Consider the following 72,089-nt stretch of genomic DNA (forward strand, 5'->3'; position numbering starts at 1 on the left):
CTTAAGCAGAGCATTCAGACTAAGACAGGCTAGGAGGAAGGACCTGGCAGACTACTTATGAAAGAATTGGCCAGTGAAAACCTTATGAATAGCAGCAGAACATTATCTGATAAGGTGCCAGAAGTTGAGGCGCTCAGGTTGGAAGGCATTCAAAATAAGACTGGGGAAGAGCTGCCTCTTCAAAGTAGAGTTCCTGGAAAATGGAATGCAAAAGTTGGAAACAAAGAAGAAGAATTTGTAGTTGCAAAATATGGCCTTTGTGATTGAAATGAAGTCAGAGATTGCATGATAGGATTTTGCAAGACCAACGACTTATTCATTGCAAATATCTTTTTTTAACAAGATAAACAGCAATTATATATGTGGACTCAGTGGATGAAAAACACAGGAATCAAATAGACTACATCTGTGGAAGGAGACAATGGAAAAGTTCAATATCATCAGTCAAAAAAAGCCAGGGGCCGACTCTGGAACAGAACATCAGTTGATTACATGGATGTTTAAGTTGAAGAAAATTAAAGCAAGTCCACGAGAACCAGACTATGACCTTGAGTATACCCTGCCTGAATTTAGACACTATCTCAAGAATAAAATTGACACATTAAACACTAATGACCAAAGATCAGATGAGTTGTGGGATGACGTTAAGGACCTCACACATGAAGAAATCAAAAGATCATTAAAAAGACAGGAAAGAAACAAAAGACCAAAATAGATGTCAAAAGAAACTCTGAAACTTGCTCTTGAATGTAGAGTTGTTGTTGTTAGGTGCCATCGAGCTGCTTCCAACTCATAGCAACCTTATGTACAAAAGAACAAACACTGCCAGGTCCTGCACGATCCTCATGATCTTCGTTATGCTGAAGCCCATTGTTGCAGTCAATGTGTCAATCAGTCTCATTGAGGGTCTTCATCTTTTTCACTGATCCTCTAGTTTACCAAGCATGATGTCCTTCTCCAGGAAATGATCCCTCCTGATAACATGTCCCAAGTATGTGGGACAAACTCTTGCCATCCTTGCTTCTAAGGAGCATTCTGGCTGTACTTTTTCCAAGACAGATTTGTTTGTTCTTTTGGCAGTCCATGATATATTCGATATTCTTCTCCAACACCACAATTCAAAGGCATCAATTCTTCAGTCTTCTTTACTCATTGCTCAGCTTTCACATGCATAGGAGGTGACCGAAAACACCATGGCTTGGGTCAGGCACGTCTTAGTCTTCAAGGTGACATCTTTGCTTTTCAACACTTTGAAGAGGTCTTTTGCAGAAGATTTGCCCAATGCAATTTGTCTTCTGATTTCTTGACTGTTGTGTCCATGGGTGTTGATTGTAGATCCAAGTAAAATGAAATCCTTGACAACTTCAATCTTTTCTCCATTTATCATAAAGTTGCTTATTGGTCCAGTTGTGAGTATTTTTGTTTTCCTTATGTTGAGGTGTAATCCATACTGAAGGCTGTGGTCTTTGATTTTCATCAGTAAATGCTTCAAGTCCTCTTCACTTTCAGCAAGGAAGGTTGTGTCATCTGCATAATGCAGGTTGTTAATGAGTCTTCCTCCAATCTTGATGCCCTGTTCTTCATATAGTACAGCTTCTTGGATTATTTGCTCAGCATACAGGTTGAACAGGTATGGTGAAAGGGTACAACCTTGATGCACATCACTCCTTACTTTAAACCATGCAGTATTCCCTTGTTCTCTTCAAATGACTGGCTCTTGATCTATGTACAGGTTCCTCAGGAGCACAATTAAGTGTTCCGGAATTCCCATTCTTCACAATGTTATCCATGATTTGTTATGATCCACACAGTCGAATGCCTTTATGTAGTCAATAAAACACAGGTAAGCATCCTTCTGGTATTCTCTGCTTTCCACCAGGATCTGTCTGACATCAGCAATGATATCCCTGGTTCCTCACCCACTTCTGAATCCAATATGAATTTCCAGCAGATCCCTGTTGATATACTGCTGCAGCCACTTCTGAATGATCGTCAGCAAAATTTTACTTGCGTGTGATATTAATGATATTGCTTGATAATTTCCACATTTGGTAGGATCACCTTTCTTGGGAATAGGCATAGATATATTTCTCTTCCGTTCTGTTGGCCAGATAGCTCTCTTCCAAATTTCTTGGCATAGACGAGTGGGTACTTCCAGAGCTGCACCTGTTTGCTGAAACAGCTCAGCTGGTATTCCATCAATTCCTGGAGCCTTGTTTTTTGCCAATGCCTTCAGTGCAGCTTGGGGTTTTTCTTTCAGTACAATCAGTTCCTGCTATATGGTACCTCCCAAAATGGTTGAACGTTGAGGAATTCTTTTTGTTATAGTGACTCTGAGTATTCTCTGTCTTCTTTGATGCTTCCTGAGTTGTTTAATATTTTCACCATAGGATCCTTCAATATTGCAACTCAAGGCTTGAATTTTTTCTTCAGTTCTTTCAGCTTGAGAAATGCAGAGCATATTCTTCCCTTCTGGTTTTCCATCTCCAGGTCTTTGCATATGTCCTTATAATACTTTACTTTGAATATCAAGTAGCTAAAGCAAACGGAAGAAATGTTGAACTAAGAGAGCTGAACAGAAGATTTAAAAGGGCAGCTCTAGAAGAAGAACTAAAGTATTATAATGAAATGAGTGAAAACCAAGAGTTAGAAAACTAAAATGGAAGAATACTCTAGGCATTCCTCAAGCTGAGAGAACTGAAGAAAAAATTCAAGCCTTGAATTTACAATAGTGAAGGATTATATGGGCACAATATTGAACTATGCAGGAAGCATCAAAAGAAGATAGAAGAAATATACAAAGTCATTGTTGCAAAAAGAATTGGTCAATGTTCAACCATTTCACTAGGTAGCATATGGTCAAGAAACGATGGTACTGAAGGAAGAAGTTCAAGCTTCACTGAAGGCATTGGGAAAAAACAAAGCTCCAGGAAATGATAGAATATCAATTGAGATGTTTCAACCAATGGATGCAGCGTTGGAGGTGCTCACTTGTTTATTCCAAGAAATTTGGAAGACAGCTACCTAGCCAACTGACTGGAAGAGATCCATCTTTGTGCCTATTCCAAAAAAAAAAAAAAGGTGATCCAACAGAATATAGAAATTATTGAACAATATCATAATATCACTCGCAAGTAAAAATTTTGCCGACTATAGTTCAAAAACGGTTGCAGCAGTTCATCTACAGGGAACTGCCAGAAATTCAAGACCGATTCCGAAGAGGATGTGGAACAAGAGATATCATTGCTGATGTCAGATGGATCTTGGCCGAAAGCAGGTAATACCAGATAGAGGCATACCTATTTTATATTGACTATTCTAAACTAGAAAAAAAAATGCAAAAGCATTCAACTGTGTGGATCATAACAAATTATGGATAACATTGTGAAGAATGAGATTCCAGAACACTTAATTGTGCTAATGAGGAAGCTTTACCTAGACCAAGAGACAGTCTTTCAAACAGAACAAGTGTATACCATATGATTTACTATCAGGAAAGGGTGTGTCAGGGCTGTATCCTTTCATCAGTTTTTTTAATCTTTATGTTGAGCAACTAATCCATGAAGTTGGAGTATGGGAAGAAAAATGTGACTCAGGATTGGTGGAATAATCATTAACACCATGAGATATGAAGATGACACAACCTTGCTTGCCAAAAGCGAAGAGAACTTGAAGCACTTACTGATGAAGATCAAAGACTACCACCTTCAGTATGGATTGCAACTCAACATACAGAAAACAAAATCCTCACAATTAGATCAATAAGTGACATCATGGTAAACAGAGAAAATATTGAAGTTGTTAAGGATTGCATATTACTTGTTTCTGCAATCAATACCCATGGAAGCTGGAGTCAAGAAATCAAAGGATGCATTGCATTGGGCAGATCTGCTGCAAAAGACCTCTCTAAAGTGTTGCAAAGCAAAGACATCACATTGAGGATTATGGTACGCTAACTCAAGCTATGATGTTTTCAGTCACCTCGTATGCTTTTGAAAGCTGGACAATGAATAAGGAAGACCAAAGAAGAATTTTTTTATTTTTTTTTATTTTTTATTTAAAGAAGAATTGATGTTTTTGAATTATGGTGTTGGCAAAGAATATTGGATATCCCACGGACTCAGAGGAACGAACAAGTCTGTCTTGGTAGAAGTACAACAAGAGTGTTCCTTGGAAGTGAGGATGGTGAGACTTTGTCTCATGTACCTTGGACATGTCATTAGAAGGAAGCAGTGTCTGGAGAAGGATATCATGCTTGATAAGGTAAACTGTCAGCGAAAAAGTGGGAGACCTTCAAAGACATGGATTGACACAGTGGCTGCATCAACATTCTCAAACATAGCAATAATTGTGGGGATGGCACAGGCCTAGTCATTGTTTTGATCTGTTGTTCATGGGGTCCTATGAGTCAGAACTAACTTGATTGCACCTGGCAACAATAATTTATTTATTAATTCAATTAGCATATTTAAGAGGTAGCCTCAGACAAGGCATTGTGCTTGGCACTACGTGAAATTCAAAGATGAGTAGGATGTGTTCTTTTAAGCAACTCAAAATCTAGTAGATAAGACGTGATAAGGTACTAATGAAAGGCACAAAGCTTCAATGAAAGATGTTCTGATATAATTCAATGAGAATTTGAAGAACCGAGCTTAGTGCAGGTAGGATAGTAGGGATGGTTGGGCAAGCTAGATCTAATTAGTAGGAGGATTAGATTGCTCTTAAAAGATAAATAGGATATGGATTTATGGATAGGCTGGATAGAAAAACAGCCATAGGAGAAGAAAGGAGAATATAACTCACCAATATGATAGTGACAGCTAGTCCAGGGCAACAGGTTTAGATGGTATAGGAAGTCTAGGCATGAAAGGCATAGATACGTGAGTATCTATTACTTTTTTGATATATTATTCCAGAAAGTATTGAAAACACTTCATTGAAGTATAATATTCTCTTTAAATGATATATTTCAATTTCAATGCTGCTAAAATGCAAACAAGGGGGGGGTGGTCTTTGTATCTCTCAGGACTAAACATAGTAACTGCTCAATACAAGTTTTTTGGTAATTATAATATGCCACTACTTTAATAAACTGAAATGAATTTCAAAGATAAATAATGCCATTTACAAAATAAGGTTTACACAAATCATCTAAGACCCCTGGTGTTTTTGTTGTTGTTATTTGCTGTCAATTTGATTCTGACTCATGGCAACCCTATGTGTTCAGAGTAGAACTGCTCCACAGGGTTTCCAAGGCTGTGACCTCTCTGAAGCAGGTTACTAGGCCTTACTTCAAAGGCACCTCTCAGTGGGTTAGAACCATCAAATTTTAGTTAGTTATCCAGCTCTTAACCATTTGTGCCACCCAGGGAATCCAAAACCCCAAGTAGGTCAGCCCTAAGAGAACACACACACATACACATACACATAGACACACACACATACACACAGACACAGACACAGACACACACACATATATATACACCATGGACTGCCAAAAGAAAGAACAAATCTGTCTTGGAAGAAGTATAACCAGAATGATGCTCCTTGGAAACAGGATGGCAAGGCTTTGTCTCACATACTTTGGACATGTTGTCGGGGGGGATCAGTCCCTGGAGAAGGACATCATATTTGGTAAAATAGAGGGTCAGAGAAAAAGAGGAAGACCCTCAACCAGATGGATAGACACAACAGCTACAACAATGGACTCAAGCATAGCAACGATTATGACACTGGCACAGGACTGGGCAGGGTTTCGTTCTGTTTTGCATGGGGTCGCTATGAGTTGAAACCAACTTGACAGTGCCTAATGACAGCTACAACAAGGGAACACAAGCTAAGCGAGGAGGGGTATGCATTATCCAATTTGCACCCCAAAGGCCTAGAACATGTCTGGAATCAAAGTTCAATATGTGTTAGCTCACTCTGTTTTGAAACATAAATGGTAAGTATATGCTATAAAGTTCTATAGAACTTATATATAAAATAAGGCATATAGAGTGGTAAAAGAAGCCTACATAATCATGTTTTCCTTCTTGACATCCTACCAAGAAGTTCTCGGATTTCTAATTTCTGTAAACATATGAAGGTCTTTTGGCATCTTTCTCATTAAGGTGAACAAAGCAGAATGATACCAAGGCAGGTGGCTTGCTTTCAATCAGAATAAATCTGTAATTTATATATTTCATTTTTTTCCAATAACATTCATTACCATTCTTATTTACATATTTAGATTTTATTAGATGTGTGCACATTGCTTAATTATTAGGAACTGTGCCAGTTTAAGTTTTCAAAAAACCCACAAACATTTATTAAATGCCTACCATATGTTAGCAAGCAGGTAGTAGTTACAGAGATAAATGAAGCATTGTCTTACTTTCAAGGCCCTTACAGTTCCGAAAGGGTGACAGTCATATAAATGAATGACTATAATAAAATAAGATAAATGACAATTGTGGAATTTTGTTTAAAGTACTATCAAAGCATGAATAAAGGAATGATTAAACCTACTTCATGATAGCTTGCCACTGTGTTGTTCATAATTCAATAGGAGATATTTTTGAAAAAAATATTAATTAAAGCTGAAATAACATTTTCCCAATAAACGCTTAAAGTATCTAGTATTTTGGGACAAAAAAAAAGTATCTAACAACACAAACTTGTCAAGAGCAAATAATGATCACAAGTGAAGATGCTATTATTTTTTTCAAAAGAGCCATGTGATATGACAGTTCTTGCTAATTTATGGCCTGCACTACAGTTCTAAAAGTCAGCATTCACTCCTTTCAACCTTGATGCAGTACCACAGACGCGATACAGAGTCTAAAAAGTATGTATCATCCCATGGATTTAGAGCTTCAGTGGTTCCTCTTAAGAATTAAATATCATTTATGACCATTTTCATATCCATAAATTATATTTATTAGAGAGGCTTATTGCTTAATAACCTTTGGGCACATTTACAAAAGTAATAAGACAGTCTGTGCCACTGCAGCTTCAATTTAATAGGCAGCATAAAAACAAAACATACTTGCAACATGAAACACAAATGAAAAACAGATCCAGATAAAATCTGTTTCAGATCTCAGGGATTTAAAGAGAGATACTGGTATTTTCAACTTTCCCTGGCTGAGGAGAAATAGTTGTATTTTATTCTCTTTCTTTTGGTTATTCAGTGACAAATATTCTAAGTTTGGAGACATATAGAAGTTTAAGGAAGGAGCCCTGGTGGCTCAGTGCATTAAGCAATCGGCTGTTAACAGAAACGTAGGTGGTTCTAATCCACCAGCTACCCTGAAGGAGAAAGACGTGGCACTCTGCTTCCGTAGAGACTTAGAGCCTTGGAAACCCTATGGGCAGTTCGACTCTGTCCTATACTGTCACTAGGAGCTGAAATCGACTCTGGAGCAGCGTTTTATTATTATTACTATTATTTTTAAGGTTGTTTTTGTTGTTGTTAGGTACTGTCAAGTTGTTTCTGACTCATAGCAACCCTATGTACAACAGAGCAAAACACAGCCCAGTTCTGTGCTATCCTCACAATCATCGTTATGCTCGAGCCCATTGTTGCAGCCACTGTGTCAGTCCATCTCATTGAGGGTCTTCCTCTTTTTCACTGACCCTCTACTTTGCTCAAGCATGATATCCTTCTCCAGGGACTGATCCCTCCTGATAACATGTCGAAAGTATGTGAGATGAAGTCTTGCCATCCTTGCCTCTAAGGAGCATTCTGATTGTACTCCTTTCAAGACAGATTTGTTCATTCTTCTGGCAATACACGATATATTCAATATTCTTTGCCAACACAATAATTCAAAGGCATCAATTTTTCTTCAGTCTTCCTTATTCATTCTCCAGTATGTATACGAAAAAAAAAAATTTTTTTTTTTTTCAGGTGATTGAAAATACTATGGCTTGGTTCAGGCACACCTTAGTCCTCAAAGTGATATCTTTGCTTTTTAACACTTTAAAGAGGTCTTTTGCAGCAAATTTGCCCAAACCAATGCGTCATTTGATTTCTTGACTGCTACCTCCATGGGTGTTGACTGTGGATGCAAGTAAAGTGAAATCCTTGACAACTTCAATCTTTTCTCCTTTTATCATGATACTGGTTATTGGTCCAGCTGTGAGGATTTTTGTTTTATGTTGAGGTGTAATCCATACTAAAGGCTGTAGTCCTTGATCTTCATCAGCAAGTGCTTCAAGTCCTCTTCACCTTCAGCAAGCAAGGCTCTGTTATCTACACAACTCAAGTTGTTAATGAATCTTCTTCCATTAAAATCATGCATAACCCATTGCTGTTGGGTCAATTCCAACACAGTAAAACTGTCCCATAGTGTCTGCAAGGAGTGGCTGGTAGATTTGAACTGCTGAACTTTTTTGGTTAGCAGCCAAGCTCTTAACCACTGCACCACTAGGGCTCCTTCATAAGTCTACCAAAGATAATCAGGAGTAAAACCACAAACCAAATTAAACGGTATAGTTGCAGTTTTTTTTTTTTTTTTAAATGAGGCTACATGATCACATGGAACCAGGAATTTTGACTGGATTTCAGCATGACTTTAGGACTACTACATGTCTAGCGTTCCTATTTCAAACGTAAATGTACTATACTACCACTTCAAGGAATTTATGGATGTCCCTTTGCTGGAGAGATCTAGTCATTGTGCTAATTAAAATCAAGTAGAAAGTGAGCTAGGAACATTGTTGATATCCATGTTAGGACACTATTTCTAATATCCTTTGAGGACCATTCCAGAGGTAAAGGCATTGTATTTAAAAAATGATGCAGATTTCCGCTCCAGTTAGTCTCTAGACAAAGAATTGGAAAACTTTCTCTGTAAAGGACTGCTGTTGTTTTGTAGTTGTTAGGTGCAGCGGAGTGAGTTCCAACTCATAGCGACCCCATGCACAACAGAACAAAACACTTCCCAGTCCTGTGCCATGCCTACAACCATTGTTATGCTTGAGCCCATTGTTGCAATCACTGTGTCAATCCATCTTGTTGAGGGTCTCTCTCTTTTTCGTTGACCATTTACTTTACCAAGGATGATGACCTTTTCCAGGGACTGATCTCTCTTGACGCCCTGTCCAAAGTATGTGAGATATAGTCTCGCCATCCTTGCTTCTAAGGAGCATGCTGATTGTACTTCTTCCAAGACAGATTTGTTTGTTCTTTTTGCAGTTCATGGTATATTCTTTGCCAACACCACAATTCAAGGCGTCAACTCTTCTTTGGTCTTCCTTATTCATTGTCCAGCTTTCACGTGCATATGATGGAATTGAAAATAGCATGGCTTGTGTCAGGTGCACCTTAGTTTTCAAGGAGATGTCTTTGATTTTCAGCACTTCAGAGAGGTCTTTTGCAGCATATTTGCCCAATCCAATGTGTCTTTTGATTTCTTGACTGCTGCTTCCATGCGTGTTGATTGTGAACCCAAGTAAAATGAAATCCTTGACAACTTTAATCCTTATGTCCATTTATCATGATATTGCTTCTTGGTCCAGTTGTGAGAATTTTTGTTTTCTTTATATTGAGGTGCTATTCATACCGAAGACTGTGGTCTTTGATCTTCTTCAGTAAGTGCTTCAAGTCCTCTTCACTTTCAGCAAGCAAGGTTGTGTCATCTGCATAACACAGCTTGTTAATGAGTCTTCCACCAATCCTGATGCCCTGTTTATCTTCATATAGTCCAGCTTCTTGGATTATTTCCTCAGCATACAGATTGAATAGGTATGATGAAAGGATACAACGCTGACACACACCTTTCCTGACTTTAAACCATGCAGTACCCATCGTTCTATCAGAACAACTGCCTCTTGATCTGTGTACAGTTTCCTTATGAGCACAATTCAGTGTTCTGGAATTCCTATTCTTCACAAGGTTGTCCATAATTTGCTATGATCCACACAGTTGGATGTCTTTGCATAGTCAGTAAAAAACAGGTAAACATCTTTCTGGTATTCTCTGCTTTCAGCCAAGACCCATCTGACATCAGCAATGATACCACTGGTTCCACATCCTATTCTGAATCCGGCCTGAATTTCTGGCAGTTCCCTGTTGATATACCGCTACAGTTGTATAAAGGGCTAAATAGTAAATATTTTTGGCTTTCTGGATCATACAATCTCTGTCAAATCTATTCACCTTCCCCATTGTAGCATGAAGCAGCCAAGGGCAATGCATACACAAATGAGTCAGGATGTGCTCCAATAAAACAGTATTTACAAAAACAGGTCATAGGTTTTCTAACCCCTGATCTGTACTCATGCTGCTTGCATTGGACCTTTCCTTTTCCTATGGATTTCCCAGGTTTTTGAATGACATGTGGAAAGTTCCCTCTTCTTTGATTTTAGATTGATATCATTTGAGATACGTTACCCCAAAGATGTCCACATCATAATGCACAGAGCTTGTGAATGTTACCTTACATGACATCGTACATGAAGAAAATATGAAAAAAAAAAAAAATCTTTGCCGTGGAGTCAATTCTGAGTCAAAGTGGTCACTAAAAAGACAGGAAAGAAAGAAAAGAGCAAAGCTGATATCAGTAGAGACTCTGAAACTTGCTTTTAAATGCTGAGTAACTAAAGCAAAAGGAAGAAATGATGTCATAAAAGAGCTGAACAGAAGATATCAAAGTGTGGCTCAAGAAGCAAAAGTAAAGTATTATAATGAAATGTGCAAAGACCTAGAGATAGAAAACCAAAAGGGAAGAATACATTCAGTATTTCTCAAGCTGAAAGAAATGGAAAAAAAAAAAAAATTCAAGCCTCGAGTTGCAATACTGAAGGAGTCTATGGGCAAAATATTAAATGACACAGGAAGCATCAAAAGAAGATGGAAGGAATACACGGAGTCACTGTACCAAAAAGAATTGGGCACCATTCAACAATTCCAGGAGGTAGAATATGATCAAGAACAGATGGTACGGAAAGGAGGAGTCTAAACTGCACCGATGGAGTTGCCAAAAAAACAGGCTCCAGGAATTGAAGGAATATCAACTGAGATGTTTCAACAAATGAATGCAGTGCTGGAGGTGCTCGCTCCTTTATGCCAGGAAATTTGAAAGACAGCTACCTTGTCAACTGACTGGAAGCGATTCGTATTTGTACCCATTCCAAAGAAAGGGGGAATAGAGAAATTATTGAGCAATATCATTAATATCACACACAAGTACAATTTTGCGGAATGTCATTCAAAAGCGGTTGCAGCAGTACATCGACAGTGAACTGCCAGAACTTCAAGCCAGATTCAGAAGAGTATGTGGAATAAGGAATATCATTGATGATGTCAGATGGATCCTGGCCGAAGGCAGAGAATACCAGAGAGATGTTTACCTGTGTTTTATTGATTATGCCAAGGTATTCAACTGTGTGGAGCATATCAAATTATGGATAGCATTGGGAAGAATGGGAATTCCAGAATACATAGTTGTTTTCCTGAGTAACCTATACATAGACCAAGAGAGTCATTAGACCAGAACAGGGTACACTGCATGGTTTAAAGTCAGGAAAGTTGTGTGTCATGGTTGTGTCCTTTCACCACACTTATTTATCTGTATGTTGAGCAGATAATTCAATAAACTGGATTGTATGAAAAAGAATGAGGCATCAGGATTGGGGGAGGTCTTATTAACAACCTGAGATATGCAGATGACACAAACTTGCTTGCTGAAAGTGAAGAGGACTTGAAGGACTTACTGATGAAGATCAAATAACACAGCCTTAAGTATGGATTACACCTCAACATAAAGAAAACAAAAATTCTTACAACTGGACCAATAAGCAATATCACGATAAATTGAGAAAATATTGAAGTCGTAAAGAATTTCATTTTACTTGGTTCCACAGTCAATGCCCATGGAAACAGCAATCAAGAAACAAACCATGTATTGCATTGGGCAAATCTGCTGCAAAATACCTCTTTAAAGTGTTAAAAAGCAAAGATACCACTTTGAGGACTAAGATGAGCCCGATTTAAGCCGTGGTTTGTTCAGTCTCCTTGCATGCATGTGAAAGCCGGAAAATGAATAAGATAGACCAAAGAAGAATTGATGCCTTTGAATTACGATGTTGGCAAAGAATACTGAATATACCATGGACTGCCAGAAGAATGAACAATTCTGTCTTGGAAGAAGTAGAGCCAGAATTCTTCTTAGAAACAAGGATGGTGAGACTTCGTCTCATGTACTTTGGACATGTTATCAGGAGGGACCAATCCCTGGAGAAGGACATCATGCCAGGTTAAGTAGAGGATCAGCAAAAGAGAAGAAGACCCTCAAAGGATTAGGTTGACACAATGATTACAATCAAGGGCTCAAACATAACAATGATTGTGAGGATGGCACAGAACCAGGCAATGTTTCATTCTGTTTTACATAGGTTCATTATGAGTCAGAACCGATTTGACAGCACCCAAGAACAACAACATGGCAAAAGGGCATTGCAGGTTATGATTAAGTTAAGGGTCTTTAACCCATTACCGTGGAATCGATTCTGACTCATAGAGACCCCATAGGGTTTCCAAGGCTATAAATCTCTATGGAAGCAGACCGTCATATTTTTCTCCCATGGAGACATTGGTGGCTTCATAACACCGACCTTTTAGTTAGCAGTGGATCACTTTACCTGCTGCAAAACAAGCACCCCTCAAAGGTCTGTGGATTGGGAGATTTTCTTGGGTTTTCCAGGTAAGCCCTATGTACTCGATGGTCCTGATGAGAAGAAGGCAGAAGGGTCGCAGTAAAGAAACACAATTTGAAAACAGAGAGAAAGAGAGAGATTGATAAAACAACACTGCTGACTTTGGAGAAGGAGGATGAGGGCACGGGCCAAGAAATGCAAACCACCTCTGGAAGCTAGAGAAGCAAATAAAATGGATTCTCTCCAGAGCCTCCGAAGGGAATACAATCTTGTCAAACCATTTCAAACTTCTGATCTCCAGAATTGTAATACCCAATACATTTATATCTTTTTAAGCCACTACATTTGTGGTAATCAATGCTGCTGTTGTTACCAGTTCCGCAGAGTCAGTTGAGACTCATGGCAACCCTATGTACAACAGAAGGAAACAACTGCCTGTCCCTGAGCCATCCTCACAATCATTGCTTTGTTAGAGCCATTGTTGCAGCTACTGTGTCAATTTATCTTGTATAACATCTTCCTCTTTTTTGCTGACCCTCTACCAGGCCTGATGTCCTTCTCTAGGGACTGGTCCCTTCTGATAACATGTCCAAAGTACATGAGACAAAGTCTCATCATCCTTGTTTCTAAGGAGTACTCTGCTGTATTTCTCCCAAGACAGACTTGTTTATTCTTCTGGCAGTCCATGGTGTATATTCAGTATTTTTCACCAACACCATAATTCAAAGCCATCAATTCTTCTTTGGTCTTTCTTATTCATTATTCAATTTTTGCATGCATTTTAGGCAATTGAAAACACCATGGCTTGGGTCAGGTGCACCTTAGTCCTCAAAGTGACACCTTTGCTTTTTCAAGAAAAGTCTTTTGCAGAAGATTTGCCCAAAGCAATACCTCATTTGATTTCTTGACTCCTGCTTCCATGAGCATTGATTGTAGATCTAAGTAAAATGGAATTCTTTTCTATTTCAATATTTTCTTTTTTTGTCATGATGTTTCTTACTGGTCCAGTTGCGAGGATTTTTTGCTTTCTTTATGTTGAATTGTAAACCTTACTGAAAGCTGCAGTCTTTGATCTTCATCAGTAAGTGCTTCAACTCATCTTTGCTTTCGGCAAGCAAGATTGTGTCATTTGATTATCTCAGCTTGTTTATGAGTCTTCCTCTAATCGTGATGTTCTATTCTTCTTCATATAGTTCAGCTTCTCAAATTATTTGCTCAGCATACAGATTGAATAAGTAGGGTGAAAGGATACAACTTTGATACAGACCTTTCTTGATTTTAAACCACACAGTATCCCCTTCTTCTGTTCAAATGACTGCCTCTTTTTATATGTATAGATTCCAAATGAAAACAACTAAATGTTCTGTAATTCCCATTCTTCTCAATGCTATCCACAATTTGTCATGATCCAGTTGAATGTCTTTGCATAGTCAATAAAACACAGGTAAACATCTTTCTGTTATTCACTGCTTTCAGCCTAGATCCATCTGATATTAGCAATGATATCTCCCATTTCACACCCTGTTCTGAACCTGGCTTGAGTTTCCAGCAACTACTGCAACTCTTTTTGAGTTATCTTTAGCAATATTTTACTTACATGTGATTTTAATTATATTGTTCAATAATTTCTGCATCCTGTTGGATAACCTTTCTTTGGAACGGGTAAAAATATGGATCTCTTCCTGTCACTTGACTGCGTAGCTGTCTTCCAAATTTCTTGGCACAGCTGAGTCAGCACTTCCAGGGTTGCATCTGTTCATTGAAACATCTCTGTTTGTATTACATCAATTCCTGTAGACTTTTTTTTTCCCCCCAATGTCTTCAGTGCAGGTTGCACTTCTTCCTCCAGTAACATCTGTTCTTGATCTTATTCTACCTCCTGAAATGGTTGACCATCAGCAAATACTTTTTGGGATACTGACTCTGAATATTCCTTCCATCTTCTTTTGATCCTTTCTGCATCATTCAGTATTTTGCCCATAGGATCCTTCAATATTGCAACTTGAGGGTTGAATTTTTTCTTCAGTTATTTCAGCTTGAGAAATATTTAGCATGTTTTTTTCCTTTTGGTTTTCTAACTCTAGATATTTTCATGATTCATTATAATACTTTACGTTGTATTTTCAAGCTGCCCTTTGAAATTTTGTTTAGCTCTTTTGCATGATCATTCCTTTCTTTTGCTTTAGCTACTCTATGTTCAAGAGCAATTTTCAGAGTCTCTTCTACATCCATTCTGGCCTTTTACTATTTTTTTTTTTTTCCTGTCTTTTTAAAGGCCTTTTGCTTTCTTCATCTATGATCACCTTGATGGTATCCGACAACATTTCTTGTTTTTATCATAGTGTTCAATGAGTAAAATCTATTCTTGAGATGGTCTCTAAATTCAGGCACTGGGTATACTCAACAAATATATTCTGGTTCTGATGGACTTATTTAATTTTCTTCAGCTTCAACTTAAACTGGCATATGAGCAACTGATGATGTGTACCACAGTTGGCCCCGGCCTTGTTCTAACTGATGATCTTGAGCTTCTCCATTGTTACTTCGCACAGTTGTAGTCAGTTTGATTCCTGTGTAATACATCTCATGAGGCCCAAATGTATAGTCACAGTTTATGTTCTTAAAAAAAAGCAATTTGCAATAACTGTCATTGCTTTTGCAAAATTCTATTATGTAATCTCTCGTGCTGTTTCTATCACCGAGGCCATATTTCCCAACTAAGGATCCTTCTTTTTGTTTCAAACTTTTGTATTTCAATCACCAGTAATAATCCGTGGATCTTGCTTGCATGTTTGATCAATTTCAAACTTCAGAAGTTGGTAAAAATCTTCAATTTCCTCATCTTTGGCATTAGTGGTTGGTGCTAAAATTTGAGTAACGGTCATACTAACTGATTTTTCGTGTAGGTGTACAGATATTATCTTTCATTTGCTGATGTGGCATGACTTAAAATGAGAAGAAACAGCTGCAAACATCCATTAGTAGTCAGAATATGGAATGCAGGCAGCATGAATCTAGGAAAATTAGAAATTGTCAAAAATTAAGTGGAACGCATAAAGATCAATATCTTAGGCATTAGTGAGCTGAAATGGACTGATACTAGCTATTTCGAATTAGACAATCATACGGTTTACTATGCCGGGAATGACAAATTGAATGGCATTATATTCATTGTCAAAAAAAACAGTTCAAGGTGTATCCTGAAGTACAACACTGTCAGTGATAAGATTTTATACATGTTCCATAATTGAAATTGGAAATTAATATGCCAGGATTTTACTACTTCTATTCCAAGCATTTTGTTTAGACTCCCTGTTCTCATTTTCATGCACTATAGCCATCAATAAGTGACACACAACATAATCAATGTTCTTTGGTGGACATGCCCCCACAATTTAAGGCCTATACATGGGGCCCAGCTCTTCTGACTGGTTGTAGGAGAAATATAGATCAGAATGAACAAATTCAAAATAATTAAGCTTTTCAAAAGTGAGCTATCCTAGTTAAATCAGTGGAATGACTGAATGTGGCTTTCCAAGTATGGTAGAATTAAAAATCCTAGCCCTGAAAAAAACAACTGTATTGAATGTTTAGTGTTCTTAGGTCAGCCCTAAAGGCATATGACAAAGTTGAGCTGGCACTGCTTTTTCTCCTGGAACCAAAAGATGGTTAATCAATGTAGTTAATTTTGTGACCGGGGGTGCATACAATGATGATGTAATTTATCTCCCTCTAGGGTTTACTGGGAAGCTATGCTCCCACAGACAGTACATGTGCATGCAGGCGGAGACCTGCATAACAGTTCGAAATGGAAAAAATTTGTGTGTACCGTATATTACTGTTTTTACAGGGTATTGTATGAGGTAGTGCTGAATCAATGTTTTTGGTAGGAAAAATATGGATTTTGATAAAAATTATTTGGGTCACATTTTTCCCTCTGGACTCTGAAGGTAAGATTGGTTGGGTGAGGCAAAACAAACAAAAAAAAACCCATAGTACCTACCAAACATTTAAACACACTCAATGATTTAGTATATATTCTATTAATGAAAATACGTGGTATCAATGAAAAATTCAAAGCAGAAAATGATTGGGTATTGAAAAGGTTATGAGATATATAAACCAAGATTGGAACTCAACTCTAATTGTCAGAAAAAGGCAACCTCAAGAGTATTTCTTATAGGAAGAGTTATCATACATGATCTTGGAAATTGAGTTCAATGTTAGTTTTTTTTCCCTTGCAAAAACAAAACAAAAAACTCAGTAGGGAAGGCACCTATAAGATGTGAAAAGTAGTGTTCTAGTCCTATAGAATACAGGCATTATAGAGAGTACACCTAGTTTTTCCTGTCACCTGTTATGGATTTAATTGTGTCCTCCAAAAATGTACGTTGAAGTCCTAACCACTGTTCCTGTGAATGTAACCCTGTTTGGAAATTGGTTTTTACTTTTGTTAATGAAGCCATGCCAGAGTGCAGAGGGTCCTAAACCTAATCATCTATAATTGATATTTTATAAAAAGAGCAAAACTGACAGAGAGTCACACACAGGGGGAAGACAGATGCCATCTGACAATGGAGGCAGTTGCATCTACAAGCCCAGGATTGCCAAAGATTGACAGCAGCTACTAGAACCCTAAATAGAAAGAAAAACTTTTCCCTAGAGCCAACACTCTGATTTTGGACTTCTAAACTGTGAGAAAATACATATCAGTTCTTTAAAGCCATTTATTACTGGCAGCACTAGGACATTCCCCATCAAGATAAGTGTAGAACCAAAGTAATGATTATTTTTCTTAAGAAAGTTATTCAACCTCCAAGTCTTCTTAAAGCAACTGTTGTGAGAAAGTTACCTTTTAGTTAGAAAGCTCTCCACAGGAAACTAAAATCTTACCTCCAGCCTAACAAAAAGATGTCTCATGTCACTTCCTTCCTATTTCCTCCTGCATTTCACAACATAATCCCTCAGCTCTGAGTGTTGCTGGCTAGAGTTACTTCTCCTCAGCCTCCACTGGGGACCAGTAATATTCCCTTCCCGCCACTTTCTCAGAAGAAGCAAAGTGCAATAAAGGACAGTTTATCTGAGAGAGTAAATAAACAACAATCACAAAACAGCCCCAACACACCCATGCTCTACATTGTTAAACGGTTATCCATAAGAAAAAAAGTAAAGTTACTGAAAGAATTAAAAAACTATTTGCCTTAGTGAGTGGTGTGTGGTGAAGACTGAATCATGTGGGACGTGTTGATGTTATGAAAGCCCAATTCAAGACATAAAGATAGGGTGGTATAGAGCAGAAGAGAATATTGATTATAACTCGAAAGTCATTGGGGAAAAGAACTCTCAAAAGGAAAATCAGTATACATGTAAACAGATGGCAAGGAGTCTGTTAAAAACAACAGAAAAGGTTTCATCATCCACACGTTTGGTTTTTACAGATGCTGTTACAATCCAGTGTGATGATATGTAATTTTTACCTAAACCTTACCTGCAGAAAAACAATTTTCCCCATATATAAAAACATCATGGTTTTATTATCTCACTGGTCTCTTTTTCCATTTTGAAGTAAATAAATTTGCATTGAATACAATTCTGATTGAAATGGATTTGCATTGAATAAAACTCGGTAAATGCAAGAATTAATAAATAAACTGCTTCACTTGTATTTATGTCAATATATATCTGGGGTTTATGAAATTACCAGCTCTTCAATGCTTTCAATCCATACCTAAGGATGACAGATATTTCAGATACTCTTCATTGGTTTCCCATGAGGTGTTTATATTACATAAAATATATTTTAAGATAATACACTTTGAAAATTTAGAAACTTTTTCTGAAAGTATAACACACATAAAACACGAATATAGAGCTCAACAAATTACTGAAAATTGAATTATTAACTGGGTAAAGAAATAGACCATTGCCACCCTTCAGAAGTGCCCTTTCAGCGCCCTTCCAATAACTACCTTTTCAACCAACTGAAGGGAGTCACTCATCTGATTTATAATATCATATATTAGAATCATCCACTTTTCAATTTTATATGCATGCTACTATAAACATGTTTTCCCCCACCCATCTGTCAGTTTGTCATTCTGTGGTGGCTTGCATGTTGCTGTGATGCTGGAAGCTATACAACAGGTATTCAAATACTAGCAGGGTCACCTGTGGTGGACAGGTTTCAGCTGAGCTTCCAAACTAAGACAGAGCAGGAAAAAGGACCTGGAGGTCTACTTCAGGGGAAAAAAAAAAAAAATTAGCCAGTGAAAAACCTTATGAATAGCTGCAGAACATTGTCCGATGTAGTGCCAGAAGATGAACTCCCCAGGTTGGAAGGCACTCAGAAGCTGCCTCCTCAAAGTAGAGTTGTCCTTAATGATGTGGATGGGGTCAAGCTTTCAAGGATCTTCATTTGCTGATGTGGCATGACCCAAAATGAGAAGAAACAGCTGCAAACATCCACTAATAATCATGATTTGGAATGTACGAAGTATGAATCTAGGAAAATTATAAATCATCAAAAATGAAATGTAATGCATGAAGATCTATATCCTAGGTATTAGTGAGCTGAAATAGACTGGTATTGGCCATAGTAAATCAGACAATCATATGGTCTACTATGCCGGGAATGAAATTTTGAAAAGGAATGGCATTGCATTCACTGTCAAAAAAAAAAAAAAAATTCAAGACCTAACCTGAAGTATAACGCTTTCAGTGATAGGATAATATCCATACACCTACAACGACAACCAGTTAATATGACTACTATTCAAAGTAAGCACCAACCAATGAGACCAAAGATGAAGAAATTGAAGATTTTTACCAACTTCTGGAGTCTGAAATTGATCAAACATGCAATCAAGATGCTTTGAGGATTACTGGTGATTGGAATGCAAAAGTTGGAAAGGAAGAGTCAGTGGTTGGAACATATGGTCTTGGGGACAGAAACAATTCTAGAGATCCCATGATAGAATTTTGCAATACCAACGACTTCTTCATTGCAAGTACCTTTTTTCAACAACATAAAAGGCAGCTATGCATATGACCTTGCCGGGTGGAACACACAGGAATCAAACCGACTACATCTGTGGAAAGAGATGATGGAGAAGCTCAATATCATCAGTTAAAACAAGGCCAGGGGCCGACTGTGGAACAGATCATCAATTGCTCACATGCAAGGCCAAGTTGAAGCTGAAGAAAATTAGAACAAGAGCGTGAGAGCCAAAGTACAACCTTGAGTATATCCCACCAGAATTTAGAGACTATCTCAAGAATAGACTGAATACATTGAACAAAGACAGAAGGCCAGACAAGTTGTGGAATGACATCAAGGAAATCATACATGAAGAAAGCAAGAAGTCACTGAAAAGACAGGAAAGAAAGAAAAGAACAAAATGGACATCAGAAGAGGCTCTGAAACTTGCTCTTGAAGACTGAGTAGCTGAAGCAAAAGGAAAAAACGATGAAGTAAAACAGCAAACAGAAGACTCCAAAGGGAGGATGGAGAAGACAAAGTAAAGCATTATAATGACATATGGAAAGACCTGGCATTAGAAAACTAAAAGGGAAGATCACACTCGAGGTTTCTCAAGCGGAAAGAACTGAAGAAAAAATTCAAGCCTCAAGTATCAATACTGAAGTATTCTATGGGGAAAAATATTAAATGATGCAGAAAGCATCAAAAGAAGGTGGAAGGAGTACACAGTATCACTGTACAAAAAGGAATTGTTCGATGTTCAATTATTTCAGGAGGTAGCATCTGATCAAATCGGATGGTACTGAAAGAAAAAGCCCAAGCTGCACTGAAGACACTGGGGAAAACCTAGGCTCCAGGAATTGATGGAATATCAATTGAGATGTTTCAACAAATGGTAGTGACATTGGAAGTGCCCACCCACCTATAAGAAGAAATTTTTAAGACAGCTACCCGGCCAACTAACTGAAAGAGATAAATAATGACACCTATTCCAAAGAAAGGTGATCCAAACGAATGCAGAAATTATCAAACAACGTCACATCAAATGTAAGTAAAATTTTGCTAAAGACCATTCAAAAGCAGTTATAACAGTATATTGACAGGAATTGCCAGAAATTTAAGCCAGATTCAGACAAAGATGTGGAATGAGGGATTTTATTGCTGATGTCAGATACATCCTGGCTAAAAGCAGAGAATATCAGAAAGATGTTTACCTGTGTTTTATTGACTATGCAAAGGAATTTGATTGCATGGATCATAACAAATTATAGATAACATTGTAAAGAATATCAATTCCAGAACACTTAATTGTGCTCATGAGGAACCTGTACATAGATCAAGAAGCAGCCGTTCAGACAGACCAAGGGGATACTGCGTGGTTTAATGTCAGGAAAGGTGTGCATCAGGATTGTATCCTTTCACCATACTTATTCAATCTGTATGTTAGGCAAATAATCCGAGAAGCTGGACTACATGAAGAAGAATGGGGCATCAGGATTGAAGGAATGTTCATTAACAACCTGCATTATGCAGATGATACAATCTTGCTCACTGAAAATGAAGAGGATTTGAAGTACTTACTGATGAACCTCAAAGAACACAGCCTTCAGTGTGGATTACTCCTCAAAATAAAGAAAACAAAAATCCTCACACCTGGACCAATAAGCAACATCATGATAAACACTGAAAAGATTGAAGTTGTCAAGGATTTCATTTTACTTTCATTGGCTATCAACGCCCATGGAAGCAGCAGTCAACAAATCAAATGATGTTTTGCATTGGGTAAATCTGCTGCAAAAGACGTCTTTAAAGTGTTTAAAAGCAAAGATGTCACTTTGAGAACTAAGGTGTGCCTGACCCAAGCCATGGTATTTTCAATCGCCTCATATGCATGTGGAAGCTGGACAATGAATAAACCAAAAAGATCAAACCTGTTGTTGTGAAGTCAATTACAACTCATAGCAACCCTGTAGGACAGAGTAGAACTGCCCCATAGGATTTCCAAAGAGTGGCTGGTGGCTTCGAACTGCCAACCTTTTGGTTAGCAACTGTAGCTTTTTACCATTGCACCACCAGAGCTGTGAACAATGAACAGGGAAGACCAAAGAAGAATTGATACATTTGAATTATGGTGCTGGCAAAGAATATTGAATACACTATGGACTGCCAGAAGAACAAAAAAATCTGTCTCAGGAAAAGTATAGCCAGAATGCTCCTTAGAAGCAAGGATAAGGAGACTTTCACACAGTTTGGACATGTTATCAGGCAGTACCAGTCCCTGGAAAAGGGCATCATCCTGGGTAAAGTAGAGGGTCAATGAAAATAGGAAGACCTTCAATGAGATGGATTGTCACAGTGGTTGCAATAATGGGCTCAAGCATAACAATGATTATTAGGATGGTGTAGGAATGGGCAGTGTTTCATTCTGTTGCACATAAGGTACATAAGTGGGAACCCACTTGATGGCACCTAACAACAACAACATAAAAAAAAAAAATTGTATTGTATTTTGTATTCATGGTACTTGTGTAATTGTAATTCACTAATTGTTATTTTTGTATAGTGTTCAGTTGTATGACTACACTATCAAAATTCCTATTGTTGAACAAGTTTTGGGTTATTATTAAAATGTACATATTCATACATATATTTATTCACATGCATCTGAAGAAGTGAGTAAATCAGCCATTTAATGTATGTAAGCTCCTAAATAGGCTCCATGTGCCCTGAAAGGCTTCCTATTATCTTTCAGGGAAAAAAATAGTGATTTAGTTTAATTATTAATAATGATATTCTACAATCTTACATAAGGAATTTTAAGTTATTTTCCGTTAAAAAAAAGAAATATCTATTAAATCAGTAGATCCAACACAGAAAAAGAATTCCTGGATTTAATATGAGGCTTTGTCATATGCCAGTGTAAGCCAGGGAAATTGATACAGAATGGTACAGGGAATAAATTGTGCTGTTTCCATTAATATTATTTTCAAAATTGTCACAAGCTTTGATAAGTAGTATTTACTCCCATGCTGGGCACAATGTCAACTTTTGGGGAACTGTTCATTGTAATTCTTCTTATTTTTATTACCGTTTTAACAGTGGCCAAAACTGTAACGTTGAATGATGGAAAGTGAATTCCTTGAGATTAATAGTGTTGTTTTCCTACTGGTTATTGAATAAACTTTCAGATAGTACTGAGAGTAGAACATTGTATCCATGGAAACAAAGCACTTAACCTTCAGAAATGGAAAAATATTTAATTTCTATGTGCTTTGTAAATGTTTTCATAGTTCAATATAATGATTAAGAAACTGAGTTTAGGCATTTCCTGACATCAATGAAAAGATGGCCTAAAGGCCTTGGGCAAAATATTTTTAGGCAGTCATTACATGCCAAAAATGTGTTCCAAACTGACAGGTCATGCTTTTTTAAATATTTGATAGTTAATGTTCTACAAATACATTATGCACCAACAAAGGAAATAGTTTATATGAGAGGAAAATGGTGATAAGCATTAAGTCAGAGATTAAAGTTAAAGTATAATGTCACAAATATCACTTACCAGAAAAACAAAAAAAATGAAGTGCTAAGAGATATTTTATGTGAAACTTACCAGCAATCAAGCTAAGAAATAGGTTGTATTATGTATAGAACAAAATCTTTAGTAACTCCCATTTATATGAAACTATTTTTTATATGTGAAATTTACAAAGCTTTTTTAAATTTGTTTTGTTTTTGTTGAGAATTGCTACAGATGGAATTGTGTCCCCCCAAAAATATGTATTGTAATTCCTAACTTCTAAAAAAAAAAAATTTTTCTCTTTTTTTTTATGCTTGTGGCTATCCCATTTGGAAATGGATAGTCTTTATTACATCAATGAGACAGGGTTAGTGTAAGGTGTGTCTTGAATCAATCTGTTTTGAGATATAAAAGAGATTAAATAAACAGGCAAGTAAAGCAGTGATGGGATAAGATAGATGCCAAGACACGTGGAGATCTCCAAGGAACCAGGAAACAGAAACTGAAAAGCCAAGGACCTTCCTCCCAGAGCCAACAGAGAAAGAGAAGGGTTTCCTCGGAGCCGATACTCTGAATTCAGAGCTCTAGCCTCCTAAGCTGTGAGAATATAAATTTCTGTTCCTTAAAGCCACCCGCTTGTGGTATTTCTATTATAAACAAAAAACCAAATCCATTGCCATCCAGTCGATTCCGACTCCTAACAACCCTATAGGACAGAAAACAATTGCCCCGTGGAGTTTCCAGGGAGTGCCTGGTGGATTCAAACTACTGACCTTTTTGGTTAGCAGCGGTAGCTCTCAACCACTACTCCACCAGGGTTTCATTTCTATTATGGCAGCACTAAATCAATGAAATGGTATTTGATATTTCCTAACCTCCATGCCTGAGATAATAATCCCATTTGGGTATGGGTTGTCTTTGTTATGTTAATGAGACAGGATTAATGTAGAGTGTGTCTTGAGCCAATCACTTCTGAGATATAAAAGAGATTAGATAATTAAGTCAGCAAGCTGAGATGGGGGAAGAGAGATGCCAAGCCACATGAAGACTGCCAAGGAACAGAAGCTCAATGAGACAAAGACCTTCCTCCAGAGCCTGCAAAGATAGAGAAAGCCTTCCCTTAGAGCCAACACCCTAAATTCAGACTTCGAGCCTCCTAAACTGTGAGAAAATAAATTTCTGTTTGTGAAAACCACTCATTTGTGATATTTCTAGCAGCACTAGATAACTAAGACAAGAATATATATAGCAAAATATACACAACAAGGATATATACAGTACACCAATTCAACCTTATCTGCATGTATAATTCAGAGAAATTAATTACATTCTTCAGGTTGTGCAACCATCCTCATTCTCCTTTTCTGAGTTATTCCTCCTCCGTTAACATGAACTCACTTCCCCTTAAGGTTCCTACCTAATTCTTTTGAGTTAATGTTATTTTGATCCCATACAGGTAATTCTTAATAGAACTTAATGCTGAAGGTATATATTTTTTATTAGTTAAGGTAAACAATTGTTTGGTTACTTCAGGAAATATTTTTGGTTTAAGATTTAAAGATTAGCTTTAAATCATAGGTTTAATTATAAAAAAATTATATTCAAATTTTCCTAATTTTATTACCAAGAAATATGTGTGTAGTCATAATTTAGTATCTCCATCAATATTCCTGAAATAGAAACTATTAAAGTTTTATTTATCTCAAAAATAAATCATATGTTTATATATCATACCTCTCAAATTTGAATTTTGTCTATTGAGCAAGTACAGTGTCACAATAAGAAACTGATCATTTAAGAAAATAATATTTAACATGAAGATGTTTTTATTCAGTTCAAGGCATAATGTTTTAACCTCTAAAAATTAAATATTAGACTCCTAGTCCATTTATTCCATTTTTCTTAAAGTTAAATGGACTATACATGACATTATGTTCTAAATAGATATACTGGCTTGATATTAATGTTTCTTTGGATAATCTTGCTTTACTTCAAGCCTAGATGAATTCTCCGGTGAATTCCACCAACACACTTAAAGAACAAATAATGCAAACTCTACACAAACTCTTCCAAAAACTCAAAGGAGAGGGAACACAGCCCAAGTTATTCTAAAGGGTCAGCAGTGCCCTGATAGCAAAGCCTGTCAAACACATTACAAGAAAAAGAAAAATACTGACCATTATATCTTATGATCATAGATGCAATAATTATCTAACGACTTCAGCAAACCAAATCCAACAATACATAGTAATGGTAATGAATCATCATCAAATAGATTTTAACCCCAGGATTGCACTCACATTACAATATCATTGTTGTTAGGTGCCTTCTAGTTGCTTCTGACTCATAGTGACCCTATGTACAACAGAAGAAAACACTGCCCAGTCCTTTGCCATCCCCACAATTGTTGCTATGTCTGAACCCATTGTTGCAGCCACTGTGTCAATTCATCTCCTTAAGGGTCTTCCTCTCTTTTTGCTGACCGTCTACCTTACCATGCATGATATCCTTCCCCAGGGACGGGTCCTTCCTGATAACAAGTCCAAAGTATATGAAACAAATTCTCACTATCCTTCCTTCTAAATAGCATTTTTTTTGTTCACATTGGACTATAAATTGGTATAACTTCCATACTAACAGACTATAAATATAAAACCACCTGATCATCTTAATGCTGGAAAAAAAAAAAAATCACCATTTTTTTCAAAATCTAACATCCATTCCTGAAAAACCTCCCAGCAATTCAGGAATAGAGTGAATTTCCTCAACCTGCTAAAGGTCATCTTTGAAAAACCTACACCTGATCCTATGGTGAAAAATGAAAGGCTCAATGCTTTTTTCCTCCCTAAGATCAGGAGCAATTCAAGGATGTCTTCTGTTGTCATTTCCATTCAACGTGGTACTGGAAGTTCTAACCGGCATAACAAAAAAAAAGAAATACAGGAAATCCAGATTACAAAAGGAAGTACAGTTATGTGTTACTTCATGTCCTTTTGTTAGCAGAATAAGGTTCTTGCCTCACACTCGTCAAGAATGAGCGGGTAAAGCACGTAGAGTTTTCCACATGAGCAAAGCTTTATTGAAGAGGCTTGCAAGTGGAGACGAGGAGGGTCTAAAGCAATGTTTACCCCTGTCTCACAGAACAAAAGATGGGCCTGGGTATTTAAAAGTTTTGGGGCAGGAAAAGATTCATGTTTATTCATAGACACAGGTGGGGATATGTTAACTACGGTGCACGCGCAGCAGCTTTTTAAGATGGCTTCTGTCCCAGAGGCTTCTGGGATTCGTAGCAGGACTTATTATGGGGTGTCACACCTTAGCAGCCTCTCGCTCCGTGTTTCCACTCCCCAGCTGGGCTGCAGTCCTTCACTGCCCCTGGTGGAAGGTCACACAGCAGTCGCAGGTGGATGTTCTGCACATGTCCCTGGAGCTGGTTTTCTCCAGCTGCTTCTGAAACATAACTTTAAAGGAGTTTGCGGGCTATTTTCTGATGCCCTGTCCCACTGTTCTGGGGAATGGCTTTGTTTCTGTGCCCTGGTTTTTTTTCTGTGCCCTGTTACTTTGTAAATTTGGGGGCCCTCTGTTCCCAGTTTTACTTTCAGGCAATCTCCCACTGCGTATTTGTCCATTGGCTGGGAATCCATGTGCCTGACAGCCAGAATGCCAGACCCTTGTCTTGGAGTTGGAGCCCCACTTCTGCCAGGCTGGTGGCCTGGCCAGGTAGCCACCTAGTCTGCAGTGATGGAAGCCCAGGCCCAAGCTCTCAACGCTGTCACACTTGGCTCCCCAGAGGCGGAGGGTCTAGTTCCCACGTTTTGCCCAGTGTGGTCCCTTAGGGCACTGATGGAAAAGTATGCACCCCAGCCCCCCCATCCCTGGCTCTGGCACCCTCCTCCCCCTTGGCCTGCACGTACCTTCCCTGGGCAGGTTCTCAGGGATGAGCTGGGCTTCCTTGCAGCTGGCTTAGCCAAGAAGGCAGCGACAGTCACGTCAGCAGTTTGGAGTAGAAAGTGTGGGATGATTATTGGCCCACGCCTTCTTTCTTCCAATGCCACATCCAATTGGTGGGTTTGAAAAGAAAATGCCTGCAAGCTGATTTTTGCACTGGCTTTCGCTGTCTAAGCGGTGATTCTTAAATTCTTAAAAAAGGCCAGATTTACTAATCCGTAGAGACTACAGGGTCACTAGGAGTCGGAACTCACTTGATGGCACCTAACAATAACAACAGCAGCTGAACACAGTTCTATTAGTGTTCATAAAACCCAAGTGTTTAAAACACACCCCCCTCCTCTCTTCCCCAGTGCTAATTAAGTGCTCAGTTAATGCTATTTTAAAATATGATGGCTTTTTATTATACTCAGTAGATTATGAGTATAATGGTTGAGTTCCATGGAGTCAGGCTGTTCCAATCTCAATTTGTACATTTTCTAGCTGAGTGACCTTGACTCAAATGTGTGCCATATAACGTCACTGACTTAGTATTGTTGCTGTTTTAATTGTGAAAATAACATGGAATAATCCAGTTAAAATTCTAAAAATAATACCCAACACGTAATAAAGTAACTAAAGTTTTCACTATTGATAGCTAAAACTTGGTGTATGCTAGTCATTCATTTTATAGATAGTATCACATTTTTTTAAATCACATTTAATCTTAAAATAACCTTGAATTTAATGTTTTTATTTTATCCATTTTAATAAGGAATATGAAACCTAGAGAATAGGCAAATTATTCAAATTCATAAAGCTAGTAAATGATGGGATTAAGATTTTAACCTTTGCAATATGACTGTAGCATCTATTACCTCCTATCATCTTCTCCTTTGCAGATGCCATTTTAAATCTTTTTAGATAAATTGAAAAATTATAAAATATTGAATTTTTTTATTTAAGGGTTTATTTACTAAATATTATAGGTAGTCGTACTGGTGTGGAACACTTATTTGAACCATTTTCAGAAATCTTAAAGAATGAATTCCAAAGATTTTTGGTGTTGGGGATGTGGCACGTTTTGGGGTGAAAGTGATGTGGCTGGTTTCTATATATAAGCTGGAAAATATCTGAGGATATTTATGTGGTTAATATAAAAGTCAGTACTTGAAAATCAGCCCTAAACAATTATTTTACCTATATATCAATTAAGAGAAACACAGCAGAAAGTATCTGGGGAATCTGCTTGTTTGCCTGTTTGTAACAAAAAATAATTTGGTGGTCAATACTCTGAATGGGAAATTTATTTTGTGCAAAGAATGATACAACATCAAAGATAGGATAACAAATAAGATAATTGCCAAGCGGGAAAATATTTTGCTTTCTCGGAAGACATTGGGAACATATTTCAAAATCAGCAGCTTAGAAACAGATTTCTTCCTGATGATTTGTGTATCCTGAAAATAAATTAGGAATGTACATGATATTCTGTTATGGCATTTCAAACTACTATTCTTAGATTCATAAGAAATCCTAAAAGTATGAAACTAACTATCAAGCGGTGTTACCCTGAGTACTGTGTTATGTTCTCCTGGCAATGTATTGAAATATTTGTAATTTTCATGTTTTATAGTTCCCTGGAATCATTAGCACACTCTCATTTTAGAGGCTGTGTTAAATTTAGCACAAGAGTCAATAGTTTGGGGAAATGAGAGTGATGGGTAGGATTCATTTTAATAGTTGGAAAACTCGACTGGGAAAATGGCCTGTCAGTATTTTCTGGAACACACTGCTCTGTGTAATTAGATTGGTGGAATGAAGGGAGATAGAAAGGACAAGATAAAGATGTTCTCTTGGAAATAATTAGCCTCAAGAATGCAGTTAAAACTATGTGAGCATAAAAAGGTGCACAGTCGAATCTTGAGGGAAAAGGGAAAGAATATAGAAAGATTAAGAGCAATGGAGAAGGACATCCCCGTAGAAGTGGAAGGCAGAAGTTAGGCCTTAGAACTAATAGACTTTCTTTACTAAAACTAAATCATTAAACCAACTTTCTGTTGTTAAATTTTGTGTGCTTATATTACACTAAGCTCTTCTCTACCTAATTCAAATTATAAAATAATCTGTTACTTTGGTCATGCTCTCTGTTAGAGTCCTTGAAGAAGGGAACGGTGTGTTTTAGTTTAATTATACACAATGCTGGAGCCCTGGTGGTACAGTGGTTAAGAGCTTGGTTGCTGCCCAAAAGGTAGGCAGTTCAAATCTACCAGCGGCTCCTTGGAAACCCTTTGGGGCAGTTCTACCCTGTCCTATAGGGTCATTATAGTAGGAATTGACTCAATGGCAATGAATTTTTGGGTTTTTTTAATACACAGTGCTATGCACATGCCATTATCAAATATAATACAGAGCAAGGAAACTTTAATGATTTTTGTATAGATGTGATCAAGAATCCCAAATGATTTTATTATTCATGTGTTGTTGGCCAAATTTTATATCAACATTCCCTCATTGCCTAACAACTGGCAGGCCATTGACTATCTATCCACTACAGATCCTGAAGGAAAAAGAAGGCTTATGTTGAGGTTCTGGAGGTGTGACCCCAGCTAGCCCACTGCTAGAGTCATTGCCTTTTTTTTTTTTTTTAAAGTATCAGTTTTATGTTTAAAATCCACCTGAATCATGCGTGTTAATACCCACCTTTGCTTTTACAAAAATATATTTTTCCCGTGAATATGTGGATTAAATAAGGGGATAGCAAGATGTTCCAAGTTTATCCAATGGCTGTGCCAAACTGTCTGGTATACTATTGAGTACCCAGAAATGAATGGTTATCAAAGTTTGAAAAGTATGGACATATGGGAAGAGACTTTAAGACTGGATCTAAAAAGGAATGACAATATAGTCAAACAGGCCAAGTGTCATTTTATTTTTTTGCTCTACTCCCACACTCTCCTTATTTCAGGTCTCTCATAGGTTTGCCAATTCAGATATGCAATACATGTATTCTGATTTGTGATGGCAATATATTTGGCCTAGAAGGGACTCTTCAATGAAGACCGTAAATAAAGTCTTGGTAGATTTTACTTGACTGATGATATTCTCTTTCCTCTGGAGAAAGCTTATCATGATTACAGCAAGCATAAACATTTCTTTCTTTTTTCTTATTTGGAATTTAAATATAATGGAAGAGGCTGTTTACAGTATCCTGCAGGTTTGAACCTACCATCTTAACCAATCTCTTCGCAGAAGAACTCTTGAAAGAGCCTGGAGGACTAGGACTAAGAAAGCAGTGTAAACTGCTCCCACGCCTCCTCCTCTCCATAAGGCACACCTCACCCCTTTCTTGACATTCCATATAGACACATGCACTTAATTCACAAGGATTTCCAAACTGTTTCCAGAACAATCAGTATTTCCCAACAGTGACTCCAATTGAAAGATGACAGTTGTACCCAGTGTTAACTTGAGTGACCTGATCTGTGTGGGTTTTGTGTCCCATAGAGAGATGATCTGATTGTTTCTGTTGGAGTGCATACAGTTTTGTACACCACAGCTGAAGTGTGCAAAAGACAGGGTGCTGAATGCAGACAATGATAAAAGCCTTGAAAGGAAACAATGTATTGAATCTGTTAATAGAGTGGTTGAAAATACACTTGATGTATGTAACACACGAAGATGGTCTTTCCTGGGTAGTTTTTCATTTTTCTTCAATAACTTGAAAATATATTCATCCGCCACATCTCGAGGTTCAGGAGCATAATTATTTCCCAAGGAAATTATTTATCACACTGTTTTGGAAGGCAGTCTACTCTGAAATTATTTGGTATGCATAAATTGCTATTCTACTTTATATTTCAGGGTGAGTACAAGGAGTCCTGGTGGCTCAGTGCTTAAGTGCTCGTCTGCTAAGTTAGGCAGTTCAAACCCACCAGCAGCTCCGTGGGAGAAAGATGTGGCAATCTGCTCGCCTAAGGATTCATAGCCTTGGAGACCCTGTGGGGCAGTTCTGCTCTATCCTATGCGGTTACTGTGAGTAGGAACCAATTTAACAGCAATGGGTTTGGTTTTTTGATTTGGTATAGAGTCCGAGCACTTATAGATTTGTAATGTAAACCACCCCAGATTTACAGAAAAGTTCCTTTTCTGTGGTATGCATATAATGGACTTGACTGTCTTTGCCTTCTAACAGATCAATATTTTCACTTTTACATGGAGATTACCCTTCTAAAATAATAAAGAGGCACCAACAGAAGGATGTGACATATGTAACTGTAATGTGTGCAAAGTTGTGACTTAGATACCCTGGGCCCATCTTACAAAAATAAAACAAAATAGCATTTCATCTCCTTTTGACATTGAAAAATTTCTTTCAGAAACTGAAATGTCAACTAAAGAACAACAAAAAACTAAAAATCATTATTTCTCTGAAACAGAGTGGGAAGGGAACAGTCAAGTAGTATTTATGCTAAAAATTCAGATTAAAAATTTCTTCCAGGTGTTACATTGTTCCAATCATGAAGCCAGAATTTTACCCCAAGGCATTTGAATTATATGTTACTTTCTTATATTTGCCATTAACATTTATTTATCATCAAATATTTCATAAAATCATTTTAAGTCATTTGTTCTAGGGGGTATTCAAAAGAATATGTGGCAAGTAAAATAAAAAATAATAAAACAGAAGATTAAGGAATGTAAGACAACTATTTTGACAACTTTAATCTTGGATTGGTGTGTTTAGTGCTGAGTTAAGATAGTGGTAGATAAAAAAAGAGAATAGCCACCTTTGCCTAAGCCAATAGAAGCATAAGAGACACGTAAGCTGATTAATTAGATATTGTGGATGTGTTTTGTAAGTGATGGGAATCTAGAAACCCTTTTGAGAAAGAGATTGCAATATTTAGAATAGCAATACTTTTGTTCTCTTAATATATTGTTTGTATTACACATAATAAACACAGTAACATTTTAAACTTCATTTTTAAATATTCTTGCCATTGTACCTGAATCTGATATTTGACAAATGGTCCATTCATTAAATTGTTAAATATGAGATAAAAATCAAGCCATTTGACATTCGATTCTGACCCATGATGACCCCGTCTGTTGCCGAGAACTGTGCTTCACAGGATTGTATAGTTGTGACCTTGTGGAAGGAGATTGTCAGGCCTTTCTTCCAAGGTGCCTCTGGGTGGACTAGAGCCACTGATCTTTCAGTTAGCAGCTGAGAGCATTAACCTTTTGCACTCCAATTCAAGGACTCCAATTCAGCTCATGACATGTGTAAAAGGAATGAACAAATCATGGTTATAAGCAAAAGGGAGGTTAGATTCAGAGCACAAAGAGCTTTACATGGTAATCTGTGGCATTTGTATTTAATTCATTTTTACCAGGCTTTCATTGCTTTGTGGTTTTAGTATTATTCCAGAACTTTTCATTAAAATCTCAGTTGCCTCTAAATTAGAGCTCCTTATCACTTTAAAAAAAAAAAACAACTCATCTCTTTGATATCAATTAGCTTCAGTTAACAATGTCTTTTGGCATTTTTCTCCAAGATAATTAATTTATTTGCTTTTGTTTTCATCTTGTTGTGATTGAGTCTTTTTATCTGTCAATTGAATATGTAGACCCAACTAATAACAAGGTTTTATCAACATTTATATTTGATGAGGCTTAGTCAATGGAATATAAAATTTCAGATACAAATTCAAGCAGCCTACAAACAGTATCAGAATACAACATTAGGTCTTTCTGATTGCTTTGTACTTTTCTATCAACTCCTGCTCACCTTTATGCTCCCGCAGTGAGTAACACAGGGATATGCACCTGATAGATGCTCAGAAAATATGGCATATGAGTTAGTGAAAGCTTATAACAATCTAGCTGAAATGCCAAAAGGCTGATTAAAATTAAATGTAGAGAAAGATCTAAAAATGCTATTTGCTTTAAGTGTGAACCTGCTGAAAATCACCACCTGAGAAAGGGGGAGGGACTAAAAACCCTTGGAATAATTTTTAAGGTTTATAACCAGAAGATTTAATTGCAGCCTTGGGAATTTTTTAAGTGTCCAAACATCTGCTGGGTAACATATACATATGGTTCATTGAAAAGATGCAAAAGTCAGGTAGGGGACAAGTTAATGATCCAAAGAAAAGAAAGTCTAACTAGTTAACAGTTATTTAAGTCTTGTACTATGGTCCAAAAATTATCACAAGACAGTATTTGGTATAATCTGGGACACTTTGAAATCACCCAAAATGCTTATACACCAAAAATTAATATCTTTTAATATGCTATTTATCCTCCTTTCATTCTTCGAATGTGAGTGAGATAGTTGCAAATATCTGATAACTGTCTTTTGCCATGTGAATAAGATATTAGATTAATTCACTAACCCTTAGCTGTAAAATCTCAGTCCAACAAGACAGGAAATATAAATAAGCTCAAAATTAGTTTTTAAAAATATTTAAATGCATAATTTATCTAAGAAGTTACATTATTGACCTAGAATCTCTTTATCACTCTTTTTTTATCCTTTTGAATTGAAAAATACAAATTCAAATTGAAGAAAAGTAAAGAAAACATAAATGTACTGTGTGATAAACAACATAAGGAACGTGCTTGTGTAATATCTTCACTCACAAAGGTCTCCTGTATGTCTCTTAGAGATCACAGTCTCAGCGTTCTGGAAAGGTAACCATGATCCGGACTTTGAAGAACAATTTCGCAGTTTTTATATAGTTAAGCACACGTGTAATATATGGGAAAGGGATCCTACTCACAGACATGTATCCAAGAATAAGGAAAACATGTCTATAAAAGACTTGCCTGTGAATGTTTATTACAGCTCTATTCATGACAGCCTCGAACTGGAAACACCACAAATGTCCATCAACTGATGAATAGATAAGCAAATTGCTGTGTATCTGTATAATAAAATACCACTCAACAGTGAAAACAGGATAACCACCAATGGATGGGTCTCAGAATATTATATGACGTGGAAGAAGCCAGACACAAAATGATACATACTGTGTTATTTCATTTATCTGAGATTCTGGTAAACACAAATCTACTGAGATAGAAGTCAATTAGCAGTGGCCAGGAGCTGAGAATGTGGGCAGAGAATCGACTCTAGAGGAAGAGGAGGAGACTTTTAGTAGTAAAGAAATATTCTACATATTGATTTTGGTGATGGCTATAACACTGTAAACCAAACCAAAAAACCAAAGCTGTTGCTGCTGAGTCGATTCTAACTCATAGCAACCCTATAGGACAAGGTAGAACTGCCCCACAGGGTTTCCAAGGAGCAGCTGGTGGATTCTAACTGCCAAACCTTTGGTTAGCAGCTGAGCTCTTATTTAAGAAGAGTAAAATTTGCTGTGTTGAAACCTCAATAAAAAAAATAAAAAAGCCTGAAGAAGCCAGAAATGTGAGGAATGTGGAAAAAATTTACCAGAAACAATTTGCAAGCTTGCCATGGACCCTGGTAGAATGATGAGTCCACCCACCCGCATGGCAGGAAACCATCAAAAAGGGGCCACTCCTCTACAGGATGTTGAGGCGGTCACATCATTCATTAAAGTAGAACTAAACCTCTTTCCTCCCTGTGCTCAAGAACCTATAATCTCTGTCAGAAGACACATTATTTTTTATCTTGATATAAACTATAATTACAACTCAATCCTTCCACTAATAATTATCGAGCTCTTAAAATGTGCTGCCACTGTGGTAAATAAGATAGGAAAAGACTTTATCCTCAAGAAGCATAAATTCTGGCCTGACTACATTTAGGGAGAGTAACTACGTGCCAGGCTATGGGTTAAGTCATTTTGGAGAATTATCACTCCTATTTCCAGAGCTAAAATGACTTGACTGTTTTTATGATGATGAAAAAATGATCACTTAAAAAAAATTAATAAAATTCCAAAGAACATAATCACCTCCATCCTCTGAAACCTGTTCTGCGTCATGACAACACACAAGTCTCCACTGACAGGTTGTGGCTGTGCAGGAGGTGGACTGGCTGAGCCCTGGTCTCCTGCGTGGAAGGTAAGAATCCTACCACCGAACCACCATTGCCTCATCTATACCTACAACCTGTTGCTGCTGAGTTGTTTTCGACGCCTGGCAATCTCACATGTTTCAGAGTTAGATTATGCTCCAAACTGTTTCAGTGGCTGTAATCCTGTGGAAGCAAATTGTCAGGCCTTTCTTCTGTGCTGCAGCTAGGTGGATTTGAGCACTCAAACTACCAGCCTTCAGTTAGTAGCCAAGTACTTTATCCATTTGCCCCCCAGGAACTCAGGGTTAACTGTTTCCTATGTTTCTAGCTTGATTTCTTTCTTCCTGCTTCCTACCTTTTTTTTTTTTTTGATTAATCAATTATTTTCAGTATTCCATTTTACATCATTTTAGTGGGTACAGTGAGTGCTTCCAAGATTATCTCTTACGGGTGAAGACATTTCTGCCTGAAACTACTTGGACTATTGACTACTGAACCCTCACAGTTGAGTCACCCCTAAGGGTGAAGGAGCCGCTTTGTTCAAGGTCTTTTCTCTCCCCAGGGCTGGCCTACATTTAGTGACTGGTTGATGCTGGGGTATAGTGTTTGCCTCCTCCCTTTACCTCAATTCAGGACATCTCTGAGTCACCTTGTAAGTGATGGTAAGCAGGACCACTCCTACTTCCATCCCTTAGTTCCCTGACCTATGTACCCTATCTCTTGATATAACTGTAGCATATTGTTTTTCCCTCAGTTAGCTATTATATTATCTATTACTATTTTTGATAGTAGTATTAGACTTATTAATGTCTAATACTAAAACTTAAAATGCTTTATTTACTCTTTGTCCTCATTTTGTATCATTGTTTTTGAGTGGTTTAAACATATGTATTTTACAGTTTTTCATTTGTCAGCAAATTTATTTTAGCACTCCAAATGTATATATGTGTGTGTGTTCAAATATTTAAATTCTCCTTTGAACTGGTCTTAATATTTTTACAGTTTCCCTTACAAATTAATGTCTTGCTTAAAATCTTTGGCATACGTTAAAAAATAAAATAAATGTATTTTAAATCACACATGATATTATTACTCTTGTTTTATAAGCCAATGTTTATTTAGATATATTCACATAGTCACTCCACTGCATTGCTCTTATTTCTCCCTGCAAATTTATGCTTTCATTTGTTACCATTTTCATTCTACCCAAAGAACAACCTGTGGTATTATTTTAGTGTGTATCGGCTGCTGACAGCTTCTCTCAGTTGAAAATATTTATTTCAGCTTAATTTTTCACTGATTATAGAAGTCTCTGCTGATAGTTCGTTTAATCAGTTTGAAGATAGGCACTGTTGTCTGCTGGATTCCACCATTTACGTTACGAAGTCAGCTTTCAGTCTTGTATTTGATGCTTTCCTAAGAAAAGACCTTTTTCTCTCTCTGATTTTCTCAGATTTGCTATTATATGTTTAAGTATGATTTTCTTTATATACATCCTTTTTCTTTTAGGAATGTACCAACTTCCTGAATCTCTGGCTAAAGTCTTAATCCAGTTTTGTGGTATTCTTGGCCATTAGCCTTCAAGACGTCAGGCTTGCATCACTGGTCTTATTTTATTGGTTTCATTATCTGTAATGTAGGTTTTATTAGGATTATACTTGGAAAATAAACTTTTCTGAACAAAGACAGTCATATTAGTTTCTTTCCAATTTTCTTTTACTTATTTTTTTATGCTGAATATAATTTTCATTATAATGTTGAATAGAAATAGCAAAATCAGTTGGAAATGTGAGAATGCATATTTTATTCCTTATTATAATGTCATTCTAAGGTTTTATCATTTAATATTGTGTTGTCTGTAGAATTTTCTTATTAGGAAGCATCAGTTTAAGAATATTTTAGTCTATTGATACCATCTTTTGAATTTTATTCTGAAATAATATTGAAATGTATAAAGCCATTTTTCTACATCTACTAAAATGATTTTGAATTTTTCTCCATTAATCTGTTCATATAGTAAGTTTTATTATTTTTTAATGCCATAAGTATCTTTGGTATAGCCACCTCACTCACATTGAGTGATTATATATATACATATATTCACATGTGTGTGTGTATACATATATATACTCGGGTTGTAACATTTTGTTTAGAATTTTTACATTTATTTTTATAAGTAAGGTAAGATTGTGATTTTTTATGCTTGTATTCTCATATCATTCTCATCAGGTTTGTTATCCATATATTTCTTAGTTGATGTCAAGTCATTTCCTACTCATGGCGACCCCAGGTGTGCAGAGTAGAGCTGCTTCATATGGTTTTCAAGGCTGTGATCTTTTGGAAGAAGCTCACTAGGCTTGTCTTCTGAGACACCTCAAGCACTTAACTGTTTACATCACCCAAGGACTCCAAATCAATATATTACTAATTTCATTAAATATTTGAGGAAGATTCCCACTTTTTCTATTCTCACACTATTTCTTCTGTGTATAAATGGTGTCTTAATCACCTAGTGCTGCTATAACACAAATACCAGAAGTGGATGGCTTTAACAACAAAAAAAAAAGAGAGAGAGAGAAGTTTATTTCCTCACAGAAAAGTAGGCTAAAAGTCCAAATTCAGGGTGTCACCTCCAGGGGAAGACTCTCTCTCTCTGTTGGCTCTGAAGGAATGTCTTTGTCCTCAATCTTCCCCTGGTCAAGGAGCTTCTCAGGCGCAGAGACCCTGGGCCCAAAGGACTTGCTCCGCTCCCACCACTGGCTTCTTGGTGGTATGAAGTCTCCCTGTCTTTCTGCTTGCTTCAGTCTTTTACATCTCAAGAGATTGCCTCAAGATACAACCCAATCCTGTAGGTTGAGTCCTGTCCCACTAACACAACTGCCGCCCATCATCCCTCATTAACGTCATAGAGGCAGGATTTAGGAAAATCACACAATACCTTGAATCATGGCCCAGCCAAACTGATACACACATTTTTTGGGGACATAATCCAATCCATAACAGATGGGAATTAATTGTCTGGTAATAATGGTATTAGACTTGAGTGCTTTAAAATATGAGTAATACCATTATTAAAAAAATAAATAAATTTTTAATTTTAAAGCACTTGTGTCTATTACATTTTTTATGGTAAGATTCATTTTTAGCAGCTTTTAGATGTGTAATTTACATAAATTTAATCAATTATAAGTGCACAATTTTAATAAATGTGTAATTATCATAGAAAAATTACATTACCTCGAAAACTTATCTTGTGCCCCTTTGTAGTCCATACCCTCTCTCCACCTGTACCCTCCACCTGAAGACAGCTGCTCTGCTTTCCATCATGGTAAATTTACTATTTCTAGAATTTGACACAAACAGCATCACAAACTATGCAGTCTTCATATATTTCTTCTTTCATTTAGAATAATAACTTTGAGATTTCCCCATACTGTCGCACGTATCAGTAATTGTTGGCTTTTTTTTTTTTTTTTTTTTGGCTGAGTAGTCTTCTATTGTGTGTTTTTACCACTCATTGCTTATCCAGTCACTAATTTATAGGCATTTCAATTTTAAGGTTTTTACTATTTTGAGGAAAAATGTTAGGAACTTTAATATACAAATCTACATGTGAACGTGCTTTCATTTATGTTTTGTGTTACATTTAGGTGCATAATATATTTTGAGTTGACTTGAGTATAGTGCAAGATCAGGTTTCAAGTTCATAGTTCTGCATATGATAAGCCAAATGGTCCAGCACCATTGTTGAAAAGAGACAATATTTCTCTATTGAAATAACTTGGCACCCATGTTGAAAATCAATTGCCGACACCTCTTTGGATCTATTTTCAGACTCTCAGTTCTCTCATATTGATCAGTGTTTCTGTTACTATGCCAATGCCATGTTATTTTGATTAATGTGGCTTTCTAGTATGTCTTTAACTCAGACTGTATAAGTTCTCCAACTTTATTTTTATATTTCAAAATTGCTTTGTCTATTCTAAGTCCGTTGAATTTCCATATAAATTTCATAAACATTTGGTTAATGTCCACAAAAATAGCCTACTGGGGTTTTGACTGTGATTCCATTGAATCTTTAGATCAGTTAACAGGGAAATTAACATCTTAAAAGTATTGAATATGTCAACCCATTAAAACAGTACATTTCTCCATTTATGCAAGTCAACTTTAATTTTTTTCTCAGAAATATTTTGTAGTTGCCCTGTATAGATTGTGTACATATTTTGTTAAATTTATCCCTTAGTTTTTTTGTTGTTCTTTTCAGTCATGCTTTAGATGAAAGTTTACAGCTCCAGTTAATTTCTCATTCAAAAATTTATACATATATTGTTTTGTGACATTACTGGCAATCCCCACAATGTGACAGCACACTCCCCCTTTCCATCCCTGTTTCCCTGTGTCCATTCGACCAGTTCCTGTCCCTTCCTGCCTTCTCATCCTGCTTTTGGACAGGAGCTACCCATTTGGCCTCATATGTCTGATTGAACTAAGAAGCACATTCCTCACTTAGATTACTTTTTGTTTTATAGCCCTATCTAATCTTTGAAGAGCGGGCTTCAGGAACGGTTTCAATTCTGGGTTGACAGAGCGTCTGGGGCCATAGTTTCAGATTCCTTCAACCTCTGTCATACCGTTAACTCTGGTCTTTTTATGTGAATTTCAGTTCTGTTCTACATTTTTCTCTTGCTCTGTCCTGCACTGTCTGTTGTGTTCCCTGTCAGGGCGGTCACTGGTGGTAGCCAGGTACCATCTTGTTCTTCTGGTCTCAGGGCTGGTGGATTCTCTTGTTCATTTGGTTCTTTAGTGCTTTGAGCCAGTATTTTCCTTACATCTTTGGTTTTCTTCATTCTCCTTTGCTCTGAGTGGGATGGGACCAAGTGATGTATCTTAGATGGCCATTTGCAACCTTTTAATAACCCAGATGCCACTTACCAAAGTGGAATGCAGAACATTTTCTTTATAAACTATGTTCTGCCAATTGACCTAGATATTTCCCGAAAGTATGGTCCCCAGGCCCCAGCCCCAGCTACTTTGTCCCTCAAAGTATTTCGGTGTGTCCAGGAAACTTGTTCACTTTTGCTTTCATCAAGTACTGCTGACTTCTTCTGTATTATGTGCTGTCATTCCCTTCACCAAAGTTGGTTCTTCTCTATTATCTAGTTAGTGATTTTCCCTTCTCTGCTCCCCACCCCTGTAACCATCAAAGAATGCCTTTTTCTGTGTTTAAACCTTTTCTTGAGTTCTTATAATAGTGGTCTCATACAATATTTGCCCTTTCGTAACTGAATTTCACTCAACACATTATACTCCAGATTCATCTACCTTGTGAGATATTTCACAGATTCATCATAGTTCTTTATCATTGCATAATATTACATTCCCCCATGTGTCTGTCAGTTTGTAGTACTGTGGGGGCTTGTGTGTTGCTGGAAGCTATGCCACCGGTATTCAGATACCAGCAGGGTCCACGGAGGACAGGTTTCAGCTGAGCTTCCAGATTAAGACAGACTAGGAAGAAGGACCCAGCAACCTACTTCTGAAAAGCATTAGCCAGTGAAAACCTTATGAATAGCAGTGGAACCTTGTCCGATATAGTGCTGGAAGATGAGCCCCCCAGGTTGGAAGGCACTCAAAAGGTGACTGGGGAAGAGCTGCCTCCTCAAAGTAGAGTCGGCCTTAATGACGTTGGTGGAGTAAAGCTTTCGGGACCTTCATTTGCTGATGTGGCACGACTCAAAATGAGAAGAAACAGCTGCAAATATCCATTAATACTTGGAACCTGGAATGTACGAAGTATGAATCTAGGAAAATCGAAAATCATCAGAAATGAAATGGAACATATAAACATCAATATCCTAGGCATTAGTGAGCTGAAATGGACTGGTATTGGCCATTTTGATTTGGACAATCATGTAGTCTACTACGCTGGGAATGACAACTCAAAGGGAATGGTGTTGCATTCATCGTCAAAAAGAACGTTTCAAGATCTATCCTGAAGTACAATGCTGTTAGTGAGAGGATAATATCCATATGCCTACAAGGAAGACCAGTTAATACAACTTTTATTCAAATTTATGCACCAACCACTAGGGCCAAAGATAAAGAAATAGAAGATTTTTATCAGCTGCTGCAGTCAAAAATTGATCGAACATGCAGTCAAGATGCATTGATAATTACTGGCGATTGGAATGCGAAAGTTGGAAACAAAGAAAGGGTCAGTAGTTGGAAATATGGCCTTGGTGATAGAAATAATGCCAGAGATAGAATGATAGAATTTTGCAAGACCAAAAAATTCTTCATTGCAAATACCTTCTTTCACCAACATAAATGGGAACTATACACATGGATCTCACCAGATGGAACACACAGAAATTAAGTTGACTACATCTGTGGAAAAAGACAATGGAAAAGCTCAGTATCATCTGTCAGAACAAGGCCAGGGCCGACTGTGGAACAGACCATCAATTGCTCATATGCCAGTTCAAGCTAAAACAGAAGAAAATCAGGGCAAGTCCATGAGAGCCAAAATATGACCTTGAGTATATCCCACCTGAATTTAGAGACAATCAGAAGAATAGATTTGACGCATTTAACACTGGTGACCAAAGACTGGACGAGTTGTGGAATGACATCAAGGACATTATACATGAAGAAAGCCAGAGGTCATTGAAAAGACAGGAAAAAAAGAAAAGACCAAGACGGATGTCAGAGAAGACTCTCAAACTTGCTCTCAAGCATCGAGCAGCTAAATCAAAAGGAAGACTTGATGAAGTAAAAGAACAGCAGAAGATTTCAAAGGGCCTCTCGAGAAGACAAAGTAAAGTATTATAATGACATGTGCAAAGAACTGGAGATGGAAAACCAAAGAGGAAAAACACGCTCAATGCTTCTCAAGCTGAAAGAACTGAAGAAAAATTTCAAGCCTCGAGTTGTGATAGTGAAGGACTCTATGGGGAAAATATTAAACAACACAGGAAGCATCAAAAGAAGATGGAAGGAAGGAATACACAGAGTCATTATACCAAAAAGAATTAGTCAGTGTTCAACCATTTCAAGAGATGCCATATGATCAGGAACTGATGGTACTGAAGGAAGAAGTCCAACCTGCTCTGAAGCCATTGTCAAAAAACAAGGCCCCAGGAATTGATGGAATATCAACCGAGATATTTCAACAAACAGATGCAGCACTGGAGGTGCTCACTCGTCTATGCCAACAAATATGGAAGACAGCTTCCTGGCCAACTGATTGGAAGAGATCCATATTTATGCCTATTCCCAAGAAAGGTGATCCAACTGAACATGGAAATTATAGAACAATATCATTAATATCACACACAAGCAAAATTTTGCTGAAGATCATTCAAAAATGGCTGCGGCAGTATATCGACAAGGAACTGCCAGAAATTCAGGCCAGTTTCAGAAGAGGATGTGGAACCAGGGATATCATTGCTGATGTCAGATGGACCCTGGCTGAAAGCAGAGAATACCAGAAGGATGCTTACCTGTGTTTTATTGACTATATACAGGCATTCGACTGTGTGGATCATAACAAATTATGGATAACATTGTGAAGAATGGGAATTCCAGAACCCTTAATTGTGCTCATGAGGAACCTTTACATAGATGAAGAGGCAGTTGTTCAGACATAACAAGGGGATACTGATTGGTTTAAAATCAAGAAAGGTGTGCATCAGGGTTGTATTCTTTCACCATACCTATTTAACCTGTATGCTGAGCAAATAATCCGAGAAGCTGGACTATATGAAGAAGAATGGGGCATCAGGATTGGAGGAAGACTTATTAACAGCCTGCATTACGCAGATGACACAACCCTGCTTGGTGAAAGTGAAGAGGACTTGAAGCACTTACTAATGAAGATCAAAGACCACAGCCTTTAGTACAGATTGCACCTCAACATAAAGAAAACAAAAATCCTCACAAATGGTCCAATGAGCAACATCATGATAAATGGAGAAAAGATTGAAGTTGTCAAGGATTTCATTTTGCTTGGATTCGCAACCAACAGCCATGGAAGCATCAGTCAAGAAATCAAAAGATGCATTGCATTGGGTAAATCTGCTGCAAAGGGCCTCTTTAAAGTGTTGAAGAGCAAAGATGTCACCTTGAAGACTAAGTTGCACCTGACCCAAACCATGGTATTTTCAATTGCATACTATGCATGTGAAAGCTGGACAATGAATAAGGAAGACCGAAGAACTGATGCCTTTGAACTGTGGTGTTGGTGAAGAATGTTGAATATACCATGGAGTGCCAAAAGAATGAGCAAATCTGTCTTAAAAGAAGTACAACCAGAATGCTCCTTAGAGAAAAGGATGGCGAGACTGCGTCTTAAATACTTTGGACATGTCATCAGAAGGGATCAGTCCCTGGAGAATGACATCATGCTTGGCAGAGTACAGGGTCAGTAGAAAAGAGGAAGACCCTGAACGAGGGGAATTGACACAGTGGCTGCAATGAAGAGCTCAAGCAAAACAACTATTGTAAGGATGGCCCGGGACTGGGCAGTGTTTTGTTGTTGTGCACAGGGTTGCTATGAGTTGGAACCAACTCAATGGCACCTAACAACAACAACAACAATATTCCATTGTGTGTATGTACCAAAATTTGTTTATCCATTCTTCTGTTGATGAACACTTAGGTTGTTTCCATCTTTTTGCTATTGTGAATAGTGCTGCAGTGAACATGGGTATGTGTATGTCTTCATGTGACGGCTCTTATTTCTCTTCAGTATATTCCTAGGAGTGGGATTGCTGGATTTTGTGTATTTCTAGCTTTTTAAGGAAGCACCATATTGTTTTCCAAAGTGGTTGTGGCATTTTACATTCCTACCAGCAGTGCATAAGAGTTCCAATCTCTCTACAACCTCTCCAACATTTGTTATTTTGTGTTTTATGGACTGGTGCCAGCCTTGTAGGAGTGAGATGGTATCTCATTGCAGTTTTGATTTGGATTTTTATGATTTGTACATTTTTTGTGCATTATGTATGTATGTAGTGAAATATATCTGTAAGTTTGTATGTAATGTTCTTAACACCCAAAGGTAAATAAAGATTGGATATATAAAGACACTGATTATAAAAGGCAATAATAATAGTTCTTTTTTTTTAATGAGGTATTTGACTTATGTCAGGACTGGCTTATGATAGAGTCATTGGAAAGGAATCGTGTCATAAATTGATGACTACCTGTATATCATTTGATGGTATTATTCAGCCTGTTACAGTCCACCATCTGGTTCCCAAATATTCATGTCTATACCACAGAAAATTATATTCACTCCATACCAAAATCTAAACCCATTATGGTATCAAATCTAGTCTAAGATAAGATATTATCAGCTCAAAATTCTCAGATCTCATCATCTAAATGAGGTATGAGTAAGACTATGGGTATGATGAATCCTGAGGCAAAACTTCCCTCTGTCATCTCTGGACCTGTGAAACCAGGATGAAAAAAAAGTTATCTGTTTCCAAAATTCAGTGGTAGAACAGGCATAGGAAAAGTGTTATGGACATCATTATTCTAAAAGATAGAAAAGTGAAGAAGATTGAAGTTGCTGGTCCTAACAATTTAGAAATCCAGCTGGGCTAATTCCATTAGGCTTCAAGGCCTGGTATTAATTCTCTGCCATCTGAGGCTATGCCTTCTGCATCCAAGTTTCCACACTTGAAGAATGAAGCTCCATCCTCTGGAAAGGAGGCTCCACCCTTGGACTGAATTTTCTCTTGCATGAAAGGTATTGTAGGTTTACAGCTGAGCAGTTTTATCAGCTTATTTCCTATCTATAGAATTTGGGGGGTTGACATCCTTTGTTCATTTCATCATGTCTGTGTCCCTTTTAGTCCAAGTGGGCAGTGCATCTGCTGCTATAAAATTCTCAGAAACCATAGGGGTCTTCTGCGTATGTCACCGAAAGTAACACAATTAGGTAAGAGACTCCTCCACAGATCTTTCCTGGATAATCTTATCTCCACTCCTGGATTCTGCTGTTATGATTGAGGGAATCCATGGGTCACATGTTTAGTTTCTCCTTTTGACCATTTCCAAGCAATAGTCAGTGGTTGTCCAGCCATACTCATGGCTTTCTCTTTAGAGCATGCTTTCCTAAGAGTGAATCTTCTAATTTTAGTGTCTTTTATCATCTAGATATTCTGGGAATTACCTAAATCATCAAGTTCTGGTACCCTTTTGCTCAATTTTTCTCCTTTCACTCATATTTTACTATATGCAGCACGAAGATACCAGGGCACACCTTCAACATTTGCTTGGAAATATCCTCAGCTTAATATCTAAGTGCATCACTTACAAGTTCTGCCTTTCTACATAACTGTAATACACAACTCAACTAGTATTCCCATCAATATAAGACAAGGATTCCCTTTCCTCCAGTTTCTAGAAACATGTTTCTCACTTCCTTCTAAGCTTCACCAACAATGCCTTTAATATTCATGTTTCTACTAACAGTTTCTTCATGAAAATCTACTTATTCTGCTAACATTTTTGAACCCCTCACTGTTATCCAAATTCAAAGAAACTTCCATTTTTAAAATTTTTTTAAAAAAGTTGTAGGTTTACAGAAAAGTTGAGTAGAAAATACAGACTTCCCATATGCCCTCCTTCTCCCACACACAAATCCCTCCATTATTAACATCTTGCATTAATATGGTACATTTGTTGCAACTGCTGAACAAATATTGATAGATTATTATTACCTAAAGTCCATAGTTAATATTGGAGGCAGTGGTAGAATTCTCATCTTCCATGTCGGAGACCTGAGTTCAATTCCCAGCCAATGAACCTCAAGCGCAGATACCACTCATCTGTCAGTGAATGCTTGTGTGTTGCCATGATGCTGAACAGGATTCAGTGGAGTTTCTGGACTAAGATGGACTAGGAAGAAAGGCCTGGAAATTTACTTATGAAAATTCAGCCAATGAAAACCCTGTAGACCTCAATGGTCTGAACTCCTTGTACATGGGGTTGTCATGAGTTGGGGTCCTGCTGGATGGCAGCTAACAACAACATAGTTTATATCAGAACTCAATCTTTGTCTTGTACATTTCCGTGGGTTTTGACAAATGAGTAATATTTTGTGTCCACCATTACAGTATCATCCAAAGTAATTTAACTGCCCTAAAATTAACAACCTGCATTATACAGATGACACACCTTCCATTCTGAAAGTGAAGAGGACTTGAAGCACTTACTGATGAAGATGAAAGGCTACAGCCTTCAGTATGGATTACACCTCAATATAAAGAAAGCAAAAGTCCTGACAACTGAACCAATAAACAACATCATGATAAACAGAGAAATGATTAATGTTGTAAAAAATGTCATTTTACTTGGATCCACAATCAACATCCAGAGAAGCAGTCAAAAAATCACACCACGCATTACATTGGGCAAATGCACTGCAAAAGACTAAAGTGTTAAAAACCAAAGATGTCACCTTTAATACTAAGGTGTGCCTGACCCAAACCATGGTGTTTTCAGTTGCCTTATGTGCTTGCGAAAGCTGGAGGATGTAAAAGGAAAACCAAAGAAGGATTGACTCATTTGAATTGTGGTGCTGGCAAAGAATATTGAATATGTCATGGACTGCCAAAAAAACGAACAAATCTGTCATGGAAGAAGTACAACCAGAATGCTCCTGTCATGGATTGAATTGTGTCCTCCCAAAATGTATGTGTGAACTTGGTTAGGCCATGATTCCCAGTATTGTGTGGTTGTCCTCCATTTTGTGGTTGTAATTTATGTTGAGAAGATTAGGGTGGGATTGTAACACCACCCTTACACAAGCAGAGAGTTGGGGACCTCATACCACTAAGAAAGCAGCACCAGGAGCAGAGCACATCCTTTGGACACAGGGTCCCTGCACCTGAGAAGCTCGTCGACCAGGGGAAGATTGAGGACAAGGACCTATCTCCAGAACTGACAGAGAGAGAAAATCTTCCCCTGGAGCCAATGCTCTGAATTTGGACTTGTAACCTACTAGACTGTGAGAAAAAAAATTTCTTTTTTTTAAAGCCATCCACTTGTGGTATTTCTGTTATGGTGGCACTAGATGATTAAGAGAGATCCTTAAAACAAGGATGGTGAGACTATGTCTCACATACCTTGGACATGTTATCAGGAGGGACTAGTCCCTGGAGAAGGACATCATGCTTGGTAGAGTGTCAGCAAAAAAGAGGAAGACACTCGATAAGATGGACTGACACAGTTGCTGCTACAATGGGCTTAAGCATAATAATGATTGTGAGGATGGTGCAGGACTGCGCGGTGTTTCATTCTGTTGTACACAGGGTCGCTATGCTTTGTATCTGACTTGATGACACCTAACAACAACAACAAAAACAGAATTCCCCTGTGCTGCACTTATTCATTCACTCACCTTGAACACCAGGCAAACAGTTCTTTTTACTCTCTCTATAGTTTTGCCTTTTCCAGAATATCATGTATTTGGAATCATAGAGTATACAGCCTTTTCACACTGACTTCTTTCACTTAGCAATGAGCACTTATGGTTCCTCCATTTTTGTGTGTTTCTTAATATCTCATTTCATTTTATTACTGAGTAATACTCTATGAGTCAGAATCGAGAGCACTGGGTTTTTTTTTTAATACTTCATCGTATGGGTATACCACAAATTTTTAATCCATTAACCTGTTGTAGGACATCTTAGTTGCTTCCATTTTTTGGAAATTATGACTAAAACTGCTATAAACATTCATGTGCAGAATTTTGTGTGGAAATAAGTTTTCGAATCATTTGGGTAAGTACCTAGCAATACCAATGCTGGATCATAAAGTAAGCCTGTGTGTAGCTTTGTAAAAAGCTGCCAAACTATCTTCCGAAGTGGTTGTACCACTTTGCATTTCCACCAACAATGATTAAGTGTCTATGACTCCATATCCTAACATTTTTTTGCATCCTAATATGTGTGTAATGGTACCTCATTGTTGTTTTAACTTGCAACTCCCTAATGACAAGCGATGGTGAACAACTTTTTTATATGCTTATGTTTCACCTATGTAGTTTCTTTGATGAATTGTCTAGCTTTGGCCCCCTCCCCTCTTTTTTTTTAAATTGGACTGTTTCTTTTAGTTGAGTTTAAAGAGTTATTTTAAAATATTTTTTATACAAGATATGTATTTTGCAAATATTTTCCCATAGTCTGTGCATTATAGTTTTAATCTCTTAGCAGTTTTTTTTTTTTTTTTTACAGAGACACTGTTAAATTAATGAACTCAGTTTTCTGTGGTTGAAAGTACCAGAAACTTGGTGGCTCAAGACAACAGAAATTTTTAGCTTTCATTTTTGGAGACCGGAAGTCTGAAATCAATATCACTGGTCCCAAATTTTTTTTTTTTTTTTTTTTAAATCAAGGGGATGGCATGGCCGCTCTGCCCCTGGAGGCTCTAGGGAATATTGATTCTTGCTTTTTCTACCTTCTGGTGGCTGTTGGTATTTCTCAGTTTGTCTCTTTATATACAGTTAAGTTGCCTTCTCCTCTTCTGTCTGCGTCAAATATCCCTTGGCCTTCCTGCCAATCACATATCCAGGATAATTTTCCCATCTCAGCATCTTTAACATACATCTGCAAACCTCTTCTTTGCTTTTTAAGGTAAAAACTATAGGTTCCAGGAATCTGGGCATGGATGTCTTTTGAGGGGCCATTATTCATGTTACCATGGATGGACTTGAATATTCTTACTCTTTAAAACACAGTAATAATGACTGTATAAAATGAAAACTGGCACATTTTTTTCTGCACTAGGTGTATTTAAACATTAAGGGAAAACCTTCCTGAATCTTTAAGGTTTACATATATGCATGCAAATTTCATTATGCTTTTGAGTATTTCAGTTATTATTTAATATACTCAGCAAAATGAGAATGCGGAAACTGCAATGTAGGTGATCTCTTTTTAAGGTGTGTTAATAATATCAACAGTTATGCACATAATTTTAATCTGCTACATCTCTTATATTCCAAAAATATCTGAAAATATTTTTTAATTAGGTGAACCTAAACAAATTAAATCAGTTACCTCATGAAATAGACTGCCAGAAGAATGAGCAAATCTGTCTTGGAGGAAGTACAGCCAGAATTCTCATTAGACGTGAGGGTGGTAAGACTTTGTCTTGCTTGCTTTGGACACATCATCAGGAAAGACCAATTGCTAGAAAATAACACCATGTTTGGTAAAGCAGAGGGTCGGTGAAAATGAAGGAAACCCACCATGACATGGATTGACATGGCGGCTGCAACAGTGGGCTGAAACATGGCAATCAATGACTGTGACGATGATGCAGGATCAAATAATGTTTCATCCTCTTATACTTAAGGGCACCATGAGTTGGAGACAACTCAATGACAGCTAACAACAACAACATGGAAAGCATAAAAAGAAAACATGAAATTTTCTGTAAAAACAAATGTTGAGTAAGAAGGGGGTTAATAAGACCTCATAGACAAGGATAGTGGCTAAAAGGGGGTGGTTTATTGACAACAATAAATGGAACATAATCTAACAGCAAGGTCTGAGTGGAAATGGGATTAACCAGTTGGAAAAGGCAAATAAAACAGCAACACTACTCATAAGTCACCTCTTTCATTCTTCACTTATTTCCGTGAAATGTGCCCTTTTCACAACCTGGCTGCCAAGCAGTTACAAAGTGAAGGACAAAAATTTAGATTGTCCCCTTTTCAGTCTTACTCATTTTTTAGAAGTGCCATTTCTGTTAAAGAGGTGTTTGAATAAAAATGGGAACTATTTTGCATTTTTTGTATGCATAATGTTCTTCCATTATCAGTTCATCCAAAGACTTTGATTAAATATTTTAAAACTGTTGTCTGCTCTGGAGTCAGAATTTTATTAAATACTCTACTTTGTAATTAAGTTCAAGTTTTCTTTAATGAACTTATTTTCTTTTCATGTGGTCAAGCAGCACTGTGCTGTATTTAAAAACAAAACAAAACTAAATACTGGTGATTACTGGCATAGCATCAGAGAAAGAGTAGGAGCTCAGTAAACATCTGTTGATTAGACATAAAACAATCATTCCTGTGGCTTTTTGTTTCCTGGGAACTGTATTTTGTTGTTTTGGGTTTTATTGTTTGCTTGTTTTGTCTTGTTTTTTAAGGGTCTGAATCCTTGTTAAATCATATAATCATTTCTGTATATATTAAAGGATTTGTATAAAGTTGTTACTGGAGGGTGTTGGAGCAGCCAGTTGTTACTGAGATTGCCTTGAAAATGGGCTTATGGGAGAGATGACATCAGTTTCATCTGTTTCTGGTGGTTGTAAGCACAGCAACATTGAAAAATGGGTCTTAACCAAAAGAATTTTGTGTTATTTATAAATTTTACTGAGCAAAGGGAAAACACAATACTACATAGTATGCACTACTACTGAAATATTTTAAAAAAGAAAAGCAAAAGAAGATTTCCAGTAGACTTAATTAACAGTACTATTGCAACAAAAAGTCAGTTTATCTCTTCCACCATAGCATACTTCTGCCAAGCCTCTTCCCTGGTCCCATAAAAGATTATGAAGGATGAGAAAACAATAAACTTCTTCATTATCTCTTAAAAGCTAGTATGAGTAAAAGAGATTATCTAGATCAAATAACACAATGGATTCACTATATTAACTTCAGTGATTTCTGAGGAAAATATTACTAAATGCTTTTATTAACATTTAAAATTATTGTTTAATATTTAAAATGAAACTTTTAGTCCTATATGGTTTCAAATTTAAAAAGCAGTATTCAGTTGAAACTGGTATCTGGCAGACAGCTTCTGATACAACTTCCCTGAAATTCTAATGAAAATACAGGTATATACAAAAATAAAAAGATAGATGGGCTTTCACATCACCACACCAAAGAAGCCTGTTATCGGAATGGAGTAGAATCTTCCTGGTAGCTGAAAATTTCATGAAGCTAAATTTTGTAATATGAGCTGTGACTTACTCATGGATTTTCACTGAAACAAAGCAGACCTGTCATCCAGAAAGAAGATAAAAGGCCTTCTACCCATTCTATCGCTATTTGCTTTTTCTCCTGGCTCACAGACCTTCTTTCTTTATTGACCTAAGTTGTGGGCATTCATCTCTGCTTCTCACCTACATATACACAGGTGGTGAACGGTTAGTATCTATTCACATTTCTTACCTCCATTCAGAGATGGAAACTTTCAGAAATGACTGGGTGCACAGTGTTAGACACAAAGTTTTATAAAGAGATGTCTGACAGTAACAGACGTTTCTGCATGCCATTCCTTTAGAAAATTAAGTAATCTGGAATGAAGCTAAAAGAAAACCAAAATACAGCACAATAAAGATGTATGAAATTAATGCTGCTGCTCGATCTGAGAAGGCTAATACTTGCACATATTACATTATTGTATTGACTTTGTTGATCAAAGAGGGCAGTATTATATCAGCAAAAATGAGAACAATAAATAGAATAAATGTCAGTTCATATTTGTTTGTAAAATTTGTGGTTCAGATAAAGTTGCCTCTTATTCAAGGATGACTCAGTTAAAAAAAGCAAACAAAAATTTATGTTAATATAGCAGATTAATATTGTCCCCTTAAAAAAAAAAAAAAACCTGAAACAGAAAGAACACTACAATTTGAGACGGGTGAGACAAGTAAGCTTGCAAGGATACTAAAATACAAGGCATATGAAGAGCAGTCTCATGGACAGTAAAAGTTAAAGTTAACAGAGAGGTGTATTAAAGTATTGGGAAATAAAACTTGTCTCTCAAAATACAGAGGAAAGAGTATTAAAGTGAAAGAAATGAGAGCAAAAATAACAGATACCAAGGAGAGAGAATTGATACTTAAAGAGCATGTCATGGCTGTTACAGAGAGGAAAACACAACAATAAGAAACAGACATAAAATTCTCTAGGCTTTAAATAAAACATCCATAATAGGATTTTAAAAATTGCCATATTTTATGCAAAACTAGCGAAAGAGACCCTTTTTATTCACCCAAAACAATGATTTTGAATTCTAATATTAAGAAACAAATTACAATCACAAGGGATAAGAATATCAGTTACCCAGAAAATAATAAAAATTAGACTGGCCTTGAACATGTTTTTTCTAATGCTAAATTGCAGCTGGAAGTGAAGACTTCAGGAATATTGAGCAAGGAAGCTGTGATTCTAAATTGTATATTTAATCAAGTTGTCAGTCCTATGTGACAGCAACGGGCATGTAAGCCTTAAACTATATATTACCAACTTGCCCATTTTGGAAAAAAGTAAGAACAACAAATAAAATACTTAAAGCTGTACGTTTCATCCAGTTGAAATTCTAAGTTTCAGAATAATATACACTGGCTTGTAGTTAAAACAGAAATCATTTAAACTTAGAATTAAATAAATGTGAAACAAGAGCTCCAAACCAAATAAATATGCTAAAATAGCGATTGAAATCAAATTTTGCCGATTAAAAAAAACATTAAAATAGTAATAATCTATGTAGGATGCTCGCTTATGTGCATAAATAAAAGGAAATACTATTAACTGTTAAGAATATAATTTGCAAAGAGAAATAACCTATATGCGATACAATTTCGGACCATAAAACAATTACAAGCAGGATTTGATAATAGATTAAACCTAATCTTCCTGCATATTTTACATTTAAATGTATTTTTGTAAACATATTTACTCAAAGAGCAAACTGAATGAGCAGTGATGGACTGTTTTCAAACATTATAGAAAAACTACAGAATCTAAACTTTACATCTTCGTTTTGTAAATTTACTGACTTATAAATCAGTTTTGAGGCTCTATTTCTGCCAGGCAGCATTCTAAATTTCCTTATACTCTATTATGGAACAGAATAATACAATATTACCTAATAAAGTGGAAGTACATGAAAAAAAATATAATGCTAGGCCTTACTGCAGTCTGGAAATCAGAAAAAGTAATGTGTGTGTAAAGATCGGTATCCACAATAGAAGGTTTTTGCTGATGTTGATTTGTTGTTCTAAAAGCTCACAGAAGTGATGATAAGGAAGATTTCAGATACTTTCACAATATTGTAGATGTATGTTTTCTTTTCATCCCATGGGGAAGCCAGCCTTCCTTCAGTTAAGAAGAGTCAATGTAATTGCACTCTGACTGGATATATAATAATCTTTTCGTGAGTGCTGCAAGAAATATATATACATTTCCTGCCCCTGGGGTTTATTGGTACACACTGAGCCACCTTGAACATTCTGGAATTGTAGCAGATACTGGTGCAACTGACTAAAAAACAAGGAAGTTGTTCCACTCCACATTTGAGTGTTGAGAGCCATTCACATGAGGGGATGCTTCCTGGAGGAGTGATTGCGTGAAACTTTTGTGTCTTTTGGCTTCTAGACAGGGAGATAAGCCTTGTAGGTATGTTTATTATTTCCTTTGCATAAATAGGAAGGTACGGTCACTGGCATTTGGAAATATTCAAGTAAATGAGTTATTTTGGGGATAAAAACAGTTTGTGACGCACTTTCTGGGCCACGTTTGTGATGTGCTTCATGGAACATAGTACCGATACAGACCGCTTGTAATTGTTGTTGTTAGGTGCCGTCCAGTCGCTTCTGACTCATAGCAATCCCATGTACAACAGAACAAAACACTGCCCCACCCTTTGCCACCCTCAAAATCGTTGCTATGTTTGAGCCCATTGTTGCAGCCACTGTGTCGATCCATTTCATTGAGGGTGTTCCTCTTTTTCCCCCAAACTCTAACTTACCAAGCATGATGTCCCTCTCCAGGTACTGGTCCCTCCTGATAACATAACCAAAGTATGTGAGATGAAGTCTTTCCATCCTTCTTCTAAGGAGTACTCTGGCTGTACTTCTTCCAAGCACTCTGGCAGTCCATGTTATATTCAGTATTCTTTACTGACACTGTAATTCAAAGGCGTCAATTCTTCTTCAGTCTTCCTTATTCATAGTCTAGCTTTTGCTCATCATACAGATATGGTGAAAGGATACAACCGTGATATACACCCTTCCTGACTCCAAACAATGCAGTATCCCCTTGTTCTGTTTGAACGACTGCCTCTTGATCTATGTACAGCCTTCGTGACTCCATCCTATTTCCTTTTTCACAGGCATCTCTCTTAATAAAATGCTTACATGTTTAAATCTGTCTTGGTTTTTGCTTCTGAGTACCAGGACTAAAGAGATAAGTAAAATATAACCTTCTAAATCAGAAGAAACATGTCTGAAATAGGAAAAGTAAAAATACTCAAGTTGTGCAATTATCCACATTGAACTTAATTAAAAAAAACAAACACAAAAAACATTGCCATCAAGCCTATTCCACCTCATCCTATGTGAGGGCGTAGAACTGCCCTATAGTGTTTCCCAGGCTGTAATCTGTACTGAAGCACATTGCCATGTCTTTCTTCTGAGGGGTGGCTGATGGGCTTAAACCTCAGACCTTTCAGTTAGCAGCTGAATGCTTAACCACTGTGCCACTGGGACCCCTTTGAAAATAATAATCGTGTGATATATTCATTTAATTCATAAAATTTTCATAATAATACTAATGTATATCTATTATGGAAATCTGGAATGTAAGAAAAAAAAATCCAAAATATTAACAAGAAAGACAGTTGTCATTAAACTTCCAGTGTATATAATTAGCTTTTTTTTTTTTTAATGTATTTCTTCTTCTTGCTTTTTATTTTATTTTGGTAAAAATGGAGCCCAGGTGGTCCACTGGCTAACATCTTAGCTGCTAACCAAAAATTCAGCTGTTCAAATCCACCAGCTGCTCCTTAGAACTCTACGGGGCAGTTCTACTCTGTCCTGTAGGATCACTAAGAGTCGGAATTGACTGGACTGCAACGAGTTTTTGGTTTTGGTGGTGAAAACATATATGCCAAAACATGTTATCTCAACAATTTCTACATGTACAACTCAGTGATATATAGATTACATTCTTTAAGTTATGCAACAATTCTCATTATCCTTTTTCAAGTCATTCCATCATTAGCATGAACTCAATTCCCCCTAAGAAAAATTCCCTCTTTCAGCCTTCACCCTAGCTCAGAACCCTGGAACCACTAATAATCTTTGGTTTTTGAATATTTGCTTATTTCATATAAGTATAAATGAGATCATACAATTTTTTTTTTCTCTTGATTTATATAATGTTTTCAAGGCTCATCCATGCAGTGGCACACTTCAGGTCTTCATTTCTCTTTATGGCTGTGTTGCATTCCGTTGCAACTAGCACATTTTGTTCATCCTTTCATATGTTCATGGACATTTTGGTGGTTTCTAAAATAGCAAAACAGTAAAAAAAAAAAAAAAGTAATAATTTTTATTTTTTTTTTACTGTTTTGCTATTGTAAAAAGTGCTGCATCGAACTTTGGCTTATAGATTTCTTATTTGTGTTCCTATGTTTAACTATTTCCAGGTATGTACCTAGGATTGGGATTGCTGGATCATATAGTATTTCTATGCTCAACTTTTTGAGAAACTGCCAAAATATTTTCCACAGTAGCTATATGATTGTATATGACCACCAACAATGGATGTGTGTTTCTAGTCACCCTTTTTTTAATGCATACTTTGTTTTAGTGTAGAGAATAAATAATACATTTACTTAACTTGATTTTTTGGAAATAGGTTGCAGTGAAAGGCATGTAGGACGAATTGGAAAAAACAAGTAATAAGCCAGAAGCTAGAGTTTCAGTATAATTATTTTTCAATTATTTCATGTAGAATGTTTAAGAATCATTTTCTTTTCCATAGAAGGTTTCATAATCATGGTCATAGTAAACAACAACAAAAAAAGTTGCTGTGGAGTTAATTCCAACTTATAGAGACCCTATAGGAGAGAGTAGAACTGCCCCATAGGGTTTCCAAGGAGCAGCGACTGGTGGATTTGAATTGCCAACATTTTGGTTAGCTGTAGAGCTCTTAACCACTGCGCCATCAGGGCCCCATGGTCATAGCAGGAATGTAGAAAATTGAAAGATTTCTGAGTAAAAATCTGTAGAAAAAATCTTCTGTTCTTTATTCTCATGAGCTCTAAGTAATAACTACATAATACATATTTAAATCATTTCCCTTCTTAGCTGCCAAGATGGGTAGGTAAAAGTTGGTAGAGTCAAGTATCATAGAAGGATTAGAAACTCTGTTGGAAAAATGCTGATGTGAAATTCAAAATTTTGAGGTTAAAATAAGCAAAAAAGAAAGTAAAAGGGAAAAAAAATCCAAAAGACATGCTGTAGAAATAATTAGGATTCTAGGGTCATTTTAAGTGAATTTATGACCATTAATTACGTTATAGCCAGTGATGACTTCCTCAAACAACAACAGTCATTCCACATCCAGTTCTCGTAAGAATGAATGACCTTGGTTATGTTCCCTACACATGGTGTTTTTTAATTGATTACTGAGGCACTGTATTAAAAAACGAACAAAAAATCCACAACTTCTTTAGAGAAAATTTACATACAGTTGAACTTTTTACTTATGAAGAAAAATTACCTAAAAAACATAATACCAAGATTTAATAAAACTAAAAAAGGATCCTATGAAAATCCTAGTATAATTAGAACTAAAAAATTATTCTTAATGCATTAATAGAAAAATAAATACAAATTAGAAATAACCTATCCACTAACCTAGGGAGATGTAAATACATGTGTATGTATTCTATGGAGGCCAGTATTTTGAAGAATCTAACCTTTCTTCTCAGTCAGATTTTGATTCTTTCCTAAACTACCATCAACCATTTTTTTTTTTTTTTCTGTCATTTTGACTTTGGGGATCATCCTTCATCCTTGAAGTGAGAGTCATAAATTTTGGAATGAATTTTAAATCCCCTCAACACTGACATCTATTGAGTCTTCTTATTTGAGAAATGAGCTGGCAGTTTGGAAGTGTAATAACAACTAAAATAAATGAGTCCAGAAAGCTTGCAACAGACTTTTCAAAATTTGGCTTCACTCAGTGTAGAAATGCCATTCTACTGATTAAGCACAAATATGGAACATGACAAATACATAGAGCTTTTAAAAATACTTTAAATATAAAATCTTTATAATTTGAAAGTATGGCACATTTCCAACATTGGCCTTCATAGTATCTAATTTTTCTTATATTGAGTTCTTAAGTCTGAGTGTTTTAATTTTTTTTTATTTACCTATTTTTTATTAGCAGGAAAGGCTTTAAGAAAATAAGTCTGGGTTTGAAAAACAAATTGCGGTTTTCTGAGACCCCATTCAATCATATACATATTTTTCTTCTAAATACATTACTGCAATCCATATTAAAGAACCCTTAACAACCCTTACACATTGTTCTTTGAAGCTAAAGCCTATGAAAGTGTTTTGAAAATTACAGTGTGTTACAGTGTTTTAGCATGGCCATACTCATGTGTAGGTGGTAGATGAAAAAGAATATCAGGGGACATATATGGCAGGGAACGTTATGTTAATGACATCAGTTTAAAACAGGTTTAACCAAAAGTTCTAGAATTACATTTGGTATTTCTGACTCATGAGCATACTTTAAACTCAGAGGTTTTCTTTCTGTTCTATAGGGAGTCTTGTCACCCCAGAAAGTCTAAGATTAAACTATCCCTTCTTTATGGTGCAAAGGATATGTCCTCCCATCTTCATAGCCTTCAAAAGTTTTTAAACTGATAGCTAAAAATATCTTTACTACACTGTGTTGTGATCACACATACACACACACACACTTCCATACATACTTCCTTGTTTGACTTTGATGAAGGCATAAGAAACATCACCTCAAAATCGGTTTGCATATGACAATCTTTCATATCTAACTCTCACATCATTAACAATGTCTGTGACTTGTGATCTTTAATCTTAACACACAGGAAACTTATTCTTTTGCAGTCTCTTCTAGTCAATTTTAATGAGGTCTTGCTGGATTTTGCTCCATGACTTCACTATGCTAAAAAAAAGAGTAGGTCTGTTCTAGGACTGACTACACATTTAAATAAGCCTCCAAGTGAAGATCCAGAACTACAAGCAGTGTTTTCTCTCTTCCAAAATCATTTGAATTCTCTGTAGATGAGTTTAACTACTGTTACTAACATGATTATACATTTGCTTAGATTGAAGCTGAGTAGAATTATAATTTTAGGGTAATGTTTTATAAGTAGACATGGTTCAAATAATAATCTTATGGTTGAACAACAAACACACCTGCCGAAAATTCAAGATTTCTTTGTAGTATTCTGTCCTTAGAATATATTATAGTCAGGTATACAATTAAAGTATTCAGAGATTACCTGAATTTATACTTGTCTCTGTGTGGTCTTGTTAGCAATTTTACAAAATTTATTTTGATTCTGTTATATTCAATTTAAAAAAAATTTTTTGGTTTATATTTATTTCTTTAATATACACCTACCTCTAGCTTATTGACTATCTTATTATCTGACATTTTGCATTTACAATAATAAAAATCTACTATCCGACAACTTTGTGCATTAATGAAGAAGCAAGGATGGCATCAAAAACTGCAGAGAGTTCCTTCCTCAAGAAGGGTCTCCATGCCACAGACGGGCCACACTGCCTGGCATCCTCCATCCCTTCCTGGAGGCAAGGGCACCAGACAGGGCCAGCCTCCTCCATGGTCATGGCATTCAGACAGACAAACAGGCAACCAAGTCGGTAGGTGCCTGTTCTGGGTTCCCAGCTCCTACTCAACCTAAGATATAATCAAGGTCATATTTTCACTCTAGTGGACTTGTTTTAATTTTTTTCAGCTTCAGCTTGAACTTGGATATGAGAAATTGATGGTCTGTTCTGCAGTCAGCCCCTGGTCTTAACCTGACTCATGATATTGAGCTTTTCCGTCACCTCTCTTTCCAAAGATGTAGTTGATTTGTTTCCTACGTTTTCCATAGGACAAGGTCCAAATGTATAGATGTTGTTTATGTTGTTGCAAAAAGGTATTTGCAATGAAAAAGTCATTGGTCCTGCAAAATTCTATCCTGTGATCTCCAGTGTCATTTCTATCACCAAGGCCATATTTTCCAAAAACAGATCCTTCTTTGTTTCCAACTTCCTCATTCTAATCAACAGTAATTCTCAATGCTTCTTGATTGCATGTTTGATCAATTTCAGACTGATGAAGTTGGTAAATATCTTCAGTATCCTTACCTCTGGTGTTCCGGGTTGGTGCATAAATTTGAATAATGCTCACATTAACTGGCCTTCCTTGTAGGCCTATGGACATTATCCTATTACTGATAGTGTTCAATTTTGGTATAGTTCTTAAAATGTTAGTTTTGAAGATGAATGCTCTGCCATTCTTCTTCAATCTGTCATTCTCGGCATATAGATCATATGATTGTCTGATTCAAAATGGCCAATTCCAGTCCATTTCAGCTCACTAATGCATAGGATGTAGACCATCATGCCTTCCATTTCATTTCTGATAACTTCCAATTTTCTTAGATACATTCCACACTTCAATTATTAATAAATGTTTGCAGCTGTTTCTTCTCATTTTGAGTCATGCCACATCAGCAAATAAAGATGCTGAAAGTTCGACTCCATCCATGTCATTAAGGGCAATTCTATTTTGAGGAGGCAATACTTCCCCATACATATTTTCAGCACCTTCCAACTTGAGGGGATCATCTTCCAGCACTATATCAGGCAATGTTCCACTGTTATTCATAAGGTATTCACCGGCCGAATTTTTCAGAAGTAGACTGCCAGTTTCTACTTCTTAGTCTGTCTTAATCTGGAAGCTTCACTGAAAACTGCCCATCATGGGTAACCCTGCTGGTATGTGAAATACCAGTGACATAGCTTCCATCATCATAGCAATACGCTAACTCCACAATACAACAAACTGAGAGTCATGTGGTGGATATTACGGATAATGTTGCAAAGAATGGGAATTCCAAAACACTCAGTTGTGCTCATGAGGAACCTATGCACAGACCAAGAGGTAACCCTTCAAAGACAACAAAGGGATGCATGGTTTAAAATCAGAAAGCTGTGTGTCTTGGCTGTACCCTTTCACCGTATTATTCAATCTGTATCCTGAGCAAATAATCCAAGAAGCTGGACTGTTTGAAGAAGATCATGCCATCAGGATTGTTGGAAGACTCATTAACAATCTGCTATATGCAGATGACACACCTTGCTTGCTAAAAGCAAAGAGGAATTGAAGCACTTACTGATGAAAATCAAAGACTACAACCTTTGGTGTGGATTACACCTTAACATAAAGAAAACAAAAGTTCTCACAACTGGACCAAAAAGCAACATCATGGCAAATGAAGAAAATGAAGTTGTCAAGGATTTTATTTTACTTGAATCCACAATCAACACCTGTGAAAGCAGAAGTCGAGAGTTCAAATGATGCATTGCACTGGATAAATCTACTGTAAAAGACCTCTTTCAAGTTTTAAGGAGCAAAGATGTCACTTTAAGGACTAAGGCGTTCCTGACCCAAGCCATGGTGTTTTCAATCTCCTCATATGCATGTGAAAATTGGACAATGAATAAGGAAGACCTAAGAAGAATTGATTCCTGTCATGGATTGAATTTTGTCCCCTAAAAATATGTCTCAGCTTGGCTAGGCTGTGATTCCCAGTATTGTGTGATTGCCCACCATTTTGTCATCTTAAGTGATTTTCCTGTGTTGTAAATCCTACTTCTATGGTGTTAATGAGGCAGGAGGAGCGGCAGTTAGGGTAATGCAGCAGCACTCAATCTGCAAGATTAGGTTGTCTGTTAAGCCAATCTCTTTTGAGAGGTAAAAGAAAGAAGCTAGCAGGGAGTCATGGGAACCTCATACCACCAAGAAACGAGAGCCAGGAGAATGGTGTGTCCTTTGGACCCAGGTTCCCTTCACTGAGTTGCTCCCTGACCAGGAAAGATTGATGACAATGAACTTCCGCTAGAGCCAACAGAGAGAGAAAGCCTTCCCCTAGAGCTGATGTCCTGATTTTGGACTTCTAGCCTACCAGACTATGAGTGAATCAACTTCTGTTTGTTAAAGCCATCCACTTGTCGTATCTCTATTTATAGCAGCACTAGATGACTAAGACAATGCCTTTGAATTATGGTGTTGGCAAAGAATATTGAATATACCGTGGACTGCCAGAAAGTGAATCAACTTCTGTTTGTTAAAGCCATCCATTTCTGGTATCTCTATTTATAGCAGCACTAGATGACTAAGACAATGCCTTTGAATTATGGTGTTGGCAAAGAATATTGAATATACCATGGACTGCCAGAAGAACAAAAAATTGTATCGGAAGAAGTATAGCCAGAATGCTTGTTACAAGCAAGGGTGGTGATACTTCATCTCACACACTTTGGACTTGTTATCAGGTGGGACTAGTCCCTGGAGAAGGACATTATGTTTGGTAAAGTAGAGAGTCAGCAAAAAAGAGTAAGACCTTCAACAAGATGGATTGACAGAGTGGCTGCAACAATGGGCTCAAGCATACCAACAATTGTGAGGATGTTGTAGGACCAGGCAGTGTTTTGTTCTGCTGTACATAGTGTTGCTATGAGTCAGGACCAACCTGACGGCACCTAACAACAACATGAATCAGAACTGACTCGGTGACATCTAACAACAAGGACATGGAACCTGAGGCCTAGCAGCTCAAAAATGGGGTGGTAAGGGAGGAAAGAAAGAGGCATCAAAGAAGGTACTTTGAAGAAATAGCTGCAAGTTTAATCACAACCCAAAGTGAGCCAAACTTGGCCTGAAGCCTCCTACTTGGTGGGACCAGGTGCATGGCCGGGCTCCTAGTGCCCTAGCAGGAATCCCTGAGCATTATAGTTGCCAGGCCAAGAGGCAGAGCAAGCTGGAGATCGTGAACACAGGGCTTGCAGTAGTAGGAGTGGAGCCCTGGAAGCTGCTCCATGAAGGAAACTCTGACCCAGCTCAGAAGGAAGGCAAAGTGATTAAACCGTAGGCCCTACAGTCACATAGCTTAGCTTTATCCAGTCTTGTATTCTCCAAACCTTCCTCTACCCAGAGGTCTAATCCATTGCTGGAGTGGTCACACTGATGAGCACATCAGTAAACCTTAAAATAAAAAAAAAAATTAAAAAAACCTTAGCTATTATTATTTCTATGATCATATTTTCTAGATAAAAATTATTTCACAAATAAGTGGTCCGAAAACAGAAAAAAAAAAACCTCCATTTTTGCCTAACATCAATTTTCGATAATTACCTGGTCTTTGTGACCTAACCATATCGTTAACTGAAGAGTTGGTATATAAAATAGTTATTGTTCAAATGTCAAAATTGTGTAAAACTGTATAATCAAAAAAGAAAAATCTTGTTCCCATTTCTGTGTTGTACACTCAGTTTCCACCCACTCTCCATGGTTAACCACTTTCAATATTTTTGTTCTTTCTTGTTTTTTATTGCGAGCAAGTTTGTTCCGACTCTTAGAGACTCCATGCACAAGAGAACCAAACGCTGCCTAGTCTTTCACCATCCTCACAATGGTTGCTATGTCTGAGTCCTTTGTTACAACCATCGTGTCAATCCATATGATTGAGGGTCTTTCTCCTTTTGGCTGACCGTCTACTTTACCAAGGATGATGGCTTATTTTTGCAGAATATTGGAAATGCTTTACTATTTTTATTTTATTACACTAAAGGCTTTGTCCTTGGCTTTTTTCATTTAACAATATCACAGAATAATTTATCATTTAATAGAGATTTTTATTTTATTTATTGAGGTATAGTTGACACACATATTAAAAATGTACAGCTTGAAAAATTACTAACTATGTACAGGTAGTCCCCGACTTACAACAGAGTTCTAGTCCAACAACTCCATCTTAAATTGGTTCTGACTTAAGTCGAATAACTATTTTTTTTGTTGTTTTTATTATCATCGCCTTTTATTATCAGTATCTTTATAAACACAATCTTTATTTGTCTTTAGGTGTTGGTATGAGAACAATAGCAAACTATACTCTGCAACATTATATATAGTACTTATTACTAACGATAAGATGTACATTAAAAAAATGGATGATTGTGAGTTTCATTGTACAGGGTGTTCAGGACTACCTGCACATCCATTAGAAATTCATAACATTTGTGATAATGAACATACCCATCACTTCCAAAATTTCCTGTTTCCTTCTGTTATCCTTCCCTCTGTACCTCCCTCTACACTGTCCTATCCCCCAGCAAACACTGATCTGCTTCCTGTCACTATAGATTAGTTTATCTTTTTTTGTTGTTGTTGTTAGAATTTTATAGAATCATATAGTATGTAATCTTATTTTTTATCTGGATTCGTTCCCTAGCATAATTATTTTTTGATTCATCTATGTCACTGTATATATCAATAGTTCATTTTTTTTTTTATTGGAGTAATAATTTCAATTACAGATATAGCACAGTTTTCTTACCCACTCATATGATGGTGAGTATTTGTTTTGTTTCTGGTTTTTGAATATTATATATATATAACTGCTATAAATATTACTGGTGAAGTGTCAGTTCAAATCCTTCACACATTTTTTTTTTAAACTTGGATTTTTTTAATTACAAATTGAGAGATCTTTATAGGTTACAAATATAAGTTCCTTATCAGATATACTTTAGGCAAATATTGTCCCTCATCCTGTGACTTGAATTTTCATACCCATTTCAGTGTCCTTAGAAGAGCAGATGGCTTAATTTTGACTGAGTATAGTACAGTAAAAACCAGATGCTTCGTAAGGCAGGAACCTGTCAGAGAAGGAAAACTCAAATATTTTCCACTGAAAGGAGTGACAGAAAAGTGGAAAGGCTATACCCTGTAAGGGCAGAAAACTTTCGAGACCAGAAAACCAAGACAGTTTGGTCAAGTTCCAGCTCTCACAGGTTTCACTGTATATTGTTTTCTTTAATGCCTTCTGGTTTTAATGCTTATTTTTGAAATCTTAACCTAACCCAAAGTCACGATCTTTTCTCCAATGTTTTCTTTTAGGTTTTACATTTAGGCTTATTATCTCTTTTGAGTTAATTTTGGAAATGGTAAGATATGATTTTTTTTATTTGCTTATGGATAAGTAATTGTTCCAGCATGATTTTTTGAAGACTATCCTTTTTTCACTGGACTAACTTTTCGTCTATGTTGAGAATAGATTTTCCATATTTTTGTTCTGGACTCTGTAGTCTGATCCATTCATCTAGTTGTCTATCTTTGCACCAGTACCTTACTGTCTTGATTACAGTAGCTTCATAGTAAGCCTTGGATTCAAGCAGTGGAAATGCTCCTACTTTTTTCTTATTATTCAGGATCATTTGGATTATTTTAGTTCCTTTTTCCTTTCCACAATTTTAGAGGTAGTTCAGCAAACCCTTCAAAAAGTTTTGCTGATATTTCCATCAAGATTGTGTCGAACCTATAGATTATTTGGGATGATTTGACAACTTATCAATATTGAGTCTTCCGTCCAAGAACATGTTACACCTCTACATTTACATGTACTTTTAAATTTTTTAAATTGCTCTTGATAATGATTTGTAATTGTCAGTGTGTAGATCCTGTATATAGTTGGTCAGATTGATAAATAAGGTTTTGTGCTATTATAAATGGTATTTAAAAAATTTTTTTCTAATTCCAATTGTTCATTACTTGCATGTATAAGAATATAATTGACTTCCGTATATTGGTTTTGTATCCTGTGACCACGCTATACTCAGACATTATATCTAGGAGCTTTTGTGTTGATTTTTGTGGATTTTATACATATTCTTGTTGTTTGCAAGTAGAAAGAGTTCTTCTTTTCCAATCTATATCCCTTTCATTTATTTTTTCTTGCCTTATTGCACTGCCTAGGAATTCCATTATGGTGATCGATAAGTGTGGTGACAAAGGACTTCCTTGCTTTGTTCCCAATCTTAGAAGAAAACATCCAGTGTCACTACCTATGATGTTAGCTTTAGGCTTTCTTTTCTGTTTTTGTAGATGTAGAATTATGTTAAGGAAATTCCCTTCTATTCATAGTTTCATGAGGTTTTATTATGAAGGTGGATTTTCTTGAATTCTTTTCCTGCATATATTGAGATAAAAAAATACGGTGTTTATTCTTTAGGCTAATAAGGTGAATTATACTAAGTGACTTTTCTAATATTTCCTAAACTAGTCCTTGCACTTCTGAGTTGAATCCCACTTGATCACTCAACTATTATCTTTTGTAATTATTAGAACTGATTTACTAATATTTTATAGATAGATATTTTGTTCCTATGTTAATGAGAAATATTGATGTGCAGTTTTTAAAAACTTTCTTGTATCGTCTTTTTCTAGTTTAGTTTTAGGATATGCTGACCTTATTAAATAGGTTGTAAACTTTTCCCACTTCTTTTATTTCCTGGAGGAGGCTATGTAAAATTGGTATTATTTCCTCCATAAATGTTTGGTAGAATTCACCTCTGAATTCTAAAATTTCTAAAAATCCTAAAACTCTGGAATATGTATCTATTTTTTAAAGTTAAATATTATTTTTTGAATAATTTTTAATTTCTAATTAAATTATTCAGGTTATCTATTTCTTTTTGAGAGATTTTTGGTAGTTTGTACCTTTCAAGAATGTGTCCATTTAAATTTTCAAATTTAATGCTAGAGAGTTATTCATAGTGTTTGTTACCTTACTATCCTTTTAATTTCAGTGGTATTAGCATCAATATTCCTTACTTTTCCTAATTTTTTAAAAAATTTTTTCTTCCTCTCTGTCTCTCTCCTCATTCTTTCGTTGGTCTAACTAGGGTTTATAAATTATGTCGATTTTTTTCAAAGAAAAGCTGTTAGCTCGATTGGTTTTCTCCATTGTTTTTCTATTTTCAGAAGCCAGGGCACATTTTCCTGTTTCACAAATCTCATATATCTCCCCACCTCTCCTCCATCCCATGGAGTAGTCATCATACAAGAAACAAAGAACCTCCAGAAGATGATATGTTTGACCAGCAACTATTCCACCTCTCCTCTGTCAGGCACATACAGTAGGGAATAGTCACCACAATCTGACTAGAAAGGAGCCAGGAAGTTCTGAGTTGCGGCTTTGTCAAGACTCAGTCTACCTCTATATAACCCTTTCTTCCAGGGCTTGGTTCTCCAGAGAATTTGCATGAGGGCCTAGATGCTACTTATCTCCTCAAACTTTAAAAGCTATGAAATATTTTATTTGTCTTCAGAGGACTTCAGCTGAGCTCTTTTGTTTTTTACCTCATAGATTTAGATTTTTTCAAGTGTGTTGATGTGAAGATCAGTTATGTATTTAAAAAACCCACTGTTGTTGGATCCAATCTGACTTATAGTGACCCTATAGGATAGAACTGTCCCATAGGGTTTCCAAGGAACGGCTGGTGGATTCAAACTGCTGACCTTTTAGTTAGGAGCTGTAGCTCACTGTAGCTCTTAACCACTGTGTCACCAAGGCTCCTAAGTTTTATATTTAGGGGTACTCATATATTACTCCAACCCCTCACAAATTCTGAAAACTAATTTGGCTTCTCTTCTCTCTCTTTTTTTTTTTTTTTCTCTCAGTGATCTTCTGCCTAAATTCTTTTTTGATCTTAGCCTAGTACACTCACATGTCACTATGTTCCCCAGGTAGCATTTCCTCTAAGCAAACTCAGAATTCAGTGACTTTCTTTTGGAGTAACGGCTGTGATTAAGTCCCATAAAAATATCAAATATTTTACGTAACCCTGTATGGCTAACCAAAGTTTCTTAGGTTTCTTTTTGGCTTGCAATGTCACTTGGACTGTCAAGCCCCTGTTATCAGATTGTATCCAGGGTCAGCAATCGCCAAAAAGACCAACACGTGGCTGATGATGTGTTTCCTTCCCTCTGAATAGCTCTACCTTCTCTGGATATTTGTCTATCTAGTCTTCATTACACTCATCACTCTCTGATGATTTACAACATGGATTTTTGTAACTTCTTCGGCTTCTAGTTGTCTGTGGGAGCATTGTTCTGCTGAACCTAGCATATTCCACACTTAAGCAGAAACATCTACATTAATTTATTTAACAAAGGGACTACAATAAAGAGAATTGGTTAAACAAGTGTAGGAAGATTGAAAAAAACAAAAAGAGAGCCCTGAGGTAACACCAAGGTAATAACTGTAGGAGAGATTTGAACCTCTAAGGCTGGAAGGAGTTAAGGGAAATTGTTGTTGTTTCCAAAACCTAGAACATGAAAGCAGGCTTCTCCAGGCTAGAGGTCCAGGTCTCTGAAAATAGAGTGCTGACATTCTGATGTTAGAATTTCAGAATATGCATGGTGAGGACGGTTCTACAAGTTCTCTAGTATTCTGAATGTAGGAGCCACTGCTGCTGTTGGAAGGAATGGCTGATGTCAGGACTATGCTGACAGGAGCAGAAAGCAAGCAAGACGGAGCAATTCCTTCTCCTTAGTCTTGCCTTTCAATCTCTTACAGCCGCATTAACAGGAGGCAAAGGGGGAAAGTAGTTGCTAATGTCCCAGCTCCAGCATCACAAAGAAGAATCCAGAAAAACTGATTTGAAGTCGAAAGACAATGACAGTAACTTTATCCAGGTCTTTCATGTTTTCATTATTATTCACTGTTTAAAGTCATCATGCTCATATTTCTGCTCAGGCTTCAGTAAAACTGTTTTAAGTCACATTTGTAATTTCAGGATTTCCCATAATGTACTCTAAAACCACTAGATAAATTACACCTAGGAATTTTTTTTTTTTTTTTTTTTTTTAACATTTGTCTTGTATCTTGTTTATTTCTTTATCTTCTTCCTGGCTTAACTCAAAAGAAAAATGTGGCTCCATGCTATTGAATTTGGAAGCGTACGCCATGTTTACTGGATATTCCTTTTTCTTCTGGCATGTAAACACATACTTTCAAGCTTTTACCTATCTGCAAGTATCAGAGAGTATAAAACTGAGGCAAAAAATAGACTCTGCTCTAAAAGAAAAACTGAGATTGGCGTCTTCTCCTCATTAGTGTCACTCAAGCAACTGTGACCTTCAAAATACTGGATTCATTTGCTTTCACCTTGGTATTTGTGCTCACCTGTCTTTCCTGTGTTTGAATACTGCTTTCCTACCCTTATGGTCAAGGGAAAGGATGTGGCAGTCTGCTCGCATAAAGATGTACAGCCTTGGAAATCCTATAGGGCAGTTCTACCCTGTCTCAACAGCAGTAGATTTGGGGTTTTTGGGGTACCCTTATACTACTCGGAGCCCTGGTGGCACATGGTTAAGAACTTGACTATGTACGAAAAGATCAGCAGTTCAAATTGACCAGCCAGTTCTTAGAAACTCTATGGGGCAGTTCTACTCTGTCCTATAGAGTCTCTATGAGTGAGAATCAACTCGAAGACAATGGGTTTGTTTTTTTGGTTTTATGGTACTTAGAAGATTCTTCTATTCTAGCCTACTCCCTTGGAACTTCAGAATTATCTTTGTTTGTGTGTGCCAACCTTCTGTGTAATCACTTTATTTCTGGCTCTCTTGCTTCTATTCACTCCTGTGTAAGTCTAGTGGGAGAGACCCATTTGCCTCCCACTCAATAAGGCAGGTGTTTAATTGTTTCCTTAACACTTTCATGCAGCTATTTTCATAAAAGAACCTCTTTCTCATTCACTCTTACTCTATATCTCTTACCTTGTGGAAAATCAGAAAGAAAATAACATTTAAACAATCATAATGCTGTTGAAGTACATAAAACAATTGATAATTCTTTCCCCAGTCAAAAATAAATCTGTTTTCATGAAGTGGAAGCCATATACACGCTATCAGATATTGTGTGTTGCAGCATTTCATGATTAAATTGCAACCGAACACTAAAAATTCCACAATAAAATTTTGAATTTATATATATTTTGTAGTAGCATCATTAGCAATGATCCTGGCAGTTTTCCATTTCACTTACCTACCTATTGCTGGTCTAATTTGCTTTTATTTTCAACAGAAACTTGACCAAAAGAAAAGATTTTTAAACAACCTCAAGAACGATTTCCTAGTATGTTTTTGTGTATACACTGTTTGTATGAATTGCACTGTTGTTGTTAGGTGTCATCCACGTGGTTTCAATTCATACCAACTTCAAGTAGAACAGAACAGAACACTGCCTGATCCTATGCCATCCTCACAATCATTGCTATGTTTGAGCATATTTTTGCAGCCATTGTGCCAGTCCATCTCATCAAGCGTATTCCTTTTTTTTTTTTTTACAGACAATCTACCTCACCAAGTCTGACGTCATTCTCCGAAGACTGCTCCCTCCTAGTAACATGTCCAAAGTATGTGAGATGAAGTCTCACCGTGCTGGCTTCCAAGAGCATTGTGCGTATACTTCTTCCAAGACAGATTTGTTTGTTCTTCTGGCAGTCCCTGAGAAGTCAATATTCCTCACCTACACCATAATTCAAAGGTATAAATTCTTCTTCGGTCTTCCATATTCATTGTCTGCTTTTGAGTGCATATAAGATGATTAAAAATACCATGGCTTGGGCCAGGAGTAACTTAGTTCTCAAAAGATATCTTTGCGTCTTAACACTTCACAGAGGCCTTTCGTAGGAGATTTGCCTGATGAAATACGTCCTTTGATTTCTTGACTGTTGTTTCCTTGGGTGTTGATTGTGGATCCAAGTAAAATGAAATCATGGACAAATTCAGTATTTTCTCTCTTTATCATGATTTTTTATTGGCCCAGCTGTGATGATTTTTGTTTTCTTTATGTTGAGGTGTAATCCATACTGAAGGCAGTAGTCTGACCTTCATCAGTAAGTGCTTCAGTTCCTCTTTGCCTTCAGCAAGCAAGGTTGTGTCATCTTCATATAAAGGTTGTTAATGAAACATCCTCCAACTCTGCTGCCGCATTCTTCTTGATACAGTCCTGCTTCTTGGATTATTTGCTCAGCACACAGATGACTCTGATGCACACTTTTCCTGATTATAAATCCCCTTGTTCTGTTCAAACAACTGCCTCTTGCTCTGTGAGCACAGGTTACCCATGAGCACAATTAAATGTCCTGGAATTACCATTCTTTGCAATGTTATCCATAATTTGTTATGATCTACACAGTCAAATTCCTTTGCATAGTCTAGGCAATAAAACACAGGTTAAGATCTGTTATTCTTTGCTTTTAGCGAAGATCCATCTGACTTCAGCAATGGCATCCCTTGTTCTAAGTCGTCTTCTGAGTTCAACTTGAATTTCTGGCAGTTCCCTGTCAATGTACTGCAGAAACCACTTTTTAATTATCTTCAAGAAAATTTTACACCATATAATATTAATGCTATTGCTTTATAATTTCCATATTCTGTTGGATAGCCTTTCTCTAGAATGGGCAAAAATATAGATCTCTTCCTATTGGTTGGTCAGGTAGTTGTCTTCCAGATTTTTTGGCATAAACGAGTGAATACTTCCAGTACTGCATTCATTTGTTGAAAGATCTCAGTTGGTATTCCATTAAGTTCTGGAGCCTTGTCTTTCACCAATACCTTCAGTACACCTTTGACTTATTTCTTCAGTACCATCAGTTCTTGATCACATGCTACCTCCAGAAATGGTTGAATGCTAATGAATTCTTTTAGGTACAGTGACTCTGTGTATTCTTTCCATCCTCTTTTGATGCTGCCTGCATAGTTCAATATTTTGCTTATGTTGTCTTTGTTGTTAGGTGCCTTTGAGTTGGTTCCAACTCATAGCGACCCCATGTACAACCTCATAATCATTGTCACGCCCGAGCCAGTTGTTGCAGGCACTGTGTCAATCCGTCTCATTGAGGGCCTTCCTCTTTTTTGCTGACCATCTATTTTCCATACTTGATGTCCGTCTCCAGGGACCGATTTCTCCTGATAACATGTCCAAAGTATGTGCAACAAAGTTTACTGTTCTTGTTTCTAAGGAGTACTCTGGCTGTACTTCTTTTAAGACAGATTTGTTCGTTCTTCTGTCTGTCCATGGTATATCCGATATTCTTCTCCAACACCATAATTCAAAGCCATCAATTCTTCTTTGGCCTTCCTTATTCGTGGCCCAGCTTTCACATGCACACGAGGCTATTGAAAAGACCATTGTTTGGGTCAGGTATACCTTAGTCCTTAAAGTGAAATCTTTACTTTTTAATGCTTTAAAGAGGTCTTTTGCAGCATGTTTACCCAATGCAATGCTTTATTTGATTTCTTCACTGCTGATTCTGTGGGTGTTGGCTGTGGATACAAGTAAAATGAAGTCCTTGACAACTTCAGTCTTTTCTCTGTTTTATCATGATGTTGCTTGTTTGTCCAGTTATGAGAATTTTTATTTTCTTTATGTTGAGGTATAATCCATGCTGAAGGCTGTATTCTTCGATCTTCATTAGTAAGTTCTTCAAGCCCTCTTCGATAAGCCTGATGCACACGTTTCCTAACTTTAAGCCATGCAGTATCCCCTTGTTCTGTTCCAATGACTGTCTCTTGATCTATAAACAGGTTCCTCATGAGCACAATTAACTGTTCTGGCATTGCCAGTTCTTTGCAGTGTTATCCATAATTTGTTATGATCCATACAGTGGAATGCCTTTGTATAGCCCATAAAACACAGGTAAACATCTTTCTGGTGTTCTCTGTTTTTAGCCATGATCCATCTGACATAGGTAATGATATGCCTAGTTCTACGTCCTCTTCTGAATTCAGCCTGAATTTCTGGCAGATCCCTGTCAATGTACAGCTGCAACTACTTTTGAGTGATCTTCAGTAAATTTTACTTCAGTAAATATTAATGATACTGTTCAATAATTTCCACGTTAGGTTAGATCACCTTTCTTTGGAATAGGCATGCATATAAATTGCATTCAGTCAGCTGGCCAGGTAGCTGTCTTCCATATTTCTTGGCATAGATGAGTGAGCACTTCCAGCACTGCATCTATTTGTTGAAACATCTCAATTGGTATTTTTTCATTTCCTTTAGCCTAATTTTTTACCAATGTCTTCAGTGCAGCTT

The sequence above is a fragment of the Elephas maximus genome, chromosome 1, assembly GCF_024166365.1.
Source record: "Elephas maximus indicus isolate mEleMax1 chromosome 1, mEleMax1 primary haplotype, whole genome shotgun sequence".
In the NCBI taxonomy this organism is placed as follows: Eukaryota; Metazoa; Chordata; class Mammalia; order Proboscidea; family Elephantidae; genus Elephas; species Elephas maximus.